Below are 72,089 nucleotides of genomic sequence, written 5' to 3'. Positions count from 1 at the left end.
CTGTAGTCTGTTTCATCGCGATCTGAGATTTGACTGACTATGGTGATGTCATCAGCAAATTTGTAAATGGCATTCATCTGGTATTTGGCAATGCAGTCATGGATATACAGTGCAGTAGTGGCTGAGTATGCATGCCTGGTTGGGGGGGGGGAATGTGGGGAAGTGTTGAGCGTTAATGAGGATAAAATATTGTCCCCAATCGTCACTGATTGTGGCCTGTGGGTCAGAAAACTGAGAATCCAGTTGCAGAGAGTGGGCTTAGTCTGAGATCACTAAGTTTAGTAATCAGTCTTGAGGGGATAATAGTGTTGAAGGCTGAACTGTAGTCAATGAGTAGGATTCTTACGTAACTGTCCATGGAGTCAAGATGTTCTAGGGAGGAATGAAGGGCAAGTGATATGGCATTTGACATGGATCTGTTGGTCTGATAGACAAATTGGAGTGGATATCTGGTCGACATGGATGAGTAGGACCGAAGGGTCTGTTTCTATGCTATACAGCCCTACGACTCTAAGACTCTAAAGATAGCAGATGTAAATTCTTTCGTTGTCAGGCAAAGCCCTGTCTGGTCTCCCAGAAATGTCTAATTTCTCAGGTATCAGTAGCATTTCAAACAGAGAGAGGAGAGAAAAATAACAAGAGGGGATTATTATCCATCCATATGCCACCCTCCCTCGCTCAGCAAACCGCCACCTCTTAAAGACAGTCTTTATATTTTGACCTTCCTGGAATATGTAATAAAAGGGGTTAAAAACCAACTGCAATTCTGGTCTTTGTGTACTTATAATAGACAGTGTGCTAGTGACTTGAGTGTGTATTAGCCTGGATTTGAATGTTTGTGCACTATGAAGGTCACAGTCAAAGAAACCCCTACTAATCACCCCTGTATTGCAGGTAAATTAGTTTCTCTCTCCGAGTATTGGAAGCCAAGCAGCAAGAAAGCCAGACAGAAGGAAACAGGGCATGAAAGACTCTCCTGACTGACTGCTGTCAACCATCCATTGTCAACAGGCCAAAATATTTCAACAACCTATGAAGTCAAGAACCCAAAATCAACTACTTAGCTGTCAACTAAATTTCCACTCTTCACAAATGACTCAGACTGATGTGTATACCTTTTAACAGTATCTAGTTTTGAACACAGCTTCTAGTCCTAATCTGTGTGTCTATAGAGTCATAGAATCATAGAGATGTACAGCACAGAAACAGACCCTTCAGTCCAACTCATCTATGCCGACCAGATATCCCAACCTAATCTAGTTCCACCTGCCAGCGCCTGGCCCATTCCCTCTAAATCCTTCCTTTCATATACCCATCTAGATGCCTTTTAAGTGTTGCAGTTGTACCAGCCTCCACCACTTCCTCTGGCAGCTCATTCCACATATGCACTATGCTCAGCATGAAAAAGTTGCCCCTCCAGTCCATTTTAAATCTTTCCCCTCTCACCCTAAACCTATGCCCTCTAGTTCTAGACTCCCTCATCCCAGGGAAAAGACTGTCTATTTATCCTATCCATGCCCTTTGTGATTTTATAAACCTCTGTAAGGTCACCCCTCAGCCTCCGATGCTCAAGGGAAAACCGCCCTAGCCTATTCAACCTCTCCCTATAGCTCAAATCCTCCAACCATGGCAATATCCTTGTAAATCTTTTCTGGACCCTTTCACACTGCGTCCCACTATTAATTATTTTCATGTTTAATAACTAATAAACTCACTTTTTTATTAACTAAAGGAAGCCTGATTAAATTGACTTGTTTTTAAAACACAAATTCATTTAGCTTGGAAGAAAGGATTACACCAGGGACAGATCCTTTTAAAATCAGCCTTGAAGTGACCAATCGAGGGGTCACCTGAATTACAAAGGGGAGTCAGTTCATCCCTCCTCCCCCAGGAACTTCAGAGTGTCCTGCCTGGGCTATAGTATTTTAGGAACTCTGGCTGGTATCTGGTCATAACAACATTCAATCCTTTTCTGAAATTTACAATTAAATCTGCTTCCATGGACATCTTTGCTCTTATTGTCTCTGTTTACTGCCTGTTTCCCTTCACTCTGCCCATTTTGAGAAGCAGTAGACGAGTGTTAATTTATAAATTCATGGATATTGGGGATCTTTTAACTGAACGAGTTCAGCCCTCATTGGTGAATGTAAACACTCAATGCTCTTGGTTTCTATCTGTGAAAGGCCTCACCATTGAATCCTATGTGTTCTTAGCCAGTAGTGCACACCAAGGACTTTCCACCATGAGCTGGGACATCATTGAGATGCTGAGACCATCTTCAGGCATCAGTTTATTTATCTCAAGGAACCAAAGGTCAACAGTCCACATGGCTCACGGTCAACCACTCACAGGGCATTTTCCAAATGAGCTATTGAAAAATTCCTAATAATGATACTCTTCCTCTTCTCATTTCCTCATTTATTTTTTCCCCAGAATTTCCCAAGACTCCGAAATCAGATGGCACTTCCCTAATAAAATGGTATGGGCAAGATATTTTCCTATAAATACACTGATAATAAAACCAACACATATTTTTATTATAAACATTATGTATTTATTGTTATAAACACAATAATGTATATCTTAAAGAGTTTGAGTCAGCAGCAGTCTATGCTTTTGTCTGATATATCAGGTGAGAGATCATAGTATCTCTTACAATGAGGAAGAAGGCCATTCAGCCCATTGAATCCATTCCAACCCTCCAAAGGACATCCCACACAGAGCATCCTAACCCTATAAGCCCACACTTCCCATGGCTAATCCAACTAGCCAGAGCATCTTTGGACTGTAGGAGGAAACCAGAACACCTGGAGCAAACCCACACATGCACCAACGAACGTGTAAACTCCACACAGACAGTCACCCGAGGGTGGAATCAAACCAGGGTCCCTGATATTGTGAGGCAACAGTACTAACCACTGAGCTGCCATGCCACCTACTCGCTGACATTCAGTAGGCTCTGATAAAGCATCAATTCAGTGGGTGGTTTCTGCCCACACTCCTGGAGGTAAAATCCTACACAACGAGCAGCACATTCTGAATGCTCCGTTCACCCGTGAAAGTTGCAGCCAAAGTGCAATCCTCACAGTGGCGGAGGCAGGTTCAACTGAGGCTGTTTAGAGGGCATCGGATAATTATTTGGATTAAAATGATTTGCAGAGATGATGGGAAAAAGGCAGGAGATTGACATCATGTAACAGAATCAATCTGTGTCCATCCTGTACAGCTCTATGACTATGACAATGCAGGCATGATAGGCCAAATGGCCACCTTCAGCACCATAGCAATGCTGTCAATCTGTGTCAGGGAATTGCCATTCTTCAATAAAGTAAGAACAGAAATGCAGGAGCATCTGAACGGAAATACAGCTCAGTAGAAGAGTCCAGTGCAGAATCCATGGAAGTTGCTCACATCATGCCTTTACCACTCTAATGGATGAAGCATTTCCCAGGTGTGACAAGTGCTATGCCTGCCGAAATTGGCAGGTCCTTGTACCTGCACAAGATGTGCACCAGTTTTAAATCAATACCTGGGAGATTGAAAATTCTTGCAAATGATTTAATAGGGCGGCCCGGTGGCTCAGTGGTTAGCACTGCTGCCTCACAGCACCAGCACCCCAGGTTTGATTCTAGCCTCGGGTGACTGTCTGTGTGGAGTTTGCACATTCTCCTTTTGTCTGTGTGGGTTTCCTCCGGGTGCTCTGGTTTCCTCCCACAGTCCAAAGATGTGCAGGTTAGGTGAATTGGCCATGTTAAATTGCCCATCGTGTTAGGTGCATTAGTCAGAGCGAAATGGATCTGGGTGGGTTACTCTTCGGAGGGTTGGTGTGGACTGGTTAGGCTGAAGAGCCTGTTTCCACACTGTAGGGAATCTAATCTAATCTTCCTTGGTTATCAGACAGAGGGCTTGCAGCGTGTGGAACTGGAACATTTTCTCACTCTGTTTGCTGGGCGTAGTGAAAAATTCCTGCCATTAGAAAATTAAGTATGGCTTTGACATTTGAGCATCTTTGCGAAGAGTCATACCAAAAATGAATGTTAATTCTGTTTCTCTCTCCATCGATGCTGCCAGACCTGCTGAGTTTCTCCAGCACTTTCTGAGCTTATTTCGGATTTCCAGCATCTGCCATATTTTGCCTTCACTTGTGCTTACATTTGTCCCCATCCCTGCAACCAGGGTATATAACTAATACTCCATGCCTGAGGCTGCTCAGTTACCTTATTAGATCTAGGAGAGTGTGAAGACAGCAGATGCTGGAGATCAGAGTCAATAGGCATGGCACTGAAAAAACACAGCCCTTCAGGCATCATCCGAGGAGCAGGAGAGTCGACATGTCGGGCATTAGCCCTTCATCAGGAGTGTCAGAATTCAGGATGTCAGAACCAGTGAAGTACCGAGGGAGTGCTGCATTGTTGGAGGTGCTATCTTTTGGATAGAGTGTTAAACCATGGCCCCATCATCCAGTTCACATGGATCCCATGTCAACTTCGAGAAGGAGCAGGCAAGTACTGCTCATGTCCTCACTAATGTTCATGCAAAGACAGAAATGTCCCCAGAAAACATGTTGCAGCCACACAATCTGAAAACTCTGACACTATCTCAAGCACATTGTGATCGATAGTTTGTGTACCATTGAGAGATATATGCAATCTCTTTGATTCTTCAATTTCATTGTAATAACCTTTGATAGATTGGGCCTTTTTAAGTTTTCTCTGTAACTGAAAAGGCTGAAGCTCGACATGACACAAGATTTTTAAAGATTATTATGTCCTTTTGATCAGTCCGAAGAAAAATACCTTTTGAGAGAGTATTTGGTATACTCGAACAGGTTTTCAAGCTGTCTCACACAACTATGCTCGTAAAATGTAACTCCTGTTGAGCTCAAACACTTGATGTCTCATTTCTGCATTTCAACCTGTCAGAATTATATTATTCCTCTAATTTCCTGTTAGATTTATGAAGAGTTTTTTAAGGAGTTTTCTCCTTTGCAAGACATGAACACAGGAGACCAAACAAGGAGCTTTTTCAAATAATATTATTTTAACTTAGACTAGCTCAGAAAAGATAGAATCAATCAATTTGGCAACCCCCTTATTTAAACAAACTAATTTTTAAAGATATTAATTAGCTTGTTCCTTTTCTGCTTCTTTGGATTGTATCCTTTATACTGAACTTGCATCCAAAAATAACTGGACTGCAATTGAGCAGAATACAATACTCACACGATTCCATCCAAGAACCCCAGTGCCCCAACAAGAACCCCAGTCCTGTCCTCTTTCAAAAGTCAAGCAAGAGGCAATGTTGGTATCTGGAAGCAGTCTCATCAAGTGTAAATGAGAGAAGTTGGGTTCATGCAAAACAAATCACAAACTCGAGCCAGTTTTGCAAGTATCCGACGATCCCTGAGGGATTAATGTCAGGGTAAGTCATGCTTATTCATTAGATCACTTTATGAGAGTGTCTAAGCTCGAAACGTTATCTCTCTCTCTCTCTTCATGGATGCTAGCTGACCCATTGTAATCTCCAGCATTTTTTGGTTTCAGTACAGATTACTGCATCTGCCATAATTTTCTATTTATTTGATGATGTTTTAATACCATCCTTGAAATTAACTGCTTGTTAACTATTGTTGGAATTCACATGCTAGTAGTGTATATTTCTAAATGTGGTCGCTATCCTTTCAGCTACCAATCTGCAAACTCTCAGGATCTGATCTGCTCTGACTGAAATGTCCTCTGCCTGTTTAGAAACCGTAAGATAGGTCAGAGATTGAAGGATTCGAGATGATGAACTCCACAGGAGTTCTGACTTGGTTGAAAAGTACAATCATAATTTTTAGCATTGACCCAACCATTTTTGTCACAATTTTTCCCAAACATGATAACATTTTATCATGCTTCTCATAGGCACCTCGAAGTGCCTCCCATTCGAGTGTCTCACAGGGATTGCTTTGAAATGAATTTTGTTACATAAACATGGCAGCCAATGTTGCACTACAAGGTTGTGCATTGTGTGAAAGAATTCATCTGTACTAGTGGTGTCATAATCAACCTTATAAAGACCAGGCAGGCTCCAGGTTCAGTGTGATCAATGCAAGTGAACTAAGAAGAGTTATGGGTGAAACTGAGTATTGAATTGACTGCATTTGCCTATTTATGAAAGGGAAGGTAAGTTGGGGGTCACTGACCTCCTGACTGTAGTAAAGGACCAGCATGTTCATTGTAGGTATAAGGCTGATTGGACCTGGCAAAGGTTCTCCTGACCCAGGCCTCACTGCCAGCAATCTGGCTCAGTTAGTGCATATTGAACAGGATGCCAAAGGACAAGGTTATGACAGAAACAAAAGAACCTCTAATCCCTAACCTTTCCTTAGAGGCACCACTCTAATCGAATATTTTCTCAAAATTGACAGAATGGAAAATTGACAGTCTGATGTCAGTCCTAGAATTATAAAACAGCCATTCAGGCCAAATTTACTGTACTGGATTTTGTAAAGAACTGTGGATGAATTTATAGCATGAGGAGTAGATCAGTGAGCCCTCAAACTTCCATTTCTATTGATATATCACAAGACATACAGAGGCTCAAATTTTGAATTCCAATAATTCAATTCTGAATATTCCCAACTGCTTCTTCCTTCTGAGTGGCCACTTTAGTGAACCACTCCCAAAACGGGAAAAGCACATGCAAAAAACTTGTAAAGGAAGATTCTCTCTGCATCAACCCATGTTCAAATACCCTCCACTCACTTCTACAAAGTCTTGAGGGAAAGTTAGGATTTCTCATGGCGTAAGTGAAGGAAATAGGCAGGAAAAATGCATGAAGACATTTTCAGTTGAAGATTCTGAAGACTGAGTGGTGTCCTGGTTATTTGTGAATTGTAAGGAGTGTTAAAGAGTAGGAGTGGGGAGCATGAAGAATGGCGACAACTTTTATTAACGTAGCATCTTTTATGTGGTAAAACATCCTGAGCATTAAAACATCACAAGAGCAATATCAAGACCTAATACTGAGCCAGGTATTAGAGGAGTCAACCAAAAACTGAGTCAAAAATCACACAACACCAGGTTATAGTCCAACAGGTTTATTCAGTGCTTCTCCTTCATCAGTTGGCTGGGAGCAGCACTCTGAAAGCTAGTGCTTCTGAATAAACCTGTTGGACTATAATCTGGTGTTGTGTGATTTTTAACTTTGTCCACGCCAGTCCAACACCAGCACCTCCAAAAGCTGAGTCAGAGAGTGGGTGAATCAGCACAAGTTAAAACAGACAGAGACGGACAGGTTTCAGTCAGCAATTTCAGGGCTGACGGTTAAGGCAGCTAAAGATCAAGCCGTAAGTACTGGAGTGATGAAAATGTATGAAAAGCCCATTGTGATGAAAGAGTATCGGCAAAAATGTTAAAAAAGTAGTCACAAAGTTTTGGTAAGATTCTGGCCTTAATTAGAGAGGAGGGATTTGCTAAAAAATGCAAGCAGTAGTTTATGGTGAGTATGGTGACAGCAATAACTTCTGATTGACAGAATGATCCTCCATTAGGGGTCATGGCACTGATACAAAAATTACATTTTCTACTTTGAGAAATGTATCACAAACAAAAGATATATTTACCTGACTGACTGACTGACTAATGCAGCTGTTGCTTGCTTCATATATTTTAAGCCTGATAAATGGCTGATGCCAGAGATATCTTGAGCAGGTGCTTGGGTGCCTGGGGCATACAACAGAAGAGAACTTTCACTGTTAACCCTTTTATGGATAAACGTTACCTTTATGCTCCGTTGCTCGTATCCTCATCCATTTTTGGTTTGTGGTCTTGGCTATGAGCGGGCAGCAAAAATTAGATATACTTGCATTTATACACCATTTTTGTGACCAACATTTACAGTCAATGAATTATTTTTGAAATGTAGTTGCTCTTGTAATGAAGAAAATAGCATCTAGCAATTTGCACACATCAGCAGCAATGTGAATGATGGTCAGATTATCCATTTTCTAACGTTGAGTAAAGGATAAATATTGGGCAGAACCTAAGGGATCCTCTTCTCTTCAAAATATTGCCTTGGGATCTTTTACATCCACCTATGAATGCAGACAGGGTCTTGGTTTAAGGGTAGCAGCTCCAGCTGTTCAGCACTTTCCCAACACTGCACTGGCGTGTCAGCTAGATCAATGAATTCTAAACACTTTGTGGGACTTGACCCAGTGCAGGGGCAACAGTGCCATCATGTGAACACAGTCACATAAAGACAATGTGAGAATAGGAGCAGTGACTAGCCTCCTCCTGCTAATGCTGTGGCCTATAACCAGAAATACAAGAAAATTAATTACATGTTCAATCCCTAAAACAATGGCATAGGTTCCTGGAGACCAAAATGTCCACTGCGATCAAAGCTAGAAATATATATAAATGCAGGTTTAGCCAAGAACACATACTTAGAATGTACGAAGGTATGAGCGATAATGACTAGATGACCTCTTTCGGTGCTGCACCTTTCTATGAATTCAGAGAATCAATGCGTGCATCTTATATCCGACTGGAACTATAGATCAGCCTCCAGTATCTCTGGCCACAGGGAAAGAGGGAGTACATTTTGCAGAACAAGAATAGGTGTGTTTCATTACAGAGAGTTACAGGTTTGGGAGATTTCCCATATATGAGCTTTTTATAGTGAAATCAGAACCATGTTGGAAAGGAATGCAGTAAAAATAGGAAACTGGGAAAAACTTGCTTTGTGACCTGTAAATTCTCTCTTCTCAACATTTTTCACCCTTTTGGATTTCTTGTCTCTGGCTGAACTATAAAGATATAAGAATTGGGAACGGGGGAGGCAATAGGCCAAGTGAGTCTGCTCTGACATGCAATATGATTGTGATCAATATTCTGTTACAACTCCACTTTCCTGTTGCTACTCATTGTCTGGTTTACCAAAGGCAGATTTTTCCCATTTGCATTTAAAGTGTTTGTTGAATCAGATTCGCACAATGACATTTCCCCACACAAGCTATTGGCTTTTCACCGTATTTATGAGGCCCACCAAGCTCCTTCATGGTTAACCACATAGCAAGACTGGCGTAAGACCTCACCAATGCTGGAATATTCAGGCAATGACAAGGTTGGCATCATATTTAAAGCCCAGTGACATCCCACTGTGCCATCTCCCCTTGGAGCCCCCTCACTTACTCACCTATGATTGTTTATATTCTCATGTGCTCCTCATAGCTTGCATTCCCACCTGGTTTTGTCACCAGCGACCTAAGATCCATTAGTCACTCTTTGTTCTAAATGTTACAGATTATAAAGAGCAGCATTGATCCTTGCTGCACTCCACTAACTACATCCTGGAAGAAAGTAAGGACTGCAGATGCTGGAGATCAGAGCTGAAAAATGTGTTGCTGGAAAAGCGCAGCAGGTCAGGCAGCATCCAGGGAGCAGGAGAATCGACGATGAAGGGCTTATGACCAAAACATCGATTCTCCTGCTCCTGTACTCTTTTTTTCCAGCAACACATTTTTCAGCACTAACTACATCCTGCCAACTTCAAAATGCCCATTTATCCTTACCCTCTGCTTCCTGTGCATTAACTGATTCTCTATCTGCACAAATGTATGACCTCCATCATAATATTCACTTGAGTTCTCTGTATGTTCGATCTTAGTCTCTTGTTAAACTTTCTTTGGTTTTGTCATCAGGTAATGCAACTTGTGTTTAAGGCAACTTGGAAAATTACATAGGTTCATGATTTGAGAAAAGACACTTAGAAAACAATTCCCAGAGCCTAAGTGGGAATTAACAAAATAGTCACAATTTGTAAAAGTTAAAAGTACAAACTGTGCAAGAAACCAGTTAAATCAGCAGCAGTACACTTGTTACAGAGGTGTATCAGCCCACTCACTCGCTCATAAATAGAGCCTGTACTCTTTTTTTTGGTATATATTTCATTGAGCTGAACTCTCATGGCATTGCTCATAGAACTGAATGTTTAAAAACAGAGATTAGAGCAACGTCATTATCTTGTGCTGATCCAGATGTGAATGCTTTGACGTTAGGCTTGTGAGGTCAGTGTAGAAGTTTATCCAATAGCTGAAACCACGGCCTGCAGGGACAGGATGAGACCATGGCCTGTAGGTTCAGGGCGAGACCATGGCCTATGGGAAAGGGTGACACCACAGCCTGTAGGGACAGGGCGAGGCCATGGCCTATAGGGACAGGGTGACACCACGGTCTGTGGGACAGGGTGAGACCATGGCCTATAGGGACAGGGTGATACCACGGCCATTGGGACAGGACAAGACCATAGTCTGAGGGACAGGGCGAGACCACAGCATGTAGGGACAGGGTGACACCACAGCCTGTAGGGTCAGGGCAAGACCATGGCCTATAGGGACGGGGGGGGAACACCACGGCCTGTGGGACAGGGTGAGACCATAGCCCTGTACGGACAGGGCGAGACCACAGCCTGTAGGAACAGGGTGCCACCATGGCCTTTAGGGAGTGGGCAAGACCATGGCCTGTAGGGACAGGACAAGACCATGGCCCATAGTTACAGGGTGAGACTACGACCTGTAGCATCAGGGTGAGACCTTGCAGTGAATAGTCCTCCAGAATGCACAGGCTAAGAGCTCATCCTATCTATGCAGTCAGAGGGCTTGACCTTTATGTGCAGAGTGAGTGGTCAGACTATGTATGCAGGATGAGAGGTTAGCCCGTGTAGCTGGGTGAGTGATTGGCACAGACAGACCGTGAGTGGTCCGAATGTATAGTCTATTAAAAAACCTGAAAGAACTAGGAATGTTATAAATCAGAAACAAAAACACAAATTGCTGGAAAGTCTCAGCCAGTCTGGCAGCATCTGTGGAGAGAAATCAGAGTTAATATTTTGGGTCAAGTGACCCTTTCCTCAGAATGTATAGTCTGAAGAGCAGCGTCCTGGCTGGCAGAGATCAGAGTTCATGGTCTGAATAAAATAGTGTTCAGCAGCGGTGACCATTTAAAATTTGCCACAGTTGGTGAGAAAGAGAAAATAGCTACTTGAGGGATGTCTCAGGGCCCAAGAGTGGAATATTCATCCAACAGCATGACTCTATTATGAATGTACCACAAAAGGCACTGTTATAACACATTTCCAGAAAGAAACCTCACACTTGGATTACTACTTCTGTATAATGGGTGTGAGTGGGAACTAACACTCAGTGAGTCTTTCCTTGAATCAGAATTATGCTTGGATGGTGAATATATTTACCCAGACTCCGCTGAGGGATTGCTTTTTATGCCACTAGCCCAATTGGACTTAATTACATCTGTCAGATTGAGCCTGATTGCATTTGCCTGAGATTTCTTGTAAATTATGTTGCAATTTTTGGGAATGATCCTACTTCATTCAGTTCCAACAAATAATTTTGGCCTTATAATGAATTTTCTCACTGAATACATTGGGTATATTTTCCCAAACAACAAATGCTTTTGTTTCAGTTCGAGTTTATAGCAGGAAGAATATAGAGCCCAAAAGAGCACAGTGGGAAATCTGGTTCGATTAGTTCACGTGATTTCCTTTCCATCTTAACCTCATCACAGTAAGGTCAACCAAAAGATGTGAATGTTTCTTTCAACTCTTGTTTCATTCTATTGACTTTTATTCTTGCTTGACAATGAGGCAAATCCAATTTTTTTTCTCAGAAAAATATAACTGTTCTTCAATTGCCTGTTCCATTCAACTCTACATTTCTCCAAGACAAATATCTTTAATTTCTAGAAATTGTAAGATTCCGGATATTTACCCATTCTTTTTTGGATCTTTTGGATCAAGGGTGACTTGCTTGTGGTCCAATGGTTAGTGAGCTGGCTGTTTAAGTGAGACTGCAGACTCTGCTATATCTGAAGCAAGGTGACAGAATAGCTCAGTGGTTAGCACTGCTGCCTCACAGCGCCAGGGACCTGGGTTCCATTCCAGCCTCGGGTGACTGTGTGGAGTTTACACATTCTCCCCGTGTCTGCATGGGTTTCTCCCACAATCCAAAAATGTACAGATTAGGGTGAATTGGCCATGCTAAATTGTCCACAGTGTTCAGGGATGTGTAGGTTAGGGGTAATGAAGCAGGAGAATGAGCCTGAGTGGGATACTCTTTGAAGAGTCGGTGTGGATTTGTAAGGCAGAAGGGCCTGTTTCAACACTACAGGAAATTCTATGAGGTGGTACTTGTAGGGATCAAGCAGGTGAGGCTTTTGGAGATTTGTGCATAGCCTCTGATGCCCAGACACCCTTCCAGCATTTTCTTAATGAGGTGTCTCAATATCTTTGTTGTCTGCTCAGGACATGAACCTTTTCCATTCTTCGTGCTCCCAAGCCAGCAACTCCCATGAGTCAGGAGGGACATCTCACCTCTTCAGCGATACTTTAACCTCTTCAAGGATGCTCTACTGTCCTCCTGGGAGTCACCTGCCAACTTTCAGCCAGGTCAGTTGTTTTCGGTGTGTCCAGTATGGATAGTTGAAAATATTCACTTTTATTCAGCAACAAAAAAAGCTGACCAAATTTGTTTTTAACTCTGGGAACAGACAGGAGCAGCTTGCCATTTACAGTCAATGAGTGATCTTTGGATTGGAACTGGGTACAAGAAAGTCCTGTCTGTTGTGTGGTGCTTGATGCTGCCATGCTCTTCCATACTGAAGGTGATGCTCCTCCTGCTTAATGCTCTCATCTTCTTCCTCAGAAGATGCTGCCATTTTCCTGCAGCTCTTCAGTGTCCATCACATCCATTGTGCCTGCTCCAGTTGGCCAGAGCACAGCATGCTGAGATCATGCAGCACACTCCATCTAAAGTGTATTGCAAAGTGCCCAGATCTATCTAAGCAGTGAGACCTGACTTGTAGTCCCATCGTTTGCACAACAGTGGCCTTGGCTGATTGAAGCATGGGCTGTAATGGATCTCCATTCCACCATGTAACAAGGGGATGTGTAACAGGGTCACAGGCCATCATCACCAAGGATAGCCCTTGTCTCCCCTGTGACCATCTGTGTTAGGTATCCAGCCCTTTAAACACAGCAGGAACAAAAAAGTTCTCAAGGATATGTGCATCATGGCAGTTCCCAGGATACCTGGCTTGGACCTCTAAAGATGTGTTCTTGATGATCACAAATGACCTGCACATTGATGGAATGGAGCGCTTTTCTATTGAGGAAGTCAGCTACCTTATGATATAGTGCTCTCAAAGTGATTGGTGTCCAGTCTATCATGCCTCACCCCTGGTGAATGCCAGCTTTGTTATCAAAACCTACTGTCCCTGGCTCATCATGGGGAAATGAGATGGTCTGCTCTGGTTCAAATGGCATCAGTAACAGCCTTGATACATTTGTGGGTAGAGCACTGACAGGTCCCACACAGGACCCCAGTGGCTCCTTGGAAACAGCCAGTTGCATAGAAGTTTAGTGCAGCTGTTGCCTTGACAACCACTGGGATGGGATGGCCGCCTACTCCCTCAGGTCCAAGGTCCTGCTCCAGCAGCTGGTACACCTCAGTCCCAGTGTCCTGGGACATTCTCAGTCTGCGGCCACACTGGGCCTATGTTCATCTGGAGCAAAAGGAATCGAGGACAACAGACTCTGGGCCTCTTGGCCCACCTGTACATCCTGAAGAGTCCTTCAGCAGTGACCCCTTCATGCGGGGGGCTGCTCGGTGTCCACTGGAGGTTGCTGCTGGTCCTGGGCTTCCTCAAGCATCTGATTTTCCTCCAGTTCTTTGTGTCTCCGTTGTGACACAGCAACAGCAATGATAACCCCTAACCCCTGCTGTGGCTTAATCCATTGGTCACACTTCCAATGACCCGGAGGGGGGAATATCAATTACTGGTGCTGGAAGAGCACAGCAGTTCAGGCAGCATCCAAGGAGCAGCAAAATCGACGTTTCAGGCAAAAGCCCTTCATCAGGAGTGAAGGCAGACAGCCTGAAGCATGGAGAGATAAGCTAGAGGAGGGTGGGGGTGGGGAGAAAGTAGCATAGAGTACAATGGGTGAGTGGGGGAGTGGATGAAGGTGATAGGTCAGGGAGGAGAGGATGGAGTGTATCGGTGGAAAAGGAGATAGGCAGGTAGGACAAGTCCAGACAAGTCATGGGGACAGTGCTGAGCTGGAAGTTTGGAACTAGGGTGAGATGGGGGAAGGGGAAATGAGGAAACTGTTGAAGTCCACATTGATGCCCTGGGGTTGAAGTGTTCCGAGGCAAAAGATGAGGCGTTCTTCCTCCAGGCGTCTGGTGGTGAGGGAGCGGCGGTGAAGGAGGCCCAGGACCTCCATGTCCTCAGCAGGGTGGGAGGGGGAGTTGAAATGTTGGGCCACAGGGCAGTGTGGTTGATTGGTGCGGATGTCCTGGAGATGTTCCCTAAAGCACTCTGCTAGGAGGCGCCCAGTCTCCCCAATGTAGAGGAGACCGCATCGGAAGCAACGGATACATTAAATGATATTGGTGGATGTGCAGTGAAAACTTTGATGGATGTGGAAGGCTCCTTTAGGGCCTTGGATAGAGGGTGAGGGAGGAGGTGTGGGCGCAGGTTTTACAGTTCCTGCGGTGCCAGGGGAAAGTGCCAGGATGGGAGGGTGGGTTGCAGGGGGGCGTGGACCTGACCAGGTAGTCACGGAGGGAACGGTCTTTGCGGAAGGCAGAAAGGGGTGGGGAGTGAAATATATTCCTGGTGGTGAGGTCTGTTTGGAGGTGGCGGAAATGTCGGCAGATGATTTGGTTTATGCGAAGGTTGGTAGGGTGGAAGGGGAGCACCAGGGGTGTTCTGTCCTTGTTACGGTTGGAGGGGTGGGGTCTGAGGACGGAGATGATGGATGTGGACGAGATGCGTTGGAGGGCATCTTTAACCACGTGGGAAGGGAAATTGCGGTTGGACACTGCACATTTTTCTAATGCATTCTTTATTAATATGCACTATTCAATCTTCCCATAACCCTCTCTGCCATCGTAAGCTTCTAATGCATTACAAATTCAACATATCCTATGGAAGTGCCTCATTGATGCAATTATGCCACTCACAAGTGGAACTTGCTCTTTCCCAGCTTGTACACACATAATGGACCAAATGCTCCACATCTGTGCTGGGGATCTTCTACTTCTTTTCAAAGTTCAGTCTCATATACGAGCAAAGACTTGGGCAACATCCATTCACAAACCTAACTCAAGCAAAGCAAAACACAAAGAAGCAATTGGTCATTCATTACATTTGTTTTTATTCATTCATAGACAGGGATACCCAAGCCAGCATTGATTGTCCATCCCTAATTACCCTGAAGAAAGTTAAAAATCACACAACACCAGGTTATAGTCCAACAGGTTTAATTGAAAGCACTAGCTTTTGGAGCGCTGCTCTTTCATTAGGTCGTTGTTAGCACCTGATGAAGGAGCATCGCTCCGAAAGTTAGTGCTTTCAATTAAACCTGTTGGACTATAACCTGGTGTTGTATGATTTTTAACTTTGTCCACCCCAGTCCAACACCAGCATCTCCAAATCATGACTGCCCTGAAGAAGGCGACAGTGAGCTGTCTTCTTGAACTGCTACAATCCTAAGAGACACTCAAAGCGATGTTAGCAAGGGAGTTTCAGGATTTTGACGCAGTGACAGTGAGGAATGAGTGATGAGAGGATGCTGTGTGGCTCGGAGAGAACTTGCTAGCTCTGGTGTGCTGATAAACAAATCTTCTTTTTACCTGTTGTGGGGAAGGTTTATTTATTATCCCATCTGTTCTGAGGAAGGGTTACTGGACCCAAAACATTTACTGTGATTTTTCTCCAAGGCTGCTGCCAGACCTGCTGAGTTTTTGCAACACTTTCGATCATTACTTCCCAAATAGTTTGGCAGCTTATCTTCAGGAACCAACTTCCAAATTCCAAAATTACGTATTGGCACAGCATGGATTGAATTTATAAATTGATAGAGACTTAGAGCACAGCAACACCACATATTAAAAGCTAGACAATGTGATGTGCTGGCAAAGAGCACTCCACAGAATAAGCAATGATGGATGAGGTATAGTGATAATGAAGCTGCCTTGAGTCATTGTCTATTTGTCTTTAGACAATCTCTTTGTTGCTCATTATGTCCTTTTGATATTTATGACACCCTCTGTGAAAAGAAACCCATTTGTGAGTAATTGATATGTTCTCCACAGGTGTAAAGGAATCCAAGTCACAAAGAAAGACTTGTGTATACATGGGACCATCTACTCACATCAATCGTGTTACGTGGTTCGAAATTACACGCGTGGGACTCATCACCTCATCCCCAATTTGGAAAATAATCATATTAATAAAGAATGTGTCAAATTCTGGTCATTTCCCTTTAAGAAGATGAACCTTAGACAGGGTACAGAGGAACTTTATTGGAATGTTACTGGAGATGCAGAACTGCATTACATGGATAGTCTAGAAGCTTACGATGGCAGAGAAGGTTATGGGAAGATTGAATAGTGGTGTTCCAAACCTTGAACACTTTCAATAGAGTAAATGTGAGGAATTGTCTTCAGTGACAGAAAGATCCAAAAGGACAAAGACTTAGGTTGATAGGCAAAGAAATCAGAGGGGAAATGAAAGAGTAATTATTGTTTGCAATTAGTTGGAATGTACTGCCGGAAAACAAAGAAGCCAATTCAATAATAACTTTGAAAAGCGAATTAGCTAAATGCATGAAACTAAGGAGAAATGGGAAACTCCACCTCATCTGCTCCCAGGAGGACCAATTCCACCATAGAACATCCCAGATGGTCTCCTTCTTCAAAGACCGCAATTTCCCCTCCCACATGATCAACAATGCCCTCCAACACATCTCCTCCATTTCCTGCACATCTGCCCTTGAACTCCACTCCTGCAATCGCAACACGGACAGACCCCCCCCGGTCCCCACCTTCCACCAACCTCCACATACATCGCATCATCCTCCGCCATTTCCGCCACCTACAAACAGACCCCACCATCAGGGATATATTTCGCTCCCCACCCTTATCTGCATACCCAAAAGACCATTCCCTCTGTGACTCCCTTGTTAGGTTAACGGCGCCCATCGACTCACCCTCCACTCCCAACACCTTCCCCTATTACCGCAAGAAGTGCAAAACCTGCGCCCACACCACACCCCCTCACCTCCTTCCAAGGCCCCAAAGGAACCTTCCACATCCAACAGAGATTTACCGGTACTTCCACACATGCCATCTAGTGTGTCCATTGTTCTCGATGTGGTCTCCTCTACATTGGGGAGACAGGACGCCAACTTGCGGAATCTTTTAGAGAACATCTCTGGGACACACGAACTAAACAACCCCACCACCCTGTGGCCAAAAACGTTTAGTCCCCCTCCCACTCCACCAAGGACATGCAAGTCCTGGGCCTCCTCTACCTCCAATATCTAGCCACCCAATGCATGGAGAAAGAATGCCTTGGGACCCTCCAATCACACGGGATCAATGTGGATTGCACCAGTTTCCCCATTTCCCCTCTCCCCGCCTTATCTCAGATCCAACCTTCCAACTCGGCATCACCCTCTTGAGCTATCCTACCTGTCCATCTTCCTTCCCACCTATCCGCTCCACCCTCTGCTCTAATCTATCACCTTCACCCCCCCACCTTCATCAATCTATCGCTTTCCCAGCTACCTTCACCGCAGCCCCACCCCCCTCCAATTTATTTCTCAGCCCTCTTTCTTGATGAAGAGCTTATGCTCGAAACATCAACTCCCCTGCTCCTTGGATGCTACCTGACTGGCTGTGTTCTTCCAGCACCACGCTCTTCAACTCTGGTACGTAGAATGGTATCCTTGTGAATCCTTTCTCCTGTCCAGGGAATCAGGATGTGTCCATATACCATAGGTGTCCATTATTTCAATGAAGTGAGCCCTGATATTTTGGCGAAATCTGGTGTCATTACCAATAACAAGAGTAACTGACATTACCTGACAAGGATGGAGACAGAACCAACAAGCTTTTGATTTGATCACCTCACTTTGTGTTCATTCTCTCAAGAAGACGTGATGATGAAAGGGTGGTATAACCGTGTAGCAGGAAAGCAAGTGTGAACACAAGTAAGTGTAAAATCCCATTTTCTTCCATCTAATTTCAAACAAGCACAGCAGCTCTAAGGATGTTCAGTGCTGAATTAGTTTCCATTTGCAGGGATAGGATGCCCAAGTCGTCATTGTTGAACTTTTAACTCCCAATTCTGATCTCTTTTGAGAAACTGTTACTAGGAACATTATCAGAATAATTCAGCCATTGCATCATGCCAACAGAATTGTCCACAAGTTTACATTCCATGTACTTGGCAACACCATGTTGGTCTTTGCTCAATTGTCAACATTTCAAGCGGAGGGCTGTGCCTTTTGATAGAACCTATACGTGGTCCCAAGGATGAAATGGAGCTCTGTGAGTCAAGCTACACATTTAGAAGGCTTTGCATGCACTGAATGACTCATAATCTTTCATAATCCTTGGAAGTGAATTGCATTCTGCGAGGTATGTGGTGTTAAATCGGTAATATCTTTTTTTCTCCTCTGGTATTACAGAGCCAAAATTACATCTAGTTTCCAGTGCCGTGAGGAAGGTCTACCTCACTGAAATGATTATCTGGTTACATTAAAGACATATTATTAATTGTGTATTTTGGCAAAGAGCTATCTTGATAAATAACGTTTTAAAATTACTCATTACCTTTTGTAAATTGTGAAATTAGTTCAAAAATTAGTTGCTCCTTTGAAGAGGCGGCATCTTTTGTATTTTCACTAATTTGTTTTCCTTTTATCCAATTCAGGCTGTCAAGTTTCACAGGAGCTGGCAGCCATCCAGGACCTCACCCACATGTTTCTTTGTGCCTGAGTGAGGACTATGATTATTGGCACATTACCTGACAAAGATGGAGACAGAACCCAACAAGCATTTGATTTGATCGCCTCACTTTGTATTCATTCACTCAAGAAGACGTGATGATCAAAGGGTGGCATAAACGTGAAACAAGAAAGCAAATGTGAACACAAGTAAGTGTAAAATCCCATTTTGTTCACATTGATGGACAATACAGGTCATTCTGCTATAAGACGTGTTTCATTAACATGAATTTCCTATAACATGATTGCCAATTTGGAGACACTTTTTCTAAAGAGTGTAGTTATAAAGCATGTATTGGCTATAATGCGATTCTGACCCCATTAGTTTAAATATTGCTGCTATTATGTGATTTTCTTATAACACGGGTTTGCACAAGAATGGAGAAATTACAGCAGAACTGATTGTATTCCAGCAGCATGCCTAATGGGCTGCAGGTTGGCTCAGAGGTTAGCACTGCTGCCTCAGCAGTACCAGGGACCTGGGGTCGACACCATGTGGAGTTTGCATGTTTTCCCTGTGTGGGTTTGCTCTGGTTTCCTCCCACAGTCACAAAGATGTGCAGGTGAGAATAATAGAATAATTTGGCCCATTGAGTCCACACTGACCCTCTATAATGCACCCCATCCTATCACCATGCGTTTCCCCCGGCTAATCCTTATCGTCTGCACATCCCCAGACACTATGAGCAATTTAGCACAGCCAATCCACCTAACCTGCATATCTTTGGACTGTGGGACGAAACCAGAACATCTGGAGGAAACCCATCCAGACACAGGGAGAATGTGCAAACTCCACCTGGACAGTTGCCCGAGGCTGGAATCAAACCTAGGTCCCTGGTGCTGTGAGGCAACTGTGCTAACCACTGTGTTGCCCCACAGTAGACTGATCATGCCAAATTGGCCAAAGTGTCCAGGAATGTGTAGGCTAGATAGATTAGCCATGGGAATGCAGTGTTACAAGGATAGGGAAAGGGGCATGGGTCTGGATGGAATGCTGTTTGGAGGGATAGTGTGAACCTGATGGGTCGAATAGTCTGCTTCCGCACTGTAGGGATGCTGAGCCCATTAGATTCCCTCTAAGCCACACACCACCTTGACATGGTTCCAGCTCCAAACAAGAGTTATGTTTGATTTGAAAGGTTAACTCTTTATCTCTCTCCACAGTTGCTGCCAAACTTGACAAGTTTCTCCACACTCATTATTTTTACTTCTTTTTTAAAATTTATCACCATTTTTTTCACTGTGACTGGGTCAAACATCTGGAATTCCCCTTCTTATAGCCCTGTGGGTGTACCTACACCAGATGGACAGCAGCAATTCAAGAAGGTCATCGCCATATTCTCAAAGGCAAGTTGGATTGGGCAATGAATGCTGTCATTCACAATGATGTGCCAATCAGATCCATGGATTGATTAAACAAATCTCAGGACTTTGTCCCCTTATCCTTTCATAATTGGGTTTGGACTAACCAATTCATATTTTGCCTACATTGGGTTTTAAGTGGTGAAAGCATAATTTGCTAACCTGATGGTTCCTAACAATTCTTAAGCACAATGCTATTGAGAAAAATCACTGCAACACAATAGCTTCTCAATATATGCATTATTTTTTCTAAGAACTGTGTAGCTATTTAGATGATAGTTAGTGTACTGTTTAATTGGCAGCACCAGCTGAGATTAGCATGTGGGTCACTCCCTCTCAACCTCACCCCTCACCTGAGGCATGGTACACACTCAGGTTAAACTCACCACTGGTCATCTCTCTCTATTGAGAGAGCAGCCCTATTGTCCTCTAGGACTATGGTGATTTTCCCTTTTCGGTCTACAGTTCTGGTCACTACATTAAGAGAAGTGTTATCACATTAGTGAAGATTGAGGGAAACAAAACAGTTCCAAGGATGTTGTCAGGAATGGAGAAATTTATCTATGAGGAATGGTCAAACAGACAGGAATTGTTTCCCACTGATCAGAAGATGTAAAGGAGGGATCTGACATTAAAAAGAGCCCCAGTAAAGTGCATCAGAAGGAGCTGCACCCCTGAAGCCAAGGTGTCACTAACCAGCAACATAAATGGTGGAAGGATTAGAGAGAGTAGAGAGGAGTGCTTTTCACCAAGTGGGTAGTGAGGGTTGAGGACTTGTGGCCTGAAAGGATGCTAAAGGAAGAAACACTTATCACATTTACAAATTCTTAAACCCTCAGTTGAAATGCCATAACCTTCAGTAGCACAGATTAACACCTGGAAGTGGGACTGGAATAAGAAACATAAGAACTAGGAGCAGGAGTAGGCCATCCTGCCCTTCGAGCCTGCTCTGCCATTCAATCAGATCACGGCTGACCTTTCCATGGCCTCAATCCCACTTACCCACCCTCTCACTATAACCCTTAATTCCTTTACTGTTCAAAACAAAATCTATCTTAGCTTTAAAAACATTTACTGAGGAGCCCTCAACTACTTCACTGGGCAGGGAATTCCATAAATTCACAACCATCTGGGTGCAGAAGTTCTTTCTCAATTCGGTCCTAAATCGGTCACCTGTTATTTTGAGGCTATGCCCTCTTGTCCTAGTTTCACCTGCCAGTGGAAACATTCTCTCTACTTCTATCTTATCCAGTCCCTTCATACTTTTACATGTTTCTGTAAGATCCCCTCATTCTTCTGAATTTCAATGAATATAATCCCAGTCTACTCAGTCTCTCCTCATAAGCCAACCCCCTTAACTCAGAAATCAACCGAGTGAACTTCCTCTAGTAGCAATCCCCTCTAGTAGCAATACTTTCTTTCTCAAGTAAGGAGACCAAAACTGCACACAGTACTCCAGGTGTGGCCTCGCCAGTACCCTATACAGTTCCAAAATAACTTCTCTGCTTTTAAATTCAATCCCGTTAGTAATGAAGGACAAAATTCTTTTGCGGCTAGCACAAACAACATGGGCTGAAGGGCCTCCTACCATGCCATAAATCATTGTTTTTACAATTGGAGAAAGGTTGAGAACAGGATTGATTACCATTCTCATTGTAGATCCGCTATTAAGGCAAATGTGGGTCTCCTGGGCAAAGATAACCAGTGCCCGTGGAATTTTATGCCAGCAAGTCAGAAGTGCAGAAAATGGAAATGAAAGCTACTGCCAAGTTTAGTTTGAATTTGGCAAAATGTGTCAGCATGATACACAGGAGAGAAATTTGTGAGTATGTAATAAGCTTTTTGTTCTTTGTGGTGTGAAATGTCAGTCTCCAGGGCACTGAGAAATTGCTGAATGTCCCATTAAATTAAATTTCAACCCGGACAATTAAGGCTTATTCATCTTCATCATAGAAGAGGATTTAACCATGCACTCTACACCAGGAAGAAAGGATCCTGCCTCATTTAAGCATTAGGGAATTATGAAAAGATCATCAATGTCTCATTCAACAAGTTCTTGTAAATGGTAAATACTGCAGGATTAGCAAAGCTATGTAGCAGGCCCTCTTAATCCACATCAGATGGCTAATCCTTTACAGTAATGACCCTGCTTGAGACCTTTGCAATCAAACACAGATTTTTGCTTTCAATTTAATTAGCTTCTGGTGAATTAGCAGGCCAGGAAGAGAGAGGTTGGGGGGGGGAGGAGTGAATTTTTATAAAGCTGAGAAGACCTTGGAATCTCAGTGTGAATGTCTTCGGAAAGACAGGATTAGCAAACCAATGTTCCAGTGCTTGGTTACTAGATTTAGGCTCAGTTTTAAGTGCTGAAGCTGCAGAGTACTGATACAAGATGAAGCTTCTTAAAGCCAGATATCTTGCATACAGTAAAACTCTAATGTTGAACTAAATAGCAGCTTATAAATTATAGTACTCCATTCAAAACGTTCCTGCCTATTTATATCAAAATTCTTTCCCCAAAATACATCTTCTTCCTCCTCCAGCCTGTATGATGTTCAAACCCCTGAAGTTTTATTATACCTGGCCATTTCCCTTTCATTTTGCTTGTCTCCTCTCTGCTCTTCGACATTAATTATGTCCCACGTTACAGCCTTCATCCTCACCTGTAACAGTCACTAATGAAGGTCATTGTGTAGAAGCCAATAAAAAATGTGATACCTCATGATATAAATGCAAGTCCATAAATCATGGACAATAAGTCATCCAATTATATTAGATGATCTAACTGTTATGACCTGCAAAAGTGATGTTTTTGCAAAGATCTGGGGGATAAGTTGTTCCTGCCAGAACATGTGGCATTAGTCGTAACATGACTAGGAATCATAACCAGATCATCTACAGAATATGTCAAACTTCTAATTCCAACTTTTGTTTTTGAAAGAGGACTGCTACAACCAAACAAATGACTGTGGCTATATATTCATTGTAGGCTGAAGGGGCATGCTGGATGTTACACCTGCAGATGTCAAAGAGAGAAGGGCACTACACAGTGAACTCTGACCTTGAACATGATGGTCAAAAAAGACATAAGTCTGGGTGAGAGGCATAAGTCCAACATCCCCTTTCAAGAATACCCAGGGATAGTTGTTAAAAACAAATTTTAACACTGCTCTGCGTGCTAGTGGTCTGACTTCCTGGTGTATGGACTAGTGTGTTGTGAAGGTATTAGCTTTGAATGTAGCCATTCAAACACACCCACATTGTTAGTAAAGAAATGGAAATGTCTCTCTCAGTCTGAGTACAATCAGCCAGGCATTATCAAAAAGAACTAGGAAATAAGAATTTCAAACAACTTGCAAAGCCAAGAGCCTCAAAGTAACTGTTCAATAACCAATGTCATCAACACGAGTAACATCCACTGTAAAGGCCATATTATTTAATTATCTGCCCTTCACAAACAATGCAGAGAATAGCCACTGTATCTTTTCTTTAATGTTATGGTTTTGTGCACTCACCTCCCATTCCCAATCTGTATGCATTTGTGATTCATTATTTATTCTTCTCACATTTAGCAATGAATAAATTAACTTTGTTCAAGAAAGTCTGGTTAAATTGATTTATTTTAAAATGTAAATACATTCAGTCTGGAAGAAAGGCATCAACAAAGAGGGGCTCCATTTGAAATCACCCTTATTGTGACTAACAGAAGAGGCAGGTGGGTAAAGAAAGGGAGTTGCTGGAAAAACGCAGCAGGTCAGGCAGCATCCAAGGAGCAGGAGAATCGATGTTTCGGGCATAAGCCGTTCTTCAGGAATGAGGAGGGTGTGCCAAGTAGGCTAAGATAAAAGGTAGGGAGGAGGGACTTGGGGGACGGGCATTGGGAATGTGATAGGTGGAAGGAGGTTAAGGTGAGGGTGATAGACCAGAGACGGGGTGGGGGCAGAGAGTTCGGGAAGAAGATTGCAGGTCAAGAAGGCAGTGCTGAGTCCGAGGGTTGGGACTGAGAAAAGGTGGGGGAAGGGAAAATGAGAAAGCTGGAGAAATCTGCATTCATCCCTTGTGGTTGGAGGGTTCCTAGGTGGAAGATGAGGTGCTCTTCCTCCAACCGTCGTGTTGCCATGGTCTGGCGATGGAGGAGGCCAAGGACCTGCATGTCCTTGGCAGAGCGGGAGGGGGAGTTAAAGTGTTCAGCCACAGGGCGGTTGGGTTGGTTGGTACGGGTGTCCCAGAGGTGTTCCCTGAAATGTTCCGCAAGTAGGCGGCCTGTCTCCCCAATGTAGAGGAGGCCACATCGGGTGCAGTGGATGCAGTAAATGATGTGTGTGGAGGTGCAGGTGAATTTGTGACGGATATTGAAGGATCCCTTGGAGCCTTGGAGGGAAGTAAGGGGGGAGGTGTGGGCGCAAGTTTTGCATTTCTTGCAGTTGCAGGGGAAGGTGCCGGGAGTGGAGGTTGGGTTGGTGGGGGGTGTGGACTGACAAGAGTGTCACGGAGGGAGTGGTCTTTCCAGAACGCTGATCGGGGACAGGAGAGAAATATATTCTTGGTGGTGGGGTCTGTTTCCCTTCCCTCCCCTATCAGCGTTCCAGAAAGACCACTATCGGCTGAGCAGAGGCTGATAGCTAAGTTCGGTACCCATAGGGAGGGCCTCAACCGGGACCTTGGGTTCATGTCACATTACAGGTGATCACCATTGCATTACACACACGCACTCTCACATACACACGGACACAGGTACACACAGACGTGCACACAGACACCCACACCCACCCTTATAGACACACACACTCCCAGACTCACACATGCACCCCCTCACAGACTTAAGGCACTCTGCACTCACTACACACACACACTTTCTCACACTCACAACCCCCACCCCAGACAGACATACACACACAGACAGACAAAGACCCACATGCACACATATATTTTGTGGGGTGAATTTGTACTTGCAGAGTTACATTGCACTTTGCTTAAAAACTCCATACATTCATGTAGAACTCTGAGCTCAAAAATTGCATGAATTTATGTAAAACTCTGTTATTTTTAGATTAGAATCAATCTAAACATCAGGTCATAGACAGAGAACACAGGGGGCTAACACCTTCAACATATTGTCTAGCTATCACCATTGTTAACAGCTAACCCGAGAATGCAACCCGAGGTTTTGTGATTTACACATGAAAGAAGTGAAACTATCACTGTATTCTAACAGATGAAAGGCTTAACAGACAATCAATTCTTCAATGTCTAATTTCAGTTACATCACACAGCAAATTTTTGCTATAAATTCTGTGTTGCGATCGAGCCCTCCACTATCACCTGATGAAGGAGCGTTGCTCCGAAGTCTAGTGTGCTTCCAATTAAAGCTGTTGGACTATAACCTGGTGTTGTGTGATTTTTAACTTTGTACAACCCAGCATCTCCAAATCATGTCTAATCTAAGATGGTGCCATATGGGACGACTTCGTAAACTTTTCACTGTACTCCTGTACTTATGTCCTTGAGTACATGTGACAATAAACCTAATTCTAATTTTAACCTCACAATGGGTATTGTGTCCAGCTCTGGGCACTGTGGCATAACAGTAACCCAATCTTGGCAGAGCACAAGTAAGGTGAAGAGAACAAATTGAATTGGACTTGAGCTATGAAAAAAGACCACAGCTGTTTACATTTGGGGGAAATAAAAGGGGTTAAATTGGATAACAATATAGGGATCATCATAAGTAGTTAACGCATGCCCCACATATTTTATGATTCAAGCTGAAATTTAAATTCATGTTACCTGCTGTTTTTAAATGTTTACTGTGTTCAGCCAGCACTAGCTGTACAGTTCATTGGCTGCTAACATCAGCAAGGGACCCTATATCAGATATGAGTAGCTCAGATTAAAGACAGCCTGCAGCTCTTAAATGGGGGATGAATTCTGATTGCAAGAAGGGGCAGGGCTGGTCTGAAAAGTGAATCTATTCTAGGAATATTGCAACATAGGAGCAGCAGTTGAGCCCGTTGCAATTCTATATTATGACTGATCATCTACGCCAGTGGTATTTTCCCACACTATCCCTAGATCTGTTGATCTCATCAGTACATGGAAGTCTATCAATCTCTGTCACAAACGTATCATTATTTTGTGACACTTCGAGGAATTCCTGACAATCCACTGCAGGGTTTGGTACAAGAGGTGCCGAGAGGAGAACTAGAAGGTCAGTCATGATAGGGCTGGAGTAGGTTCGAGGGGTTAAGGTGCCCAATCCTGCTCCCATTTCCTACATTCCTGTGAGATGTGCTATATCCACATGGTGCCATCCAGCTGAATGTGGACAGGGGTAGCACTGGAGGGGTCAATATCTTGACCATCGATTTTATAACTTGCAAGTCTCACCTCTAACCTCATCTGCTGTCCAAATCACAACATTCCATTTACCAATTATCCACAATTTCTATCAGTCACCATTCAACCCTTCAATGGACATAATTTATCCACACTCAATTAATACAAGCTTTGCACCCATAACTCACAGCTTACAAACAGCTTCTAGTCTGATAACAATAGGCAATGCTGATCTTACCTTGTTAGGAAACTGCAGCATTTGGCATTCTTTACTCACAGTCTCTTAGGTGAAGTGAACGTGTATTGTGTGTTGGTTCTTCCTAAGGTAGACATAAAGGAATTACATGCTAAAGATACCTGGCTTATATGACCTCCTGCTAACTGTCCTGCTTCCCCTCCCCATTCTTGCTGTTTGTTCGGCTCTTTGTGACCTCTCTTCATTCTTCTAGTCATGCTCCATTACCAGAGGAAACTCTTGTCAATTCATTCATTTCTGCAAGCAACTTGTTTCAGCTCAGGATTTTAAATGGTCAAACAATTACTTCAAGACCAGCCAAACCGTACTCTGTAGAGCATTCAAATTTTTGCCAAGTCTTGGAAAGTTGCAAAAAACAAGTACCCAGATGAAATAATTTACCAATTAAGCTGCACTTAGTTGTCATCCCTATAAATAGCAATGCTGGGAGGTTTCCTTAGTCAGTTCAATGTTGATTTCGGTGGGGCCAGGTTAAAACGAGGCATTGTGTGGTGTCTGCATTTCCAGTTATAACAATCCTGGGATCCAAACAACATTGTCTTTTGATCTTGTGTTATCATCCCCCTGCTCTACAGTCGTCATACACAGGCATGTAGAACCCATTAAGATGGCAGCCTGTGAATTTCTCTTCAGTGGTGTGCGTGTGTGTGCACATCAGGCCCTATTTTTGAGTGTTATGTTGCCACATATCACCTACATAATGAGCACTGTGTGATCCAGTTAAGCCCCAATGTTATCTTACTGAAAGGTGCAGATATCAAATGGCCTAGGAAGGAGAATGCCATAAATTCAAAAATGAAAAGAAATGCATTTTTGCCTTTTGTAGTCATTGGAGACCTTTGGGATCATCCTAATGATTTGAAGTGATCTTTCCCAGTTATTTTACTTTTATGTTTCTAATTATTAAGGTAGGAGGGGGCGGATGGTGAGTTTCCGTATGTCAGTGATACATCACAGGTAACCATGGTTATGCTCAACTTCCTTGATTGCCTTAGGGAGTTTGGAAGGAATTTCCTAGAAATACTTTTTTCCATAAAATTGACCACAGATCTTTTTTTTCACTGCACATATTTCTTGCCCTGAGGAGGTAACACTGTGAACGAGCGAGGAGAGTGTTGCATAAAGTTCATAACAGGCAAAGAGAAAAATTAAGGTCTTGACGGTGTTTTCTTGTTTTACTGTGTAAAATAAAATCTTAACTTGGCCTGACCTAGTGTAGATATATAGAGCCGGTAATCCTTTGAATGAGCAAGAGAGAGGCTGAGTTATAAACAGGATGTACTGGGGCTGAGGATTACACTCAACAAATCAGGGGTGGAACAGGGAGAAAAGTGTAGGTGGGCTGGTGGTTAATAGAACCAATTGCATTCAAATTAACCAAGGAAAGCAAATCTTTGGGCAAGTGGGTCAAAAATAGGTCAAGGGAGACCTGCTCTACACTGATGGTACTGATTAAGAAAGCTTTAGTCTATAATTAAAATCACTACAACTGTTTATTTGGTTACGGATTTCTGATCAAATATCCATAGAAAGGTTTTGATTTGTACAACGTTTATAATGAGGGATCGATTGGCTCTGATGCATTCCATAGGGATCATTTGCAGTTAACTATCCCAGCGTGCACTGAGTGTAGCAGCATGAACCTATATACCTTTGCTGAAGTCATGATTTGTGATAAAAAAATTAAAAATAGGAAGGGAATAAATTATCCGATGTATTTTAACAAGCTTGAGGTTGAAATGTGCAGTTCATTCAGTATTTGGTTTATATGATATGTGAGCATTTAATATCTTTACCCCAATATTGCTTTATTAGTCTGATCAAAAACAAAAAGGACAATTCTCCATCGCATTCACTGCCACTAAAAATAAGTGTACTTTTTAATGTGCTAATGCTAATATAGGCATTTGATACCTATAGTAACACAAAGTTAAATGAATGAAGTAAACAGTTCTTAACCTCAGTAATATCAACATTCAAGGAGGAATGGGCTGATGCCTTGTACTCTCTCAGACCAAGGGAAGAAAATCAATATTTAGTTTTAGCATCTTTTATCAAGTTCCTAACAGGTTCACAGTACAATAGACAAGGCGTGCTCAAAAAGATAGATGGTTTTGATTGCTGAATGCTGTGGAAGGACCTTGGAACAACCTTGCAAGTTTGTCATGGAACTGTTCCTCACTGGGCATAAATAGCACAGTCTGGGTGGAGTTAAGGAGAAACAAACATACGGAGAGCTAGGTAAAAGCCTCAAATCTAGCCATTTAATTTTAGAAACATGTGCAGAGAATGTGGAGTAGCCATGGGTTAGTCGCTTTAAGATTAGAGCCTGGTATGTCTCTGGATTCCATGTATTGTAGTATTTTGGTAGAATATGTCATTAACTGGTTATAGTTAAGCTGAGACCCAAGAACAATTCTTGATCCTGCCTTCCGCTTGACCAGTCTGTCTTCAACCCAAACTCATGGATGTGGGCATAAAACTACACGATGAAAGATTGAACACACCAAATGATACATGAGGCTGTAAAGTGAGGTGCAAAATAAGGACATCAAAACTGCTTAAAAATCAGACTCTCTTAGGAGAATGGAGTAACTCAACAGTTGGCTTCATCAAACCCAGACAATGGGTAGTTTTGAAATATCATTTGGAAAGCTCATAGATGATCTCTATCCAATGATTTCTATTGGAGGATGCTTTAGAGGGTACTGTAGTAGATGTGATATTGGCTTGACCAGCCATAAAATGCAGCTCCTGATTTTGCTTTCCATTGCCTAAGTATCATGCATGTTACTTTTGTAGAGTCAAAACTCATGACCATATGGACACTAAGCGAGGACTGAACGAGCTTCTGTTATAACACCCCGTATCAATAGAGCTCACCAACACTCATTGTCACATCTTGTTTGAAGAACAGACACTTTGGCAAAATCCCTGTGCAATGAACTTCCTGAGGAGGTTGTGGATGTAGGTGCACCTACAACATTTAAAAGACATTTGGATAAGTACATGAATAGGAAAGGGATATGGGCCGGGAACAGGAAGGTGGGGCTAGTTTAGTTTAGGATTATGTTGAGTATGGACTGGTTGGACCGAATTGTTTCCATTGTGTGTGACTCTACAGGTCTATGCGTTGGTGCCTTCAGTGGAAGATGGGAGTCAACCTTCAACAGCTACTGTCAGAAACAGGGAGGTACAGATTTTTAAACCTGTCTCAAATAAGCAGCAAATTAGGCTGAAACTTTCAAAGCTTTGAGAAATAGTGTCTCCTTTTTCTGGGAGTTGAATGGTGTTAATGGTGCAAACATTCTTTCCAAACACTGCATGCAGGAAGCACTTGGGAAGCTGAGGAATGAATAGTGCTTGGAAGTATCATGCTTTCACTGAATGATTTTTGTGAGTTCCTTTCAGCTTTTGAACTACTTCCTTCCCTCAACATTTGTCATCACATTGCTAATAAGAACGGCTGTAAGAAGACTCGATTGCTTGTGGTTAAAGAGGAAGACCAATGTCATTCATCAAACCCTCGGCTTAAGCTACCACTAATCCTCTCAGCCTCTGTAAAACTGTCCGACATGAACACAGAAATATATATGTTAAAAAAATGAAACTATCTGAAGAACTGTTGTTTTCAAATCCTATTCTCCATATGGAATGTTAAGTCTTGGACAGCTTTGATTTAATAAATATCAGATACCACAGCAGAGCTCAATTGTTTCCCATCCTGACATTTAAGCTTTTCAAAAGAAAATAAAAACAGCCTTGTCTTTAAATTCTTTGAAGCAAATTCAACTGGGCTGCTCTGTTTAGATAATCATTTAAATTCTAAACAATAGGATTCAGATATGGGTCAAAATGCCTATGACTTTTTACAGGCTTTATTCATTACGTCTGAATTTTGGTCATTTTTAAATGATAATCCTTGGACCAAAATTCATCATTCATACAAAAGGAAGGGGAGAGGGAAAAAAATTCTGTAGGTTAAAAGAAATTTCTTTGAAAAAATAAGTCTGGGCCTTGATAAATTCTTAATTTTCCTCCAGGATGCTGGAAAAATAAGACATAATTGAATTGCCTGTCAACACTGACTAGAATGGAACAAAAGCAGAAATCGCTGGAGAAGCTCAGCAGGTCTGGCAGCATCAGGCAGGGAAAGCAGAGTTAACATTTCAAGTCTAGTGATCTGACTAAAGTGAAGCCTGATGATTTGTTTATGTTACTTTCTGAAGCTGAGTTGTGTAAGTGGAATAAAACAGTGATATGAATTTGTCTCATCAGTGGCATACGACAAGTGATATTGTGTCACCCACCGGTTATATACAGTGGCTGGAATTTAATTCCATTGACTGTAATGGAACTGAATATCAGCTGTTGTGTATATCACACTCATTGTTATATAATGTATTATAGTTGATTTATGTCAAGTTGGGACTGTGTCCCTTTAAGTGTTGAGTCACGTGACACCTGAGTGCTCAGGCAGTGTTCATGAGCTTATTTGAAACTTTATTGCTGGAACAGCACAGCAGGTCAGGCAGCATCTAGGGAACAGAAGATTCGACGTTTCGGGCACATGCCCTTCTTCAGGAATCTTCTTCTGTTCCCTAGATGCTGCCTGACCTGCTGTGCTGTTCCAGCAATAAAGTTTCAGCTTTGATCTCCAGCGTCTGCAGACCTCACTTTCTCCTCATGAGCTTATTTGGACATGTTCCAGCCTTTTCAGCATAAAAACCTCCCTGTTGGTTTGCAGCAAAGAATGAGTTCATACGTTCTTAGTTCTGACCGGAACTGAGTCACTGCCCAGTACAGGATAGAGAGGGGGAGGCATTGTATAAGAATTGGTTGGGAGTCCTTTCCTCTTCTCTTTAGTCATAGAGTCATAGTCATAGAGATGTACAGTATGGAAACAGACCCTTTGGTCCAACCCATCCATGCCGACCAGATATCCCAACTCAATCTAGTCCCACCTGCCAGCACCCAGCCCATATCCCTCCAAACCCTTCCTATTCATATACCCATCCAAATGCCTTTTAAGTGTTGCAATTGTACCAGCCTCCACCACATCATCTGGCAGCTCATTCCATACACAAACCATCTTCTGTGTGAAAAAGTTGCCCCTTAGGTCTCTTTTATATCTTTCCGCTCTCACCCTAAACCTATGCCCTCTTTCTGTTCCCCAGAGTGATGTGGCAGGGTTTTTGCATGTTTTTGTTTAAGGCAGAGGTAGGTAGATTCTTGACTAATGAAGGGTCAATGGTTGATGGAATTAGGCAAGAATGTCAAGTCAGGTTCTCCAGATCCATCTAACTGCAGGAACTGTCCAGCAACTAAGGTCAATAACAACACAGAGAAAATCAGAACTCAGCAGGTCTGGCAGAGAAACAGAACTTCACCTCTGAACAGTCATACTGGATTTGAAACATGAACTTTGTTTTTCTCTATCCACAGATGCTGTCAGACCTGCTGAGTTTTTCCAGCATTATCTCATTGGTTTTAGTTTTCCAGCATCCACAGCCTTTATTTTACCGAGGTCAACTATTTGAACAGGGAGAGCCAATGAATGGGGTTTTCCATTCATGACTAAAAGAATGGGGGGAGTGGGCAGAGGTGACCTTACTTAAGTGAGATTTGTGCCATTGAGACAATCTTCTCTATCTGTGGCCACAAGTTACTGAGAATCGCTTCGTTTTCCCCATTAACTTCAATCCCATGAAGAGACTTGATGTTTCAGAAACCGAACAGCAAAAGGCAAGTGAGAACTTGGAGATTTGCATTTCTCTATCCAGTTCGGGGTGAGCACTTGCTGCTTTGTCTTTACTTTGGTATAGCTTAAAATGATGCACATAGTCAATTGCTCTATCAGTTCTCTAAGTGCGGCTAACATGTCCAAATGGACCCATTCCAAAGGAGACATTTAAAGGTGTCCTAACAGAAGGACGGCATCTATTTGTACTGCTGTCACTTCAGAAAACCGTGTAGGTGCCTAACGGTGAAATGTGATCACTGGAAAACATTCAAACAGTGAAATACATTAACAAGAACTGAAGAAGTTATAAAATCATGAGGGGCAAGGCCTTTTCCGCAGGATAAGTGAGTCCAAAACTAGAGGGCATAGGTTTAAACTGAGAGGGGAAAGGTTTAAAAGGGACCCACGGGGCAGCTTTTTCACACAGAGGGTGGCACGCATGGAATGAGCTGCCAGAAGAAGTGGAGGCTGGTACATTTAAAAGGCATCTGGATGAGTATCTGAATAGGAAGGGTTTAGAGGGATATGGGCCAAATGCTGGCAAATGGGACTAGATTAATTTAGGATATCTGATCGGCATGGACGAATTGGACCGAAGAGCCTGTTTCTGTGCTGTCCAGCTCTCTCACTCTAAATATCATACCAAACATGAAATATTCACTGCTTCTACCTCTATAGATTTTGCCAGATCTGCTGAGTTTCTCCAGTTTATTTCTGTGCTTGTGGTATTTATTGAGCCATTTCCATAAATCCTTCATGGACATTTTAAAGCTTTTTTTGAACCTGCAGTCACTGTTGTAATGCAGTAGCAATTCTGCACAAAAAAAATCCCACAAAGAGCAATGGGATAACAGGATCATTTGTTTGTAATGACACTAGCCCCTTTATCATCCAGAAACCATGTATCAAAATAACTTCCAAAAGGGTGAAGGATTATTTAATTCTGATGAAGATCTTTCTGCAATATCAAGAGCTAGACAGAGTGTTTGTTACAAATGGCAAGGTCTTAACAGTACAATTTCTCCAGCAACTCAAAGCTCTTTTGTACAATCTCCTGTAGCCCTGGAGGCAGTTGAGTTTTAGCAAACTATCTTTATTGGCAACCATTGTACAGCTCTTTCACAAAATGAGGAAAGTATTTAAGTGCATTATAACATCTTTATTTTTCATGTTTTGTGCACATGCCCCTTACTGTGACTTCACTGGGACACGGTTGACCACTTGAATATGAACCTTCGAAGGAAATGAATGGAATTCAGTGTATATCAATACAAAATGCCGATCTCTTCACAGAATAACCTACTGCTACACCAGGGTAACCCTGTTTCATGGAGATTATTTACGAATCTCCAAGACTAAACTATAACACATTTTTAGTCATTGTCAAAGCCTTAACTCTATATCATTGAGATGACATGGTACACTTTTCATGTACTCCTGTATCCCTGTACTTGAGTACATGTGACAATAAAATCCAATTCTAATTCTAACTGAGATGCATTCTGTAGAAACATGCTTGAATTGAGGGAAGTTAGTTGGACAAAGTCAATCCCAAAAGCTGAAGTGAAAAGAAACGTAGAAATGCAGAAAATCGGAACAGGGGTAGGCAGCTTAGCCTTCCAGCCTGCTCCTCCATTCATTATAGTCACAGCTGATCATCCAACACAAGCACCTGTTCCCACTTTTCCCCTATATTCTTTGATTCCTGTAGCCCCAAGTCATATATCCAATTCCTTCTTAAAGTCATACAATATTTTTCCCTCAGCCACTTTCAATGGTAGGAAATTTCATAAGCTCACCAGTCTCTGGGTGAATAACATTCCTAACATCTCAGTCTTAAATGGTCGACTCTGTAGCTTTAGACTGTAACCTTTTGTTCTGGATTCCCCTGTTATGGAAAATATCCTTCCTGCATCTACTCTATGTCACCTTGTTAGAATCTTTTGATTTCAATGAGATCCACCTTCATTCTTCTGATCCACTGGGAATATAATCCTATCCCATTCAATCTTTCCTCATATGTCAGTCCTACCAACTCAGGAATTATAAATCTTTGCTGCAGTCTTATTCAGATTAAAAAACAAAACTGCACACAAGGGTCCTTGATGTTGGTTATTAATCATTGGAAACCTTTAAAAACAAACAAAATTGAGTTTAAAGTTTTGTTTCTCTCTCCTAAGCTGCTGACTCTGATCCTGTGGTTAAATTATAGATGCTACATTGGTGCATGTGAAGGTCATTTCATAGAATCCATAGATTCCCTATGGCCCTTCAGAAACTGGCCTTTTGGCCCAGCAAGTCCACACTGACTCTCTGAAGAGTATCCAGACCCATCCCCTATTATGCAACATTTACCCCTGACCAATACATCTAACCTACACATCCCTGAACACTATGCGCAACTTAGCATGGCCAATCCACCCTAACCTGCATATCGTTCGATTGTGGGAGAAAACGGAGCACCCGGAGGTAACCCATGCAGACATGGGAAGAATGTGCAAACTGCACACAGACAGTTGCCCGAGGCTGGGATCGAACCCAGCTCCCTTGTGCTGTGAGGCAGCAGTGCCTATCCCTTCCCCACCCTTTCAAACTGACAGAAAATGCCCAAGGTAGCAAACACGGTAAACATGGGATCAAGAGATTGTGGGATGTTGCTGGCTAGGCCAAAATGTAGTGCTCATCCTTAATTGCCCTGAAGAAGGTGATGGTGAGCAGCGTCTTGAAGTGCTACAGTCCTTGGAGTATGGGGATATCACAGTGCTGTTAGGAAGGAGTTTCAGGATTTTGACCCAGTGACAGTGAAGGAACAATACATTTCCAAGTTAAAAGGGAATTTATAGCTGGTGGTGTTCCCTTGGTTGTGAAAGAGGCTCAGGTGCAGGAATCTACAGTTGAAGATGGATGACTCCATTGAGCTTGATAATTCTTATTTTCAATATGAATTGAGCATCAAGATGAGTAACCTTGTCTGTTGGCCGCCGTCCATCTCATGGCCAACTCCATGATAAATATCTGATAGGGTGGCTTATTCTGGAATGCCAGGCTCTGCCTCATTCACTGTAGGAGAGAACGATGGGCTGAGCAAGTACTGGATGTGGTGGCCTTTGTTTGTTCTGGGCCTTCTTCTTAGCCCGAAGAACTTCCTATTTCTCTTCATGTTTTGTTATTCATTCACAAGATGAGGGTGTCACTGGCTATGTCAGCATTTATTGCCCATCCTATTTGCCCAGAGGTCAGTTAAGAGTAAACCACATTGCTATGGGTCAGTAGTCACAGTAGGCCAGACCAGGCAAGGACGGAAGTTTCCTTCCCTAACATCAGTGAACCAGATGGGTTTTTATGACAATTGAGAATAGATTCACAGTCATCATTAGACTCTTTAGTTGCAAATATTTATTGTTTTCAAACTCCACCATCTGTCATGGTGGGATTCGAAGCTGGCTCCCCAGAACATTACCTGGGTCCCTGGATTAATAGTCCAGCAATAAAACCACTAGGCCTGTTCCCAACAGGTTTCCAAGTAGTCAGTCTCCTGAAGCCAGAGCCTGCCTCCTAGTTGTCGTATCAACAATCGACGTAGTAACCAAGATGGGGGTGGTGGGGTTGGCAGCGTTGGGGCTCAGCCGTTTATGGGCACAGTGCAGTGGAACCCACTGCATTCTCATCCTCTCAATATTATTCATGTTCTGGGTGCTATGCTGGCTTCATTGTCTCTCCATGGTTATTTATAACCACATTGCCTGCCCTTGGGTTTGGCCGCTGTTGGGCTCAGACCCATGGGTTGTCTCTGGCTCAGTCATGGACGCAGGAGGTGAGGCGGAGCCTGGAGTCGGGATCCCACCGGATCCTGCGTAGGCCTGTTCCAGCTGCGGAGGCGATAATATCAGAGGAGGAGCCTTGAGCCTGGAGCCCAACGGCAGATGCCCAGCATCGGCAGGAGCATTGGAGGAGGAACGAGAGAGTAGGGACCCATGCAGCCACGGGTCAACAGCAGGGATACTGCAGACACGGGGACAATGGTGGTGGCCAATGACCTGGTGACTGAAGGAGCAGCGGAGGATGAACAAGAAACAGGAGAGGCCAACTGAGAAGAAAATGTAAAAGACAAACTATTGAAATAATAACATGCAAAATAACCAGTAATCCAAGATGGCATCGGAGAGTGGCAACGCTGCGAGTGTCATGTGAAACACTACTTTTCACTGTATTCGTGTACGTGTGCCAATAAATCTAAACCTTCTTTATTTCTCACTTGTTAGCGCCCTGGTACAGGAATTGTGTTTGTAAAAGGTTAGGCAATCTCGTATCTACAGGAAATATACCCAGAGTTTATCGTCTACTGTAACTCATAGTTCCCTTTCATTGTTTCTGCTTCATAGCAAAATAAAAATGAGCTATCCCAAATTTTGGCTGGCTTCCTACCTCCCACTCTGCAAAACATTTGAGTTCATCCAAACATTTTGCTGCTCCTCTCCTAGCTCATAAACCTTAATATGCCTGTGCTCACTGATCAATTGGTAACTGGTCCAGCAAGGCCACAGTTTTTAAATTTGTAAGTTTCTTTTCAACTCCCTCTGAACTTCCCCCTTCATCTCTCTGTCCCTCCCTGCACCCCAGCCCAGGATCTTTGTATTCTTCCACTGTTCTGGTGAGTTACACATCAACGTTTTGATTGATCGACCATTTCTGGCCATGCCTAACGCTGCTTAGGGCCTAAACTTTGCAGCTTCCTCCCTAAATTCCTCCAGCTCTCTGACTTGATGCTACTTTAACATTAGCTCTTTGACCAAGCTCCAGTGGTCTTGCCCTGTTGCCTCCTTGTTTCTTCGTGAATGCCTCTGTGAAGCCATTACGATGTTGTACCATGTTAAAGGCACTATGTAAATGTAAATTGTTGTTGTTCTTACATAATCATATATGAATAGGAGATATTGATCACCTTAATATCAACTAATGCAGGCTGAAGTCTTCATTGGTGAAGTAACTGTGTCCAGTCTGAATGGGAATGTATGTTAGAACACTTCAAATTGCGTAAGAATCACTGGCAATGATTAAAGAAGTCAAAATGAAACCAGATGATAAGAAGGATTTCCAAAGCAGATCTGCAAGTTCAAAGCAAATTCTAATTGATGTGTAATGGGAGTGAACTCTTCAGCTGGTAGATGTGAAAGAGGCATTAGAGATTGGAACACATAAGTAACACAGATGTGTAAATTAAATCAAATTCACTGAGGAATGAAATTCTTGTGAAGAAGATCAGCTCTAAGTCAGCTGTGTCTCAGTGGGTGGCACGTTTGTCTCCAAATCATAAGGTCATGGGTTCAAGTCTCACTCCAGGACTCGAGAGAAAGTGAGGATGCAAATGCTGGAGTCGAAAAGTGTGGTGCTAGAAAAGTATGGCAGGTCAGGCAGCATCCGAGGAGCAGGAGGGTTGACCCGTTTCGGGTAGAGGCCCTTCATCAGGAATGTCAGAATTCAAGGTTGACACCCCAGTGAGGTACTGAGGGAGTGCTGCATTGCTGGAGGCGCTATCTTTTGGATAGAGTGTTAAGTCATGGCCCCATCAGCCTGTTCACACGGAGAAAGAGCAGGCAGGTTCTGCTCATATCCAAGCCAATGTTCATTTCTCAATTGCATCACAAAAATAATCATAAAACACCAGGTTATAGTCCAACAGGGTTTAGTTGGAAACACTAGCTTTCGGAGTGCTGCTCCTTCATCAGGTGGTGCAGCGCTCCAAAAGCTAGTGCTTCCAATCAAACCTGTTGGACGATAACCAGGTGTTGTATGATTTTTAACTTTGTGCACCCCAATCCAACACCGGCATCTCCAAATCAAAATTAATCATTGTCACATTGCTGTTTGTGGGAGCTTGCTATGGACAAATTCGCTGCCTTTGCTACAACAACTGCAAATCAAAAAATATTCTTCAATGGCTATAAAATGGATTGAGAGAGTCGTAGACAGTGCTAGATTGAAGTCGTAGAGAGTGCTAGATTGCTGCCCGTCTTTCTTGTCTTTTCAAAGCAGTAGATTTACACCCTGTTTATATCATACAACTTGGTGTCAACTTGGTAGCTCTCACTTTAAAGGTCAGAAGGCAGGAGATAAGCTCCAATCCAGGAATCCAACACAGGATGGCAGTGATGATGAAATCGAGGCAATCAACTATTTGTCAAAATATTTAAAGCGTTAGGGGCCTATAAATGTGCTCGAGTGAGGCCACATACTGTCTGAGGCCAGTAAACTTGAGTGCAACTGGACTCAAAGTGCACTCATCTTTTGTGGAGTTCTTGCTCCATGTAAGCCTTTGACTCAAAGCTCTCAGATGTGTACGTCCTTCTTGATATAATGCAAGGTTAGTGAGCTGCTTAGTGTTGTAGCTCCTTTATGTTTTCAGTGTGAACCCCTGGTAGATGTGTGACAGGCAATTGTGGACCCCTAATATTGTAAACATTTTGACAACAAGCCAGACTGAATATGACTGAGGTTTCTCAGAAGCTGCTCAATGTGGAAAGGCTTCACCTCTAAAACCATAAGCATTTGCACAAAAAAAATGCTTTAGTTATGAAGGGGCCAAGAAACTGATAAAGTTTGTCCACAATGGAACATGGAGGAAGAAAAGAAGCCCATATATATAAGAGCATGTGTATAATAGATTCCATATAGATACACAGATTTGTGAACACACATGTTTGCTGTTTGTTGGCAAACATGTTATGCCCATGAATGTAATTCCAGTGGGTTAGGAGGCTAAAGAGTATTAATGGCATACTCATGAATATGAACCGATTACAGTTCTGGAATAAGGATTGACCTGAAAGTTTCTAATAATCTAACAGCAAAACTTATACCTGCCATCAGGAAAGTAAATTTTTGGCTCCTGTCCAAACAAGTTCCCGCACCTGTCCTTCTAATATCTGGGCACAGGCCTGGGCTAGATGGGCACAGAAAGTTCTGCCCGTTGTCTCCAAAACATGATAGATCATGCTACTCCAGTGCCATTAGTCCAGTGATCCACTATAGCCATAGAGTCATAGAGATGTACAGCACGGAAACAAACCCTTCGGTCCAAATTGTCCATGCCACTAGATATCCTAAATTAATCTAGTCCTATTTGCCAACATTTGGTCCATATCCCTGTAAACACATCCAGATGCCTTTTAAATGTTGTAATTGTACCAGTCTCCACCACTTCATCTGGCAGCTCATTCCATACAGGCACCACCCTCTGTGCTTGTAAATCTCTTTTAAATCTTTCCCCTCTCACTTTAAACCTATGCCCTCGAATTATGGACTTGCCCAATCCTGGGGAAAAGACCTTGGCTACTCACCCTATCCCTGCCCCTCATGATTTTATAAACCTCTATAAGATCACCCCTCAGCCTCCGCCACTTCAGGGAAAACCTGAAGGCTGTTCAGCCTCTCCCTATAGCACAAACCCTCCAACCCTGGCAACGTTCTTGTAAATCTTTTCTGAATGCTTTCAAGTTTCACCATCCTTCCTATGGTAGCCCAGTGATACTAGTCCAGTGAACCACAACAGTCCAGTGACATTAGTCCAGTGATCCAGTGACATTACCAAGAATGTGGGAAAATGAAGATGGTTGGGACTGCAATGGAGTTTCTTTTCATCTATCTCCACCAAGAGATTTTGGAGAAGGTTGTTTTGATTTCTCTTGGTGGTAAAATAGGGGATTGGGGTGTTAATTAAGGAAATGGGGGGGGGGGGTGGAATTTGAAAGGAAAAGATTATAAAGACTCATTGCAGTGGAGAGAACAAATGGATTTTGGACAGGGTGATGTAGAACTTGCCGCTGACAAAATTTCGGGGGACCATGTAGAATGCTCAGAGGGTTCAGAATCTTCAGAATCCATTGCCTCATAGAGCTGTGGGTGACTTGCCAATGAGTCTGTGCAGAATTTTCATCCCTGATGTTAAAGCAGTAAAGAAATAAAATGTGCAATTGGTGCAGAGGTTCTGATCTGATTGAAATTGGAAACAGCCTCAATGGTCCACATGGTGAACCCCTGCTATTATTTTTACCATTTGTTTGGAGACCTGCACGTCCTTTCATCATTGATTCTTTACCTTAGCATTGGGTGACACTCGCACAGACAGCGGTTGAGAAGGCATGGAGAAAATGCATAAGGGTTTCTGGATTTTATTGATGAAGGTATGTGGGGATATTGGAACACATAAATAGATGGCAAGTTTGGAGTGTGGAGCATGGACTGGGAGGAGAGTTGTTTCAAAGATAGACACTAAGCCCAATGCAGCTCTAACAAAACTCTTCAAACGCTTGGTCTTATGGAGGTGAAACAAAGGTTTGTCAGCCAACCAACTCCCAGAAACTAAGTTCATTGGCAATTTAACTATTTGAATAAGGTTGATAATCTCTCTGGAGATTTTAAAGTAGACAATTGAGGAACCCAGTCATCAGTAAACCCAGCAGCTGAGATGAGGCAAGGTTAGCCTCAGGTAAGTTTTAAATCACAGCAGGAATGCATGTGGGCCAGGTTTATATGCACTTACCCCAGTCCCCCCAAAGTAGCTCTTTCCCCAATCAGAATATAACTCCATCTCCAAAGATACACTGCTCATATTCACCAAGGCTCCTTATTCAGCACCTTCATGATCACTACCATCTCGAAGGACAAGGGCAGCAGATAGATGGGAACACCACCACCTTCAAGTTCCCCTCCAAGCCACTCACCATCCTGACATGGAAATATATCACCATTCAATCACTACCATTGGGTCAAAATCCTGGAACACCCTCTCTAACAGCACTGTGGATCTACATACAGCAAATGGACCCTAACCTGAACCCTATCACATCAATTCAAAAAGACAGTGCACCACCACCTTCATAAGGACTTAGGGAATGGGCAATATCACTGGCCTGCCTGCATTATGCCCCATAATCCCCAAAATCATGAGAAGAAACTCCATTGCAGTCCCAAATATTTTCATTTCCCCACATTCTCAATCCACTTTTCCAATGCATCCTGGTTAATGTTCAGGCTGCACGGCACTTAAGCAAGGGAAGCATGTTAAAGTTTTACAAAAACTGGCATTGCTGCAGCTGGCAGATTGTTCTCAGCATTGAGCATCACACTCTAGGAAGGATGTCAAAACCCTGGAGAAGAAATAGAGAAGATTGAACAAAATGATACTGGGAACAAAAAGACTTCAGTTCAGTTGCAGACCTTGAGAAACTCCTTGTATTAAGAGGAGGTTGAACAAGGGGCTTGGTAGAGCAAAATAAATAGAAAATCCTTCCAGTGGCCGATAGGAGGAGGACTTATATCTTATCATCACAATCGGCGGTCCGTTACAGATGAGGATGCCTCTCTTCCACTCTCTGGGTGAGTCCGTGGGTGGCTGTACAGATTCATGGGGCTACTGCAGACTCTGTTACACGTGGGGCAGAAGGTAGTCACGGAAAGGGTTGCGTGGAGCATTTGGTGTGGCAGCACGCTCCTTACGCTGTTATCACTCGGCTTCCACCTTTTCCCGACAGCAAGTCTCAAGGTGCTCGACACTTTTCCGGATACCCCTCCTCCACTTTGGCAATGATTCCCAGGTGTCTGTGGGAATGCTGCACTTCACCAGTGAGGCATTGAGGGCATCCCTGCAGAGCTTCCTCTGTCTGCCTGGGGTTCTAGGGGATTGTGAACCACACAAAGAAACCTTTTTTTGAAGTGAGTCATTGTGACCTAGAAAGCACTGCTTGGAAGGGTGGAAATGGAATTGAATAAGCATTCGGAGAGGAAAAATGTTCAAGGTCATGGGGCTAGAGTAGGTGAGTGGGGCATATTGAATAGCTCTTTCAAATGATGGACTGAATGGTCCCATTCTCTGCTGCATCATCGTCAGATTCTACAGCCAGACAGGTAATAAGATTCTGAAGGTAGTGCATCACCATGCTTACCCCAACGTCCCTCAAATACATTTTAAAGTTCTTTCTCTTCAGCCTGCATGTCCTGTATACTCCTGATTGCAAATGACACCCTGACATACTAATGGTGCTGAGGGAATGTAAGTCAGAAGAAAAAGCTGCATTTATCTGGCACCCATTCACAGCCTCTGAACAAAAGCAAATATCCCAAAATCTAAAGATGGCTTTTGGACTCCGTTTCTGTTCTGGCTCCCATGCACAAACTGGCAACATTTTCCAAGCATGAGCAGAAGAATGTTTCCCGTTTTAACAGTCTCCATTGTAGCTATCTGTCAAGCTTGATTCTGATTGACTACTTTTATGAAACTATGCATTTATTTCCATTTTTCACACGTGTGTTTTTTTTCGGAAATAAATATTTAGGATGTCTTCTGTTTCATATAAGACTCCTTTCTTGTCCCAGATCATCCTCCTGCAACCTCAAGACACAGGCGAATGAGAGAAAGCTCTGTTCAGCCGCATTTGAAAGGCAGCCATCTTGTATTTACCGCTCAGCACATAGCTCCCACTTCCTGTCAGCAGGGGCTTCAGACGTCTGGTTTATAGTCAATTTTCGCTGCTCAAGTTCAGAATTGTCTGATTTAAACTGTGTGCAGCACAGCAAGTGCAAAGAGACAGATTGAGCTCGCTTCTCTAGTCAGGTGAATAAAAATAAATTGAATTTGGAGAAGCTCCATTAGTCAATCTATGCATATTCTTCCCATCATTAACTTGATAAAGATTTGTGATGCTGTGAATGTGTAAGCTTTAATAGATTTCAAATACAAAATAATTGGAGCTGGCTTTTCCACAAAATCACTTCTCATTAATCCAGTGGATTGCTGAGGCAACCTTTCTTCCTTTCTACTATAGCACCTGTGGGCACCCACAATTTTTCCACTTTGTTTCGAAGTTCAGTTCTGATCTGCCAATGCCAAGAGAAGTCTGCCTGATACATCACTCAGCAAACAGAGCAGGACTGATCTTTTGAGCTAGCTGTTGAAATACAGCAATTACTGAGTGCTTAGGATTCGGTACTCTCGGCGACCTGGGCTTGATTCCTGGTTGGGGAAAATTCTTTGTCTGCCCTCGGGCAACTGTCTGTGTAGAGTTTGCACATTCTCCCCGTGTCTGTGTGGGTTTCCCACAGTTCCCTGCCACAGTCCAAAAATAAATGTGCAGGTTAGCTGGATCAGCCATGCTAAATTGCCCATAGTGTCCAGGGATGTGCTGGCTAGGTGGATTAGCCATGGGAAATGCAGGGCTGCAAGGATAGGGTAGGGTAGGGGTGTTTGGGTGGGATGTTCTTCAGAGGGTCAGTGTAGACTTGATGGGCTGAATGGCCTGCTTCCATCCTGTAGGGATTCTATCATTCTAATTGGCCTTGGTGTTTGCAAACTAATGAAGGGTTTGAAGTCAGTTGGGATTAGACGCGCGATTCCCACCTCGTCAGCTTTCCTGGAAAGCATACAAATGTGGCCAGGACCAGTCTCCCCAATGCTAGTCTCCATGTGAATATTAGACTCCTTATCCTCATTCAGTGACTAGCTACTTCTGCAAAGTACTCCAAGAAGGAAAAAATACATCAAGAATACTGGGAAATGAATCTACTGGTTTTACTGGACCTCATTTTTGAAGTATACAAAGCCTTTCAGATGGCATCTTGCAGTGCAGTGGCAACGTCCCTGCCTCTGAGCTAGCAGGCCTGGGTTCAAGTCCTACCTGCTTTGGAGATGTGTCATAACATTCCCGAACAGACTGATTATAAAATACCTTTAAACCCAATTCTTTATTGAGACACTATGGTAGCATACCTCTGGACCAACATAGAGTCACAGAGTCATAGAGATGTACAGCATGGAAACAGACCCTTTGGTTCAACCCGTCCATGCCAACCAGATATCCCACAACCCAATCTAGTCCCACCTGCCAGCATCCAGTCCATATCCCTCCAAACTCTTCCTATTCATATACCCATCCAAATGCCTCTTAAATGTTGCATTTGTACCAGCCTCCACCACTTCCTCTGGCAGCTCATTCCATACACGTACCACCCTCTGTGTGAAAAAGTTGGCCCGTAGGTTTCTTTTATATCTTTCCTCTCTCACCCTAAACCTATGCCCTCTAGTTCTGGACTCCCTGACCCCAGGGAAAAGACTTTGCCTATTTACCCTATCCATGCCCCTCATAATTTTGTTAACATCTATAAGGTGAGAAGTGGCAGATGGAGGTTAATTCAGATATATGCGAGGTGCTGCATCTTGGGAAAGCAAATCTTAGCAGGACTTATACACTTAATGGTAAGGTCCTAGGGAGTGCTGCTGAACAAAGAGAACTTGGAGTGCAGGTTCATAGCTCCTTGAAAGTGGACTCGCAGGTAGATAGGATAGTGAAGAAGGCATTTAGTATGCTTTGCTTTATTGGTCAGAGTATTGAGTACAGGAGTTGGGAGGTCATGTTGCGGCTGTACAGGACACTGGTTAGGCCACTGTCAGATCCAGGTTGAAGATTGTCTTGCCCCAGAGGAGCATGATTGATTGAAATAACTACAAGATGGGACAGGCTAAAACATCTCTTGCACCATAGAGTCATAGAGTCATAGAGATGCCGCCTTCTGGACTGATGGGCATTTACTACTGGTGGAAACCTGCAAAAATGACTCGTTCGGGAGGTGGAAAATTAGCGAGAAATATCCAAATGAATAGATGAAATGAAGCAGTCACAAAGTCATTTGGTGCACATACAATGAGGTACTATATTCAGCTCCTGACACTGACTACAATGTGCCAACAGTTCAGTTATTAAGATTCAATATTCCCTTCTGAAGCCTGTTGGACTATAGCCTGGTATTGTGTGATTTTTAACTTTGTCCACCTCAGTCCAACATTGAAACCTCCAAATCATACCTTCTGAAACCATGATTCCTCTCAACCTGCTGTTTATTGTTAAATTGTAATGTCTCAAATAAATGTAAGTTCGGAAGCTTACAACTGAATATATCACCAAAACAAAAACTCACCTTCACTCACACAGTGAAAGGCTGATAATACCATCAGGATGCTGGTGGTATATTTTTTTTATTTTCTGTTTTTGTCACCTCATTTGGTTTTAAGTGAAGGGTTAGCTGGTGTAAGGCAGCAGAATTCATGAAGGGGTTCATAGTGATCTGGCCTAGTAACCTCATGAATGCAGAATCCTATCTATTGTGTCTGGTTAACTGTAGAAACGATCAGACTATATATTTTGCTCAGTGAAACAAAAAGCTGAAGATAGTGCCAATATAATTATTGGTGACATTACAACTTTAGACCAGAGTAATTACAGATTGAGTGAGGAAAAGAGAAGGCTTTAGTCAGAAACTGAGAAGAAATGGGAGCAACGGTGACCCAATACTCATTTAAAATCAGCAAAATCATTGGGATAATCTGAGCTGACATCAAACTTGGGATCAGCCAATGAAGAATGTCTATCATGCAGCAAACGGTGACCGTTGTCCCTGGTTTGACCCTGGGGGGATTAAAGCTATGGGAGGTGTGGTATGGAACAGGATCTCTTACTCCCAGCCTGACCCCACACTATGATTCCTGCTGCATCAAAACCAAGTGGCACTGAGAAGGAATATCCAATTGTGGATACCTTTAACCTTAAAACAGCATCGCAATGTCAGAGTTCCAATGACCAACATATTTAAACGCTGCATTTACATGCCTCAATTCTATTGGTAACGTGATAATAACCGGTTATATTTATTTTGACTTTATGTATGTACTTTGAGCCAAGTTGCTCAATACCATATGCTTCATTTATAAGTCATAAGATTGTGTTTTTATTTCAAAAATATACTTTATTCATTAAAAAAATATGCATTCAAAGCCAGTAAAGCAGTTTGGTTCTGGACAGTAGCATATGAAGGAAACAAACATAGGAATTTGATTCTACCCAACAAACCAAAGGCAAAACGTACTTATGCGAGATTTACTTCACATATAATTAAGGTACCGGGAGGGTCTAAAAACTGAACAGATGCCCATTTAACTTGAGCAAAAAGATCTCAGACCTCAGTCTTTCCCCACTGCACCTTGGCAGCAGCTGCCCTCAGCATGTGGTCCAGGACCTTGGAATCTGCCAGTCTGCAACACTAGGTCAGGGTCAACCCCTTGTTCTGGAAGACCAACAAGTTGTGGGCAGACCAAAGAGCTTCTGTTGTAAGTCATACTGATAATTTGGTGAAGCAGTGCTGAATTTAAAGTTTTGAAACAACCTTTCAGGTCAAAAAGACCTGTTGCTGTGGTCACAAAGACACGTTAAGGTAAGAATAAGTTTACCACATTCCATAATGTTTAACCTGACTTACCCATACTTTATTCAAACACTCATGAATATTTATGACCATGTTATCAACATTTTACACAGTCAAAAATCCAATTAGTGTGGGAACATTCCAACAAATTTTCTGCAAAATGTTGCATTGTACATCTGTGGAAAGTAGAGGCATTAAACAAATGGAAAGAAAGTAATTTAAAGTTACCGTTATTCATTGTTTTCAAGGGTTATTGCAAGGAGACCCACTGGGAAATAATGAAAATCTCTCAGTTTAAAGTGTAGCTCTTGTTATTAACAATTTCCGAAAAGGATCTACCATTAGTCTATGAGGAAGAAAGAAAAATGTTTTCCTAGTTTAGTTCCCATTTGCTCAGAGGGATGGCATTGAAATAATTTAAGATGTGTATTTCCTCTCTACACGGTAGGCAGGATTGCCCTGAGGCTTGGTACATTGGTGAGACGGAACAGAGCTACGGCAATGGATGAATGGACACTGCGCAACGATCACCAGACAGGACTGTTCCCTCCCAGTCAGTAGTCTAAAACATTCAGCCTCGGACCTCCAGGTGACCATCCTGTAAGGGGGATTTCGGGACAAGCAACAACGCAAAGTGGCTGAGGAGAGGCTAATAGCCAAGTTTGGTACCCATGGGACCTTGTGTGAAATGAACCCAACAGGTGACCCCACTGCACTATACACTCTCTCTCTCACACTCAAACACACATACATACACTCCTACATACTCGCACACTCACGCAAATCCTCTCTCATACGTGCATGTGCTCCTCCAGCACTCACCCCATGCACACACCATCTCACAGGCTTATACCCCATCACACTCATACATATACTTGAGCAAGCTTACACAAACACACACCCACTCTGTCTTCTCTTGCACGTGCACACATATGTTTATGGGGTGAATTTGTATTTACAGATTTATATTTTGCTTGGCTCAAAAACTGCATAAATCCATGTAAGATTCTGTGGGGCCCCACTTTAGAAATAAAATTGATTCAGTATTGGTACAGACTTTACTTTCACACATTTAATGCATTGTCTGAACTGAGATGACACCTAGTATTAGATAAACTGACATCACCTTTAGAATGTAATTCTGGGATTTACATATTAAAGAATCTAAACCACCATATCCCATTCTAAAAGATGAAAGACTTAATTTAAGTTTGTTTAAGAACTATAGCCTGGTGTTGTGTGATTTTCAACTAAAGTTGTTTAATATATCATTACAACTCCATGACACTGTAACCCTTTTACTATAAATTCTGTATCGTATGGTCATGTTCCAAAACCACCTGATGAAGAGGCAGTGCCTCGAAAGCTAGTGCTTCCAAATAAACCAGTTGGACTATAACCTGGTGTTGTGTGCTTTTTATCTCTGAGAGAAGATAGTCTATTTGTCAAATACAACTGAATCTCACCTCATCTGGCCAAAACACCAGAAATTTTTTTTGAGGTAAGTTAGGGATCGGCATTAATCATTCCTTTGTATGTTATTTTTAAGAGAAAAGCAAATTGAGAAATCCAGGTGAAGTGCCAAAGGCAGAGGACTAGCAAGTTTGAACAGGGTTGGAGAGAAGTGAGGTAAAATGAGAAGTTGGTGGTTTGAAGTCAGCAAAATGGACTTTAAAAGCCTATAAATTGTTCGAAGTGAAGACTGAGAAAGTGGTAACGAATTGCATTATTGAGACGCCGGAACAGAGCATGTTAGTCTTGATGGAAAAGGTCTTAACCCTAGTACTCTTTACATAAATCAACAGCTCTATAACATTAAAAACCTCCCCCTCACCGCAACACTTACAGCCCTTTAATTCCGGATCCTATTGGGCATAAAGCATTTATATTCCTGCCTCAGCTCCTGTCACCCACAAATCAGGAAGGATTGACCTTAACATTTAAAATTCATCTCAGTGCCAATTAGCCAAAATATATTGCTCTCTTTAACTTTATATTGCTAAAGTATCAGCAGATCACATTGTTAACATTTTAAAGATGTATTGATGTGATCTGATTACACTTTTAAACATTGCTACTATTTATAACATGATATACATTTTCCCAGTAAGTTGATCCAGGGTTAGGCGTTTAGATGATTGGCTGTAAATCAAAATATCAAGGTAGCAATACAAGCATTCTAAGATGTATATCGACGACATGACGTCATAGACTACTGGGGGCAATATTACATATATGCTGCATTTTGACTCTTGGAAGGGAACATTTTCTTCTAATTATTCTGCTTAACGATATTCTAAAAATAATTGCACATCAGGGTATATTTTGCTCTATGTATGAGCTTAAAGAAGTATTACTTTACTAAATGGTCATGGTTTATAATTGATTCCCTCAGAGAATTTTCTTTTTAATGTGCACAAGAAGAGAAAACACATCCAATCATCTTTAAAATGTTTATCTATCTTTCACACATTTACTTCATGTTTGCTGCACAGTTAGTTTAGGGCCTTAATTCTGTAATTTATATTCATTAAATGTGGTGTGGTGTAGATTGACTGAGGTAAATGATGCCTGAATTCATCCAGTGAGATGGGGTAACTGGACTCCCAATTTATATAGAGCACAAAGTTAATGTCTTTGCTGCATGAGAGATTCCCCTTGTCAGTGCTTAACAAGAGTTCAATAAATTCTGTCCCTTTCTTATTGAAAAGATAATGGCTTCTGTAAACATGTGTGATGGATTAGGTCATTAACCGTGGTCAGTGAAGAAATTACCTACTTATTGCCTGGTTTGCCTTGACGAATTTAATATTAACTTCAGTTTTTTGGGCAGATACAGTGACACTGGCAATCAGCTGATCCACACCAGCGGTGACTTGACCGATGAAGTCTGGTTTTCTACTGTCTGACCACATTGGAAATGCTTGTTACAAATAGTATTCCTTCTCTCACCTGTCGCCTCTAAAGTCTCCCGATCCATTAATCATTTTTGGGCATTCTCTATTCCTTCGTTTATTCATTGTGGTTCTCAATATTTGCTGGATGTGAATGTCGCTATCGAGGCCAGCATTTATTACTTCTCCCTGACTGAGCCAGCGGAATTGTGAACTATCTTCTTGAATCCATGTTGTGTGGGTACATTCAGAACATGAGTAGGGAGGGAGCGCCGGGATTTTGACCAAGCAAACTTCCCTCTCCTTTCCCTGTTCAGCTCCCATAGGCAGCTCTATTTCCTGTGTATCCTTACTAAAGAAATGACAGCATATCTTCTACATTACTGCTTTATTACACGGAATTGTTACCGAGCAGGAGGCCATTCAGCCCATTGAGAATGTGCAAGCTCTATCGCCTCGTGTCAATCTCTTGTCTTTTCCCCATATTTCCACACTCCATTTCAATCCAAATAATCAACCAATGGCTTATTGAATGCCCCAAATGAACATTCCTCTATTTCCAGGCATTGCATTCCATATCCAACCACTTGCTGTGTGAGGAAGTTCTTACTTTATTTGTGCATCACTTTTAATCCATGCCCTCCCATTCTTTATTTTCTTTCACAAGTGGGAACAGCTTTTGATCTACTCTGTCAGAAAATTACTGCCAGTTCTCCTCTCATGCCTTTTCTCTCCCAGGAAAACAGTCCCAACTTCTTACATAAATCCTCATCACTTGAAGTTTCCCGTTCCTGGAAGCATTCTTGTAAATTGCTTCTCCCCTCTGTCCAACACGTTCTCATTTTTGCCACAATGTGCTACCTACAACTTCAATGAGGTCTAACATGTGTCTTGTACAAGTACAACATCCCCCCTTTGCTTTTGCAGTCTCTTTCGAGGAGTCAAAGGTCTGACACCGCCAACTATCCAAAAATCTAACTTTACATTCAATTATGCAAGACTTATTCAATTATCCCATCAGATCTCCTCCTTTATTTCAATATTGATGGTATCCTGCAGTATGGACATAGTTTCTCAAGAAAAAAATATGGACACTTTTTCCCAGGTGCTGAATCCTGTGAAGATCACATTGTCTGGTTTCTCAGACATTTCTCAGACATTGTGTATTGAACAACACGGCTACAATACAGGGTTCATAGGAAGCTATTCTTTTCCTCTTACGAGCTTATGTATTCTGACACACCCAGACTGTTTGATTAAACACACCAACCTTTCCCAGGATTTACATAAGCTGATGTCTGGCAGGTAATACTTAGTAAACAAGAGAAAAAGAAAATTGCAATAGAACTTTCACAGCATCAAAATACGGGTTTTAACTGTGTCAGTGAGGGCTAGGATCTGGGAGGGTAGGGAATTGTTGAGAAGATGGAATTGATTGGAAGACAATGAGTGGAAACAAAGTGAGCATGTGATTCAAGAATAATTTTGACAGTTAAAAATCACACAAGACCAGGTTATAGTCCAACAGATTTATTTGGAAGCACACGAGCTTTTGGAGCGTTGCTCCTTCATCAGGATAACCTGGTGTGTGAATTTTAACTTTGTACACCCCAGTCCAACACCGGCATCTCCAAATCAATTTTGACAGTGGGTTTGTATAAGGCATGAACTTATTTCCAGCTTTCACAAATTTGGATGTGGACATAGGAGGCATGGTTAGTAAGTTTGCAGATGACACCAACGTTGGAGGCATAGTGGACTGCAAAGCAGGTTACCTCAGAGTACAATGGGACCTTGATCAGAAGTAGGGTGGGGAGTCTGGGAGTGGTTGTCAGGGTCTGTGAGACTGGGGAGTCTGGTGTGGCTGGGGGTAGGTGTCAGGGTCTGTGAGAGTGGGGAGTTTGGTGTAGCTGGGGGTAGGTGTCAAGATCTGTGAGAGTGGGGAGTTTGGTGTGGTTGGGGTAGGTGTCAGGGTCAGTGAGGGTGGAGGGTCTACAGGACAGGTCTGTGAGGGTGGGGCTCCAGGGTAAGAATACAATGGCTTAGAATGAAATAATCTTGAACCAATCATGAGAAGAGACAGTTTAGGGTGTATTGCAGGAGGTTTCATGAGTCGAAACTAAAAACAATTATGAAAACTGTCAGTGGCAGGTCTCTAACCAATAGAATAACCAGTGCTCACCTTCAGTACAAATCCATAAGAAAACCATCATGTACAGGTCATTGTGCTGTAACACACGTTTTGTTAACGCGGATTTGCTGTGACACGATTGACAAATTGGGGACACTATTTCTAAAGCATGAACTTTCAAAAATGTGTGTTGGCTGTAACGCAATTACATTGCCAACACTTTTAGCGCTGTTTTTAATACACAGAGTTGCACAAGAAAGCAACCATTGCATTATAGAAGAACCACAGGTAGATCTGGCATAACACACATTTTGGTAGTGCGATTTGGCTATAACATCCTTGAAGAATTAGGGAACGGTAGTTTGGAGAACGCATACCTCCGCTGGCAATAGTGCAATTCCAACAGGAATCGGCTCGCGCACTTCATTCTGCACATGCGTGGATGTGTACGTCGAAATCTCCATACCGTTCTGCACATGCGCGGACACCAATGCATGCGTTTTGTCAGTCCCAGGCAAATGCTGTTCTGCGCATGAGCCAATGTCAGCTGTCGTCAGAGCATGTTTCTCAAAGAGGTACTGTACAGAGAACAGCTTTCTGAGAGGGCTACTATACAGAGAGCAGCTTTCTGTGAGAGGTAGTGTTCAGACAGCAGCTTTCTTACACTTTTTTTTAAATGTACTGTGTTAAATTCAATTATGTTTTGTGAATATATACGACTTCAACTTCATTCAAGCTGTGCTATACTTTACGTTAGACGTTTGGGTGATTTTTGAGCGATCGTGAATGATATTTGTTGCTGGTCTGTCCCAACCCGACTTTTCCCATCAGCCCCATTATTTCTACTAAGCGTGGTTTCGCTGGAATGCAACTACGATGTTATAGGAGAACTACCTGTATCAATAGATCTTGAACAGATTTCATACTTGTCCATATGGGTTTCTCCCTCGGACTCCAGATGCACAACTATGTGGTTGTCTCTTTACTGCCTTCTGAAAAGGTTTAGCAGACCACTCAGTTCGAGGGCAATTAGGGCTGGGTAACAAATTCTAGCCTTGCAAATGACACCCACCTCCCATGCAAAAATAAAGAGAAAAACATCATGTGGACCACGCTGAATGACAGAGTGAGAAACCTTTCGAATACATCTCTGTAAAACATTACACTACGTTTAGGAGGCAGTGAGGACTGCAGATGCTGGAGATCAAGTCGAAGGTGTGGTGCCGGAAAAGCACAACAGGTGAGGCAGCATCAGAGGAGCAGGAAAATTGATGTTTCGGGCATAAACCCTTCATCGTTACACTAGGTTTCCAAAGTTAAAAATCACCCAACACCAGGTTATAGTCCAACAGGTTGAATTGGAAGCACACTAGCATTCGGAGCGACGCTCCTTCATCAGGTGATAGTGGAGGACTGGATCGATGTGCTTCCAATTAAACCTGTTGGACTATAACCTGTGTGAATTTTAAATTTGTACACCCCAGTCCAACACCGGCATCTCCAAATCTAGGTTTCCAGAGAGAGAAGAGTTGAGAAATGTAATCATTAGGAATACTCTATCACAAAAGACAGGTTTATCGCTTTCTCCTCACGAGATAACACAAGCAAACTTTTCTGTTCCTTCTTAAATAGGCAGAAAAAATCTCCCACCATCCCATATATAAAGACGTTCAGGAAATGTAAGGTACCAAAGGTCAGCCTGAACTCTCCTATTGGCCCTACAGATACCTTCACCACCCTCAACTCTCAATTTCCTGACAAAATAAAAACATTTTATGCCCATTTAGGGAGCTTGGGAGTTTATACTCCAGTCATTGAAGCAAATCAAGCAAGATCTAATAAAATATACAATTCTATTTATTCTTTATGTCCGGCCTTCAATAAATCAAAGTAATGTCCACTCAGGATTTCATGTAGCTCTCGATCATTTATCAAACAAACAGAATCTATACATTATTCCCTTCGACAGTTCCAAAAATATCAATCACATCAACTGGAACACAATTCTTCTCCACTTAATAAGCCCTAAAGTACCACAGGACTGCAGATGCTAGAGATTAGAGTCAAGAGTGTGGTGCTGGAAAAGGGCTTTTGCTTGAAATGTCAATTTTCCTGCTCCTTGGATACTGCTTGACCTGCTGTACTTTTCCAGCACCACACACTTGACCCTAAAGTACATCAGTCTAACTAAATGGCTATGTAAGATTTAGTTGGTGCATATCCTTTTTATATGGGCACTATTGGCGAGACCAGCATTTATTGTCCATCTCTAACCACCCAAAAGACAGTTTAGAGGCAACTACATTAGGACAGATGAAGAAATGATGGCAGATTTCTTGCCTAAATAATATTAGTGAACCAGTGGGTTTTTATAGCAATGGCTACAAGGTCATCATTAGGCTAACTTTTTATTAAATTTGAATTTCATTGTCTGACATGGGGTTCAAACCAATGTCTTCTGAAAGAGGAACATGTGATTTTTAGTTTCACTTTTAATTTTTCTTTTTGAGTGTCAGGAGACTTGGTTTGTCATTTACATGCAGTTTAATGAGATCTTTAAATGCTTGTAATATTGCTCAGTTTTTCTATTGTGTGCAATAAACTTTTATATGCTTTTGGAAATGTACATTAGCAGCCTCCTTTGAACGCATTCAGCAATCAATACTCATGGTAAACAAAAATAAAAATGATCTATCAAGCAGGTTTCACTCTGGGATCTACCAACAGCTGGGAAGATAACTTTGAAAAAATGAGCATTGCACCAGCCGCCTCCAGTGGTGCTACAGATCCATTCAGTTTTGTTTCCAAACTCCTGCACATCTTAAAATGTAAACTATTCTATTGAGGTACATTTGGCGAATATGTAGCACAGTGAAGTTAATGCATTAACTTGGCTTTATTTGTAGCCATAATAGAGAAGCATTTCAATGGATAGTTGGCACAGTCTATTTGGGTTGTCTTATTGACAGGAAATACAGTAGTGCACACATTATAATTTCTGAATTCCAATAATTTTACATACAATGCACCTTCCTGTCTAAAGTACTTTTACCTTAATCTTCCAGAATCCTTCTCCTTAATATATTTATTGAAAACAGTTGAGTTAAGACAGTGGAGACCAAGTTAACCCATCTTCTGTTACTGCACTGTGCTACTTCAAAACCCAGATATAAAGAATAAATATCCCAAGTTGCTGAACTGAGAAAAAAGTTTCCGATTTCTGATTTACAAATAAAGCAGTAGTACAGCTTTTTGCCAAACTTCCAGCCTTACAAAACCCAAGCAGCAGACAGACCAGTATAGGAAATGGAAATAGGTTTCAGTTGTGTACACTTAGAGGGTCAGATTATCAGGGTTCAAAAATTGCATTTTGGACAATTACGTTTTGAAGCTGCTTTCTCTTCAAAGACAAATATCATTAGTGAAACAATCTGTGCCCTGATGTAGCCACCTCCTTTTCCATAGAAACAGTGAGGCTGAGAACGACATACATCCACTCCACAGGGTCCTGAGGTAACTAACCAGTCTGATAATAGCTCTATATACCCTGCTTTAGGGATGGGGGTGCGACTGGTGTTCCTGAAGAGGGCTGTTTGGGATGCTCCAAATTTCACATGCTCCTTCTGCTTGGTCTCTTCCTGGTTCTGTAGGACACTCTTGAAATGGATGGCTCCTTTGCAAACGCTGCTTTTCCACTTTGGATAGTCTTGACAGAGAGACTCCCATGAGACAATGAGGATGTTGCATTTCTTTTAAGGAAGCTTTGAGGAGATCCTCAAAACATTTCTCTGCCCTTCCATTTACCATTTGCTGTGATGAAGATTAGTGTAGAGAGCTTGTTTTGGAATCCATCAGTCATGTGGTCAATGTAGCCTGCCCAGTGCAGCTGATTGACTATAAGCTGGGTGTCTTTGCTGTGATGTCAGCCTGAGAGAGAAAGTAGAGCCTGAACAACATTCCAATTTTGGCTAGTGATTGGCAAAAATAATTTGTGACACAAATGTGCTAGACAATGACCATGACCAACAGAGAGAATCTATTCATTGTTTTATAAGTTCTAAAAGTGTTAATATTGGAGACTGCATTAAGTTACTCCCAATCTGATAGTGATGTGGAGGTGTCTGTGTTGGACTGGGGTGTACAAAGTTAAAAATCACTCAACACCAGGTTATAGTCCAATCGGTTTATTTGGAAGCACTAGCTTTCCAAGCGCTGCTCCTTCATCAGGTAGCTGGTGAGGCAGAATCATAGGTCCAATGATCCTGGTTGAAATAAACCTGTTGGACTATAACCTGGTGTTGTGTGATTTTTAAGTCAATCTGCTAAGGCGGTTCTGCTATAATGTGGTAGTTGTGTTCCTCTGCAACCTCGTGCTATAGAAAATCACACTGTCGAAGATCGCCAATAGAAAATCGCTATACCCGTTCAGTAGAAAGTTCACATTATCCAATCAATGACCATAATTCTTCAATTGCATTATAGCCAATTCACACTATGAAATGCATGTTATACCGTTTATAGACCATTTACTTGTACAAGGAGAAAGTGAGGACTGCAGATGCTGGAGATCAGAGCTGAAAATGTGTTGCTGGAAAAGCGCAGCAGGTCAGGCAGCATCCAAGGAGCAGGCGAATTGACGTTTCGGGCATGAGCCTGAAGAAGGGCTCATGCCCGAAACGTCGATACTCCTGCTCCTTGGATGCTGCCTGACCTGCTGCGCTTTTCCAACAACACATTTTCAGCATTTACTTGTACAGGCTTATTGAGATTGAGGGGTGTGGGAGAGAAAGGCAGAACAGCGAAGCAGCTTGTAAAGTGAAGACCTACATCCTAAGTCTCTCCAAAAGTCTTCACAACAATGTCCATTTGCTATAGTAACTCATCTTGTTCAAGTGAAGAGCCTTTCCTTATTAGGTGCTGTTAATGGTAGTGACCCATGTTGATGACAAGATACTAGTGGTTGGTACCCCAAAGCCAGATACAATAACCATTATCTCTTAAAATTCAAAGGCATTGCTGTCTCTGAATACCCCACCATCAACACCTTTGGGATTACCATTGACTTAGACATGGACTAGGTTTTCCTGCTCCTCGGATGCTGCCTGATCTGCTGTGTTTTTCCAGCACCACACTCTCGACTCTGATCTCCAGCATTTGCAGTTCTCACTTTCGCCTTAGACATGTAATAGATGAACTACAAACACTACAGCCACAAGAGCAGGTTAGAGACCGGGTACTCTGTAGCCAGTAGCTTACTTCCCCACTTCAACAAACTGGTTGACCATTGGCAAGACATAAGTCAGTGGTGTCATGGAATACTTTCCATTTACTTGGAGTAGTGCAGCCCCAACAACACTGAAGGAGCTCAATACCATCGAGGGCAAAGCGTGCTGTAAAACCAGGATTCTTTCAACCACCTTAAACTATTCATTCCCAGCACCAGCAATGGCACAGCATGGCAGCATGTGTGTACCAGATACAAGATGCACTGCAGCAACTCACTCAGATTTCTTTGGCAGAGTCTTCCAAATCTGTGACCTGGATCACCTAGAAAAGCCCAGGCAAATAGGAAGCACCACCACCTACAATTTGCTGCCAAGTTATCATCACCCTGATTGAAAACTATGTCACCCATTCCTTTACTATTGTGGGATCAAATCCTGGAACTCACTGCCTAACAGTACCCACACCACATGGACTTCAGTGGTTCAAAAATGTAGCTCACCACCATATTCTTGAGAGAAATCTAAGATGGGCAAGAGTGGTGTCCTTGCCAACAATGCCCACATCTCATGAACAAGTAAAAATATGAACCTGGGAAAGAAAAAACTAACAGAGATATCGCATGTGTGTGAAGGCAAAACACAACAAAACCTCAAATCATCACAAAGCACTTTTTCAGCCAGTTTTGACATGTTATTCCTGTTGTGTAAGAAATGCAGTGGTCAGTTTTCACATATCAAGGCTTCAAAACAGCAATGTGATAATGATCAGCTCATGCGTTTTAGTGATGTTTGTTAATAAAAAAGTATCAGCCAGGACACTGGAGAGGAAAGACCTGCACTCGACTTCAAACCAGTATCACATGATACCCTTCTATCTCCCTTACAAGGTAGATGGAACCCCAGTTTAACATGTCACCCTTCTTACCTCTAACAGTATATTTACATCCCACAGTATTCACCCTGGAATATATTCCAGGTTTTAGACTCAAGTTTTGGGAATGGGACTTGAACCCACAATCTTTTGACTCGGAGTCAATAGTGTTAATGTTGAGGTACAGTGAACAACATGGTGTTGATATTTACTTCACAAATCAACCCCCACCTTTTTCTTTAATTCTTTTTCAAAAGCTATTCTCTGAGGATGGGTGTTGGTGGTTACTGCACTAACTGTCCAGTCCTACTGGTTCTGAAAAAGGGTTGATGGCCTGTTTCTTTTCTAGCAACTGCTTTACAATGAAATTGCTTGCTAATTCTACAACCATCAGGTCTCAGGTAGGATATTCCAAACTGTCAAACTCCCAGGTGAGGAACAATGATCTGGTTCCCCTTTCTCTACTCATATGTTCCTCAATTGTTCCCTACAAAATCAATTTGAAAGGATTCCTTCCCTTGTGGATACCTTTCTTCCACAGCAAATTGACTTATGTTTGAACTAGCCTTTCTTGAGATCATGAAATGCAAGAAGTTCCCAGCGGTGTGTACTATCTAAAAAATGCATGGCAGAATGATCCTTAGACAACACCATTCAAACCCACAACTGCTCCCATCTAGGAGATGTGGAGGAGCCAGTGTTGGACTGGGGTGGACAAAGTTAAAAATCACACAACACCAGGTTACGGTCCAACAGGTTTATTTGGTAGCACCAGCTTTCAGAGCGTTGCTCCTTCATCAGGTAGCTGGACTATAACCTGGTGTTGCGTGATTTGTACATTTGCCCATCTCAATGAACAGGCGTGGCAGAAACATGGGAACACCATGACCTGCAAGTTCCCCACCAAGCCACTGACCATTCTGCCTTGGAAGTACACTGCCATTCCTTCACTGTTACTGGGTCAAGATCCTGGAATGCCCTCCCTTATGGCACTGTGAGTCTACCTCCAGCACATTGACTGGAACAGTTTAAGAAGACTGACTGTGTGGAGTTTGCACGTTCTCCCCGTGTCTGCGTGGGTTTCCTCTGGGTGCTCCGGTTTCCTCCCACAGTCCAAAGATGTGCAGGTCAGGTGAATTGGCCAGGGTAAATTGCCCGTAGTGTTGGGTAAGGGGTAAATGTAGGGGTATGGGTGGGTTGCGCTTCGGCGGGTCGGTGTGGACTTGTTGGGCCGAAGGGCCTGTTTTCACACTGTAATGTAATCTATAAAATGTAATCTAAAATCTAAAGACAGCTCATTACAACCTTCTCAAGGACAACCAAGGAAGAGCAAAAAATGCTGGCTAGCTCGTGACACCCATATGCCATGCGTTAACGAAAATAAAACTAAACACGAGAAGGAATAATACTTTAACACACATGCATGAAGATACTGAGTCCAAAACATTTAAAACGCAAACACAAACAGATCAATTGTCTGACTTGTTGGTGAAGAGTAGATGGTGGAACATTTATAGTTACGCAGTCAAATTTCAGAGTCTTGGCTTTGCAGATTCACTGAAATCCCTTTGTCCTGTTTCTTTTAAACTGACTTGTTAACTGGCTTCAGGCACTCACCATCAGCAAGGCCAGCTTTTGTTCTTTTTCTTTTTGAACATTCTTGCTGAACAGCTTCCAGCACTCAGAGAACGAAGCACATTTACTTGCAACATTGTGGGGGGGATAATAGATGATTGCTTGCCAGTGACTTTAACATCATATTGGTGCATAAACCAGACTAAGTTAAAAATCACACAACACCAGGTAAAAGTCCAACAGGTTTATTTGGATAAATAGCTCAAATAAACCTGCTGGACTATAATTTGATATAGTGTGATTTTTAACTTTGTCCAACCCAGTCCAACACCAGCTTCTCCATATCATACACCAGACTGGTACACATGAGTACACCAGCATACAAACCCAGATTAGTACACATGAGTATTCCAGCATACAAACCCAGGCTAGTATACATGAGTACACCAGCATACAAACATAGACCAGTACACACGGGTAGCCCAGCATACAAACCCAGACTAGTACACATGGGTACACCAGCATACAAACACAGGCTAGTATACATGGGTACACCAGCATATAAACCCAGACTAGTACACATGAGTAGCCCAGCATACAAACCCAGGCTAGTACACATGGGTACACCAGCATACAAACACAGACTTGTACACATGAGTAGCCCAGCATACAAACCCAGACTAGTACACATGAGTACACCAGCATAAAAACCCAGACTAGTACATGAGTACTCCAGCATACAAACCCAAACTAGTACACGAGTACCCCAACATACAAACCCAGACTAGTACACGAGTACCCCAGCATACAAACCTAGACTAGTACACGAGTACCCCAGCATACAAACCTAGACTAGTACATGAGTACTCCAGCATACAAACCCAGACTAGTACACGAGTACCCCAGCATACAAACCCAGACTAGTACACGAGTACCCCAGCATACAAACCTAGACTAGTACACATGAGTACTCCAGCATACAAACCCAGGCTAGTACACGAGTACCCCAGCATACAAACCCAGGCTAGTACACGAGTACTCCAGCATACAAACCCAGACTAGTACACGAGTACCCCAGCATACAAACCCAGACTAGTACACGAGTACCCCAGCATACAAACCTAGACTAGTACACGAGTACTCCAGCATACAAACCCAGGCTAGTACACGAGTACCCCAGCATACAAACCCAGGCTAGTACACGAGTACTCCAGCATACAAACCCAGACTAGTACACGAGTACCCCAGCATACAAACCCAGACTAGTACACGAGTACCCCAGCATACAAACCTAGACTAGTACACGAGTACTCCAGCATACAAACCCAGACTAGTACACGAGTACCCCAGCATACAAACCCAGACTAGTACACATGAGTACTCCAGCATACAAACCCAGGCTAGTACACATGAATATTTCAGCATACAAACCCAGAGTAGTACACATGAATACCTCAGCATACAAACACAGACTAGTACACATGAGTACACCAGCATACAAACCCAGACTAGTACACATGAATATTTCAGCATACAAACCCAGAGTAGTACACATGAATACCTCAGCATACAAACACAGACTAGTACACATGAGTACTCCAGCATACAAACCCAGGCTAGTAACATGAGTACTCCAGAATACAAATCCAGACTAGTACACATGAATACTTCAGCATACAAACCCAGAGTAGTACACATGAGTACCTCAGCATACAAACCCAGGCTAGTACACATGGCTACCTCAGCACACAAACCCAGGCTAGTACACATGAGTACCTCAGCATACAAACCCAGACTGGTACTCAAGAGTACCTCAGCATACAAACCCAGACTAGTGCACATGAGTACCTCAGCATACAAACCCAGACTAGTACACATGAATACCTCAGCACACAAACCCAGGCTAGTACACATGAGTACCTCAGCATACAAACCCAGACTGGTACTCAAGAGTACCTCAGCATACAAACCCAGACTAGTGCACATGAGTACCTCAGCATAGAAACCCAGGCTAGTACACATGGCTACCTCAGCATACATACCTAGACGGGTACACATGAATACCTCAGCATACAAACCCAGATTAGTGCACATGAGTACCTCAGCACATTGGAGTAAATGAGCAGCTCAGTTCATGAGCACCCGAAGATCACGGAGACAACTCAATTTTAATTATTGTCCTTGAAAGGAGAAAGTACAAAACATGCCTCTTGTGCAGCCAGCTGCCTTTCCTCCCTCGAATTCATATTCTGAGGTACACACAGGATATAACAGTTCAGTTTGAGGGGTATTTCACTCTTTGAACCTCCTTTCAGGTGTGACATTTCAGGGTTCTTTTCCAGTGAGCCACTGAATTTATGTTCACTGTCAACATTTCCTATTAGTTCACAAAAATGTAGTGATTAAAAGTTCAATGTGTCCATCGGTGATCTGGTATTGTGATCCGTGGTCTGACACTGAACAGCTGACTGTAACAATCAACTCAGCACAAATTGTGCATTGAATATGGGTCTGAAGCAATCAGCATCACACTTGAACTCATGAAATATCGCAGGTCCAATTCTCATCTAATGATCCAATATCAGGAGACCACTTGCTTTCTTCAATTTATTGAGATGTAGCTGTAAATGTCGCTTTAAGCTGACAAAGTCTTAATTCTTTAATTAACACAGCCAGCAGGCATCCTAAGATTTTTGAGCCTTTATTTACTCTGAGCTGCAATGATTTAATCCACAATAACCTTTCATTTCCATCCTTCATTCTCAGTTTGCATGTGTGTGCGTGTTTGCTAATCAAATTCCAATTAGCTGTTTCACTTCTGTGGGTGAAGATAATTACAAACTCTTTATCGGTGTCACAAGCCCAGGTCTAACAGATAAACAGGAAACTGTTAAAATGTACCCTTTGGCAATTTGTCGGATTTCTTAATTACACTGGAAGCGACTGGCTTCATCGCACAACTATGAGCGCTCTTCAGAGGGTTGGGGCAGACTCGATGGGCTGAATGGCTTCTTTCTGCGCTGCAGACATTCTATGAATATAAACTCGTTGGATGTACAATCAGTGAAAGAAAATCTGGTTTCAATGAGCTTCAGCCCAAGGGAGAATGTGATATTAAGGTAATTTCAGTGGTCTGGGTATTCAGTGGCTGACTTTCTGCAAGTGTAGATTCAAATCCCACTGTGACTATTACTGGAGTTTAAACTCATAGATAGGATCATGATCAGTTCGGAGAAAATAAAGATTAGAGGGAGAAGGCAGGAGAGTGAGGTTGAGAAACATATCATCCATGATTGAAAGTTGGAGCTGACCCAAATAGCCCAATTCTGCTCCTATAACTTTTGCTCATATCCACGGTTGCTCTTAGGACACACTATAATGTATCAGCAGCAACTGAAGTACCAACAAGACCTTGGAAAAGAACACAAGGTTTGCAGTTGTATAGCACTGTTCATAATCACCATATGTCCCAAATGAAAAATTTCTTGAAATGACGTCGCTGTTGTGATGTTGGAAATGAAGCAGCCGGTACGTGCACAAAATTCTCCCAGATAATATGTTTCTCATGATGTTGATTGAGGAATAAATGTTTGTCAGGACACCACGGAAAATAACCTTGCATTTCTTCAAAATAATGCCAGGGATCTTTTACATTAGCCTTGGTATAATACTTCATCCGCAAGGCAGCATCTCTTCAGTATAGCATTCCCATACCGCACTGCAGCATCAGCCTGGATTTGTGTTCCAAAGCCCTGGAGTAACAGCTGACACAGGGTAAGTTGTCACTTTAACATTGATGGTGAACCAGACAGGGTGCAGAACACAAGGTCAGTTCCAATACCTTGCAGTACTATCTAGTGGGGGCTTGCAGTTTAGGTAAAGTGCTGTCATCAATCCTCCTTTCCATACTGGGTCTAAGAACCTATCTAATTAGCAATAGTAGATAAACCACTATTGAAACTTAACAAGAAGAGACACTGTGTTAGACAAGGTATTGTTTATAGCATGATAATAATGCAAGGTGTATTGACTGATTAGATATAATTACAAAGAATAACAGGAGTCAGAGATGACACGTCCGTCTCCCTTGGGACCTCATATTATACTCTTTCTTCTCCACCCAAAACTTATTTGATGTCATCAAATTGGGTGGAGTTTGACATATCTTGGACATTAACTCTTTAAAAACCGTTGCTTCATACAACAAACTGAAAGTAACAGACTGGTTTAATTGTGCTTTGAGCCAATTCTGCTACCAGCTGACGGAGATATCAGTTTGGAATAGCCCCAATTGTGAGAGCTTGCACAAAGACAGAAGAGTTGAAACTTTATTGCTGGAACAGCACAGCAGGTCAGGCAGCATCCAGGGAACAGGAGATTCGACGTTTCGGGCACAGGCCCTTCTTTCTCCTGTTCCCTGGATGCTGCCTGACCTGCTGTGCTGTTCCAGCAATAAAGTTTCAACTTTGATCTCCAGCATCTGCAGACCTCACTTTCTCCTCAAAGACAGAAGAGAACAAACACACTTGTTAGATGGACAAGGAAATAATCTTTGAACCAGCTACAAAGTCAACATTAAAAATATACTTCTTTTTTTGCCCAATTAGAGTCATAGTCATAGAAGCATATGGCACAGAAACAAAGCGTTTGGTCCAACACATCCACGCCGACTGGACTAAATTAATCTAGTCCCATTTGCCAGCATTTGACCCATATCCCTCTAAACCCTTCCTATTCATATACCCATCTGGATGTCTTTTAAATGTTGTAATTGTACCAATCTCCACCACTTCCTCTAGCAGGAGGAAAGGAGGATTGATAACAGCACTCTACCTAAACCACTTCCTCTAGCAGCTTAATCCATACATAAACCAGCCTCTGCAAATTGAAGAATTTGCCCCTCAGGTCCCTTTTAAATCTTCCCTCTCTGACCTTAAACCTATGCCTTCTAGTTTTGGACTCCCTTACTGATCATGTGTTGGAAGGCTGTTCCATTATGGACACCATATGTGATGTATGATGGACACCATATGCAATCTCCAAGGCTAATACATATATACTGAGATGAGGTGTCTATACTGTCTAATCATGATAAAAATATTAGACCATAAGATCATAGGACATAGGAACAAAGGTGAGCCATTCAGCCCTCAAGTCTAATCCACCATTCAGTAAGATCATGGCAGCTCTGATAATCCTCATCTCCACTTATCTGCCTTTTTCCCAAAACGCATGATTCCCTTATTGATTAAAATTCTGTCTATCTCAGCTTTGAATATAGTTAACAACCCCACCTCTGCAGTGTTCTGTGGTAAGGAATTTCACAGCTTCACAATGTTCTGCGAGAAGAAATTCCTCCTCATCCATGTCTTGAACAGGTGACCCATCATTCTGAGGCTATACTCAAGACTCTCCCACAAGGGGAAACAACCTTTCCACATCCGGCCTGTCAAATCACTCAAGAATCTTGTATGTTTCAAAAGGGGCACTTCTCTTTCCTCTGAACTCGACTAAACATCAGCACAAACTACTCTACCTCTCCTCAGAATATTGAATGTCCAAATGATTAAAGAATATTCAAGATTTATTGAGTATGTGGTGTTTTCCAGGTTGGTTGTGTTCTACAATGTTCAGCTGCTACATAGGTCTCTTCCAACATGCAGATACCACCCCAAACCTAACGAACAATGTCATGTTAAGCAGACTGAGTACATCTTAAAAATGAACTGAGAATGGATTAAACAACCATGAAGCCATTCAGCCAGCTTTCTCCCCAACATTAAATGAAATGATTGACTCAATGCTTGCCGAATTAACATCCGTCCCATTGCATTTTGCTAAAGCAAACCACTTTTATGGGTTTTCTTTAATGGGATTTGGGTGTCATTGGCAAGACCAGCATTTGTTACCCACCACCCTTCAGAGCAGTTCAGAGTCAGTCTGGAGTTACTTGGAGACCAGAGCAGAGAAGCTGAGGCAATTAATAAAACAGATGGAGTTTTGGACAATCAATGACAATTTCAAGGTCACCATTATTAAAGATTGGCTTTCGGTTCCAAATTTCTGAAAACCAAGGAATTGAATTAATAGAATTTAAATTCCAACATTTGCTATAATGGTATGATCTGAACCATGCCCCTAGGTCAATATCTTGGTCCTCTAGATTATGAGTCTATTGAAGCTGGCACTACCCATGATTTCCATGACATTGAAACATCACAGCTGAGTTGTTCTAAAAGGCTCACCGTCATATGCTGTTTGATAAAAGATCTGTGAGGTGCTTTCAGATATTTTCCTGTTAAAGGAGTACAAATTATTATTTCTTTTCACACATAGTTATGCTCAAGTGTTTTTCCATTAGAAATTTGCCTGAAAACATTCAAGAACATCGTTATTACCAGAGGAGAAAAGATCAACGTGCATCCCATTCTCTTTCTACCATTTCGATAGTTAATGATACTGCAGTTGTTCATTAATCATAACAATCACTTTCTCTCTATTAAGCTAAAAATCACACAACTCCGGTTATAGTCCAATAGGTTTATTTGGAAGTGCAAGCTTTCGGAGCACTGCTCCTTCATCACGTGGCCTGACAAAGGAGCAGCGCTCCAACAGCTTGTACTTCCAAATAAACCTGTTGGACTATAACCTGGTGTTGTGTGAGTTTTAAATTTGTCCACCCCAGTCCAACACCAGCACCTCCACATCATTTCTCTCAATTAGTGTAGACACAGACATGACACAGTGACGAAGTGGTTTAGTGCAAAATTACCTTATACCCCTGAATTATGTCCTAGTCACCAAAGGTTCTATCTCAAATTACTCATATACCCTAGCCCCACAAGGTTATTGTCTTAAAACCTGCCTGATTACAGCCCTCTCCAGCTCACAGATACTAAAGAAAGTTGTACAAATGAGCCCAGCTCAAATCAGCTAAGTACCTGACCTGTATGGCTTCAATGAGCTGGTAACTTTCGAGGTGAAAGGAAAGATGTAAAGGTGAGCTAGCTGCCACAAGGTTTACTTACATTTCTGACTTTATTTCAATGGGTCACAATAACTGTTTTTCTGGATAATTGACATCATATGAATCCCTTGAGTGTGTGGCTGTGTTATTAAGAGAGGGTTATAAAGGTTCTGCAGCAGAGATTTGTTGCAATACTATACTTGTGTGGAAACCTCACTTAATTAAGATTTTTTTTAACTAAATGTGAAATACTAACTTCAGGCACAGTGAAACCATCAACAACACTCTATGAATAAATACAGTATATAAGCTATCCAAACACTCTGAGACCAGAGCCTTTGTAGGATAAAAGCCAGACCTGGTGGTTTCCTGGCTCATAATAAATCACCAGGTTGTGTCAGGAACACACTCACAGGTTTACAGGCTTATGAGTTATGTAGGCCAGGCATAGCGATAATTCCTTTTGTCTTAAGTTAAGCCATGATGTGAACATTATTCATGCTGGACTTTCTGATATCTCTTGGACATAAGAATTCATTTTGTTTTATCTTGTAATTTTAATGCGTTTTCAATGAGTAGGGAATTGGGGCTATAAAGTGCCTGACTGAAGTATTTGGCACTATGTTCTTGTGACTTGTGGTAGATATGAACCTTTAACCTCATCATGGTGAAGCCTGTGTGAAGGCCTCTGGCACGGAGCCTGTCCCCGTTGCTCAGAAGGGAAGGGTGGAGAAGAGCAGAGCATTGGTTATTGTGGACTCGATAGTTCGGGGCACAGATAGGCGGTTTTGTGGGGGAGAGAGAGATTCACGTTTGGTATGTTGCCTCCCAGGTGCAAGGGTACGTGACGTCTCTGATCGTGTTTTCCAGGTCCTTAAGGGGGAGGGGGAACAGCCCGAAGTCGTGGTCGACATTGGCACCAACGACATAGGTAGGAAGAGGGCTGAGGATGTTAGGCTGGCTTTCAGGGAGCTCGGTTGGAAGCTCAGAGTTAGAACAAACAGAGTTGTTGTCTCTGGTTTGTTACCCGTGCCACGTGATAGAGAGTCGAGGAATAGGGAGAGAGAACAGTTAAATGCGTAGCTACAGGGATGGTGCAGGAGGGAGGGATTCCGGTATTTGGATAACTGGGGTTCTTTCTGGGGAAGGTGGGACCTCTATAAACAGGATGGTCTACACCTGAACCTAAGGGGCACCAGTATCCTTGGCGGGAGGTTTGCTAGTGCTCTTGGGGGGGGTTTAAACTAACTCTGCAGGGGCATGGGAACCTAGACTGTAGCTTTAGGGTGCAGGACCTGGAGTGTAGGGAGGTTAGGAACATGGCATCAATCTCAAAGGAGGGTGCCTGTAAACAGGAAAGTGGCTTGAAGTGTGTATACTTCAATGCAAGAAGTATACAAAATAAGGTAGGTAAACTTGCAGCGTGGGTTGGTACCTGGGATTTTGATGTTGTGGCTATTACGGAGACATGGGTAGAACAGGGACAGGATTGGCTGTTGCAGGTTCCAGGGTTTAAATGTTTTAGTAGGGTCAGAGGTGGGGGTAAAAGAGGGAGAGGTGTGGCATTGCTTGTCAAAGATAGTATTACAGCGGTGGAAAGACAATGGATGAAGACTCGCCATCTGAGGTAGTTTGGGCTGAGGTTAGGAATAGGAAAGGTGAGGTCACCTTGTTAGGAGTTTTCTACAGGCCTCCTAATAGTCTTAGAGACGTAGAAGAAAGGATTGCGAGGATGATTCAGGAGATGAGTGAAAGTAATAGGGTGGTTGTTATGGGGGCTTTAACTTTCCAGATATTGACTGGGAAAGCTATAGCCCGAGTTCGTTAGATGGGTCGGTGTTTGTCCAATGTGTGCAGGAGGGCTTCCTGACACAATATCTAGACAGGCCAACAAGAGGTGAGGCCATACTGGATTTGGTTCTGGGTAAGGAACCAGGCCAGGTGTTAGAATTGGAGGTAGGTGAGCACTTTGGGGACAGTGACCACAATTTGGTGACTTTTACTCTAGTGATGGAGAGGGATAAGTGTGCACTGCAAGGCAAGAGTTATAGCTGGGGGCAGGGAAATTATGATGCGGTGAGGCACAACTTAGGATGCGTGGCTTGGAAAAGTAGGCTTCAAGGCATGGGCATAATTGATATGCGGAGCTTGTTCAAGGAGCAACAATTGAGTGTCCTTGATAAGTATGTACCTGTCAGGCAGGGAGGAAAGGGTCGTGTGAGGGAGCTGTGGTTTAATAAGGAATTGGAATCCCTTGTTAAAGGGAAGAGGGCGGCCTATATAAAGATGAGGCGTGAAGGTTCAATTGGGGCGATTGAAAGTTATAAGGTAGCCAGGAAGGATCTGAAGAGAGAGCTAAGAGCAGCAAGGAGGGGACATGAAAAGTCCTTAGTTGGTAGGATTAGGGAAAACCCAAAGGCTTTCTATAGGCATGTCAGGAATAAAAGAATGATTAGGGTAGGAATATATGTGGAACAATCCATCTTCCGCAACTACACTGGCCCCACCCCCCACCTTTTCCTCCGCTACATCGATGACTGTATCGGCGCCGCCTCGTGCTCCCACGAGGAGGTGGAACAGTTCATCCACTTCACCAACACCTTCCACCCCGACCTCAAATTCACCTGGACAGTCTCAGATTCCTCCCTCCCCTTCCTCGACCTTTCTATTTCCATCTCAGGCGACCGGATCAACACGGACATCTACTACAAACCGACCGACTCCCACAGCTACCTGGACTACACCTCCTCCCATCCTGCCCCCTGCAAAAACGCCATCCCATTCTCCCAATTCCTTCGACTCCGCCGCATCTGCTCCCAGGAGGACCAGTTCCAAAAACGCACATCCCAGATGGCCTCCTTCTTCAAGGACCGCAATTTCCCCCCCGACGTGATCGACGGTGCCCTCCACCACATCTCTTCCACTTCCCGATCCTCCGCCCTTGAACCCCGCCCCTCCAACCGCCACCAGGACAGAACCCCACTGGTCCTCACCTACCACCCCACTAACCTCCATGTACAGCGCATCATCCGCCGTCATTTCCGCCACCTCCAAACGGACCCCACCACCAAGGATATATTTCCCTCCCTTCCCCTATCAGCATTCCGTAAAGACCACTCCTTCCGTGACTCCCTCGTCAGATCCACACCCCCCACCAACCCAACCTCCACTCCCGGCACCTTCCCCTGCAACCGCAGGAGGTGCAAGACTTGCGGCCACACCTCCCCCCTCACCTCCCTCCAAGGCCCCAAAGGAAACTTCCATATCCGCCACAGATTCACCTGTACCTCCACACATATCATCTATTGCATCCTCTGTACCCGATGTGGCCTCCTCTATATTGGGGAGACAGGCCGCCTACTTGCGGAGCGTTTCAGAGAACACCTCTGGGACACCCGGACCAACCAACCCAACCACCCTGTAGCTCAACATTTCAATTCCCCCTCCCACTCCACCAAGGATATGCAGGTCTTTGGACTCCTCCATCGTCAGACCACAGCGAAACGACGGTTGGAGGAAGAACGCCTCATCTTCCGGCTAGGAACCCTCCAACCACAAGGGATGAACTCGGATTTCACCAGTTTCCTCATTTCCCCTCCCCCCAGCCTGTCTCAGTTAAATCCATCAAATTCAGCACCGCCTCCCTAACTTGCAATCTTCTTCCCGACCTCTCCGCCCCCACCCCAATCTGTCCTATCACCCTCACCTTGACCTTTTTCCACCTATCACATTTCCGACGTCCCTCCCCCAAGTCCCTCCTCCCTATCTTTTATCTTAGCCTGCTGGACAAACTTTCCTCATTCCTGAAGAAGGGCTAATGCCCGAAACGTCGATTCTCCTGTTCCCTAGATGCTGCCTGACCTGCTGCGCTTCTCCAGCAACACATTTCCATCTCTGATCTCCAGCATCTGCAGACCTCATTTTCTCTTCTAGGAATAGATCCAGTCAAGGATAGTAGTGGGAAGTTGCATGTGGAGGCTGAAGAGATTGGGGAGACACTGAATGAATACTTTTCGTCAGTATTCACTCAGGAACAGGACATTGTTGCCGATGTGAATACTGAGTCACAATTAATTAGAATGGACGGCTTTGAGGTATGTAGGGAAGAGGTGTTGGAAATTCTGGAAAGGGTGAAAATAGATAAGTCCCCTGGGCCTGATGGCATTTATCCTAGGATTCTCTGGGAAGCAAGGGAGGAGATTGCAGAGCCATTGGCCTTGATTTTTATGTCCTCGTTGTCTACAGGAATAGTGCCAGAAGACTGGAGGCTAGCAAATGTGGTTCCCTTGTTCAAGAAGGGGAGTAGGGATAACCCTAGTAACTATAGGCCGGTGAGTCTCACTTCTGTTGTGGGCAAAGTCTTAGAGAGAATTGTAAGGGATAGGATTTATGAACATCTGGATAGGAATAATGTGATCAAGGATAGTCAGCATGGTTTTGTGAAGGGCAGGTCGTGCCTTACAACCTTATTGAATTCATTGAGAAGGTGACGAGGGTAAAGCGGTAGATGTGGTGTATATGGATTTTAGTAAGGCGTTTGATAAGGTTCCCCATGGTAGGCTACTGCAAAAAATACAGAGGTATGGCATTGAGGGTGAGTTGGAGGTTTGGATTAGGAATTGGCTGGCTGGAAGAAGACAGAGGGTAGTTGTTGATGGTAAAGGTTCATCTTGGAGTGCCGTCACTAGCGGTGTTCCGCAAGGATCTGTTTTGGGACCATTGCTGTTTGTCATTTTTATAAATGACCTGGAGGAGGGGCTAGAAGGTTGGGTGAGCAAGTTTGCGGATGATACGAAAGTCGGTGGAGTTGTTGACAGTGAGGAAGGATGTGTCAGGTTACAGCGGGATATAGATAAGCTGCAAAGCTGAGCAGAAAGGTGGCAAATGGAGTTCAATGTAGGTAAGTGTGAGGTGATTCACTTTGGTAAGAGTAACAAAAAGATGGGGTACTGGGCTAATGGTCGGATACTTGATAGTGTGGATGAGCAGAGGGATCTTGGTGTCCATGTACACAGATCTCTGAAAGTTGCCACCCAGGTAAATAGTGCGGTGAAGAAGGCATATGGCGTACTGGCTTTTATTGGTAGAGGAATTGAGTTCCAGAGTCCTGAGGTCATGTTGCAGTTGTATAAGACTCTGGTGCGGCCGCATCTGGAGTATTGTGTGCTGTTTTGGTCGCCATACTATAGGAAGGATGTGGAGGCACTGGAACGGGTGCAGAGGAGGTTTACCAGGATGTTGCCCGGTATAATAGGAAGATCGTATGAGGAAAGGCTGAGGCACTTGGGGCTGTTTTCATTGGAGAAAAGAAGGTTTAGGGGTGACTTGATAGAGGTGTACAAGATGATTAGGGGTTTAGATAGGGTTGACCGTGAGAACCTTTTTCCACGTATGGAGTCAGCTATTACGAGGGGGCATAGCTTTAAATTAAGGGGTGGTAGGTATAGGACAGATGTTAGGAGTAGATTCTTTACTCAGCAAGTCGTGAGTTCATGGAATGCCCTGCCAGTAGCAGTGGTGGACTCTCCCTCTTTATGGGCATTTAAACGGGCATTGGATAGGCATATGGAGGATAGTGGGCTAGTGTTGGTTAGGTGGGCTTGGATCGGCGCAACATC

Source organism: Chiloscyllium plagiosum, unplaced genomic scaffold (assembly GCF_037043375.1).
Source record: "Chiloscyllium plagiosum isolate Xiang-an unplaced genomic scaffold, Cpla_swu_hap1 HiC_scaffold_39, whole genome shotgun sequence".
NCBI classification, from domain to species: Eukaryota; Metazoa; Chordata; class Chondrichthyes; order Orectolobiformes; family Hemiscylliidae; genus Chiloscyllium; species Chiloscyllium plagiosum.
This window is presented reverse-complemented; position numbering follows the sequence as displayed.